The sequence below is a fragment of the Entelurus aequoreus genome, linkage group LG12 (genome assembly GCF_033978785.1).
Source record: "Entelurus aequoreus isolate RoL-2023_Sb linkage group LG12, RoL_Eaeq_v1.1, whole genome shotgun sequence".
Lineage (NCBI taxonomy): Eukaryota > Metazoa > Chordata > Actinopteri > Syngnathiformes > Syngnathidae > Entelurus > Entelurus aequoreus.
This window is the reverse complement of record NC_084742.1, coordinates 72,642,001-72,714,089: the sequence shown is the minus strand read 5'-3', so window position 1 is coordinate 72,714,089 and position 72,089 is coordinate 72,642,001. Positions and strand designations below refer to the sequence as shown.

The window sequence follows — 72,089 nt, the reverse complement described above, 5'->3', positions numbered from 1 at the left end:
GCATAAGATGAACATGTTTGGAATGATCCGTGTTCTTTGGAACATGATTGACTCCTTCTGGAAGGAGTTATAGTCCACTTCTTTTATTTCATATATAATCATGGCTTTTTTATTTGCAAATATATTTGATTGGATTTTACAGTTGAAATGCCATTTGACAATCATACTTTGCTCACTCAGACCCTTCATGCAAGCACACTTGAGGAGAGAAGTGCACTTGGACTTTAACAAGTCAAGCTTTAAAGCAGTGCTTCTCAAATGGGGGTACGTGCACCCCTGGGGGTACTTGAAGGTATGCCAAGTGGTACATGCACCCCTGGGGGTACTTGAAGGTATGCCAAGTGGTACATGCACCCCTGGGGGTACTTGAAGGTATGCCAAGTGGTACATGCACCCCTGGGGGTACTTGAAGGTATGCCAAGTGGTACGTGCACCCCTGGGGGTACTTGAAGGTATGCCAAGGGGTACATGCACCCCTGGGGGTACTTGAAGGTATGCCAAGTGGTACGTGCACCCCTGGGGGTACTTGAAGGTATGCCAAGTGGTACGTGCACCCCTGGGGGTACTTGAAGGTATGCCAAGTGGTACATGCACCCCTGGGGGTACTTGAAGGTATGCCAAGTGGTACGTGCACCCCTGGGGGTACTTGAAGGTATGCCAAGGGGTACATGCACCCCTGGGGGTACTTGAAGGTATGCCAAGTGGTACGTGCACCCCTGGGGGTACTTGAAGGTATGCCAATGGGTACGTGACATTTTTTTTAAATATTCTAAAAATAGCAACAATTCAAAAATCCTTTATATATTTATTGAATAATACTTCAACAAAATAAATGTTTAGAATTAAAAGCCTACTGAAATGAATTGTTTTATTTAAACGGGGATAGCAGACCCCCCCCCCCCTCCCCCTCCCCCGCGCTGATGTGCGCTCCTGCTCTGAGAGACGAGAACGAGCCCGTAGTACGGAAGTGTGAATGGCGGCAACTTGTCTGACTCCCCTATGACATTGTTACCTGCTTACATTGTTACCTGCTTACATTGTTGTCTGCTTACATGGTTACCTGCTTACATGGTTACCTTTTTACATGGTTACCTGCTTACATTGTTACCTGCTTACATTGTTACCTGCTTACATTGTTACCTGCTTACATTGTTACCTGCTTACATTGTTGTCTGCTTACATGGTTACCTGCTTACATGGTTACCTTTTTACATGGTTACCTGCTTACATTGTTACCTGCTTAGATTGTTGCCTGCTTACATTGTTACCTGCTTACATGGTTACCTGCTTACATTGTTGCCTGCTTACATTGTTACCTGCTTACATGGTTACCTGCTTACATGGTTACCTGCTTACATTGTTGCCTGCTTACATTGTTACCTGCTTACATGGTTACCTGCTTACATTGTTACCTGCTTACATTGTTGCCTGCTTACATTGTTACCTGCTTACATGGTTACCTGCTTACATGGTTACCTGCTTACATTGTTGCCTGCTTAGTTGCGGAACTCCATCTATAACTTTTAGCAGCTTAAGTCGACAAGGTGTCCAGCACATCGGCTGCTAAAAGTAACACATTTATTGGGTTAGCCGCTTGTAAAAGTACCAAAATAAAAGTTGCACTTGTAAAAATACCAAAATAAAAGTTACACTCGCGACAAAAGAAGCCACTTTCCCGCATTCAAGTGAAACAAGTTAACACTTCCTGTTTTACTCGGCGTGAAAGTGTCAGAAATGATGAAAAAGTGGTTGCTAATGCTAATTGGGCTAAGGCGTGTAGCTTACCTGCGCGGCGCTCTGATGTCCCTAAAGAGCCGCCGTCCGACATGACGTCTGATGTCCCTAAAGAGCCGCCGTCCCACATGACGTCTGATGTCCCTAATGAGCCGCCGTCCGACATGACGTCTGAATGAGCGGGATGCCGGCGCATGTGGAGGAGTGAGGGACTAAAGGAGAGGAGAGGAGACAAGTGGAGGACTAAAGGAGAGGAGACAAGTGGAGGACTAAAGGAGAGGAGACAAGTGGAGGACTAAAGGAGAGGAGACAAGTGGAGGACTAAAGGAGAGGAGACAAGTGGAGGACTAAAGGAGAGGAGACAAGTGGAGGACTAAAGGAGAGGAGACAAGTGGAGGACTAAAGGAGAGGAGACAAGTGGAGGACTAAAGGAGAGGAAGAGAGCCGCCAAGTTGTCTAATTGACTTCATTTCCCCCCGGATATAGTTTTTTTTAGAGAGGAGGCGGAGGGCCAGAAACGTGAGCGTCCTTTAGGAAACATGTCGTCTCCTTTAGGAAACATGTCGTCTCCTCCTCCCGCTTTTAGTCTTTCATTCATGCCCGCCTGATGACGTCACTCCGCTGATTTATTCCCCGCGTGGAATTCGCCAGCACTTTCACGTGACGTCCCGTTAACGTTATTCCAATTTCCCTTGAACGCCGCATGAGTCCACGTCTTCTGATTTTAAACCACATTGTCACATTCACTAAATAAATACTTATTACTAATACATACATTGTCACATTCACTAAATAAATACTTATTACTAATACATACATTGTCACATTCACTAAATAAATACTCATTACTAATACATACATTGTCACATTCACTAAATAAATACTTATTACTAATACATACATTGTCTTAGGCTTTACAACAAATACATGTTTTAATGAAGATAGATGAATACAAATACATGTTTTAATGACCTAATAAGGTCGCAGTGTTTACGTGTCTTCGGAGAGTGCAATAGACGATGAGGTGATGTCTCACTCTGTCATGTAAACGCTGGAGTTGAAATCCTAAATAGAGTCAGTGACATTTTCCCCTCACGATTGTGTCATGTGAGTTAAAGACAAATGTTGCTTCTTACTGCGACCATGAGCAGAGTGTAAACACCTTTATAGTGACGGGGTAGAGGGGTGAGAGTGTAAACACCTTTATGGTGACGGGGTAGAGGGGTGACAGGGTGTAAACACCTTTATAGTGACGGGGTAGAGGGGTGACAGGGTGTAAACACCTTTATAGTGACGGGGTAGAGGGGTGACAGGGTGTAAACACCTTTATAGTGACGGGGTAGAGGGGTGAGAGTGTAAACACCTTTATGGTGACGGGGTAGAGGGGTGACAGGGTGTAAACACCTTTATAGTGACGGGGTAGAGGGGTGACAGGGTGTAAACACCTTTATGGTGACGGGGTAGAGGGGTGACAGGGTGTAAACACCTTTATAGTGACGGGGTGACAGGGTGTAAACATCTTTATAGTGACGGGGTGACAGGGTGTAAACATCTTTATAGTGACGGGGTAGAGGGGTGACAGGGTGTAAACACCTTTATAGTGACGGGGTGACAGGGTGTAAACATCTTTATAGTGACGGGGTAGAGGGGTGACAGGGTGTAAACACCGTTATAGTGACGGGGTAGAGGGGTGACAGGGTGTAAACACCTTTATGGTGACGGGGTAGAGGGGTGACAGGGTGTAAACACCGTTATAGTGACGGGGTAGAGGGGTGACAGGGTGTAAACACCTTTATGGTGACGGGGTAGAGGGGTGACAGGGTGTAAACACCTTTATAGTGACAGGGTGTAAACATCTTTATAGTGACGGGGTGACAGGGTGTAAACATCTTTATAGTGACGGGGTAGAGGGGTGACAGGGTGTAAACACCTTTATAGTGACGGGGTGACAGGGTGTAAACATCTTTATAGTGACGGGGTAGAGGGGTGACAGGGTGTAAACATCTTTATAGTGACGGGGTAGAGGGGTGACAGGGTGTAAACATCTTTGTAGTGACGGGGTAGAGGGGTGACAGGGTGTAAACACGTTTATAGTGACGGGATAGAGGGGTGACAGGGTGTAAACATCTTTGTAGTGACGGGGTAGAGGGGTGACAGAGTGTAAACACCTTTATAGTGACGGGGTAGAGGGGTGACAGGGTGTAAACACCTTTATAGTGACGGGGTAGAGGGCAGATCAAAGTGAGTCGTATGAGCAGAGTGTAAACACCTTTATAGTGACGGCGTAGAGGGGTGACAGGGTGTAAACACCTTTATAGTGACGGGGTAGAGGGGTGACAGGGTGTAAACATCGTTATAGTGACGGGGTAGAGGGGTGACAGGGTGTAAACACCTTTATAGTGACGGGGTAGAGGGGTGACAGGGTGTAAACATCGTTATAGTGACGGGGTAGAGGGGTGACAGGGTGTAAACACCTTTATAGTGACGGCGTAGAGGGGTGACAGGGTGTAAACACCTTTATAGTGACGGGGTAGAGGGGTGACAGGGTGTAAACATCGTTATAGTGACGGGGTAGAGGGGTGACAGGGTGTAAACACCTTTATAGTGACGGGGTAGAGGGGTGACAGGGTGTAAACACCTTTATAGTGACGGGGTAGAGGGGTGACAGGGTGTAAACACCTTTATGGTGACGGGGTAGAGGGGTGACAGGGTGTAAACACCTTTATAGTGACGGGGTAGAGGGGTGACAGGGTGTAAACCCCTTTATGGTGACGGGGTAGAGGGCAGATCAAAGTGAGTCGTCTTCGCTCCATTAGATGATCTCGCGCCGTCACCTACTAGTGTCATTTGAGATTGTTGCACGAGACTTTACATAAATGCGAGAGCTGCACGTGCCAGCCAGGAGCGTGTTGACCTATATATTATACAACTGTGAGGTCACATGACCTATATATTATACAACTGTGAGGTCACGTGACCTATATATTATACAACTGTGAGGTCACATGACCTATATATTATACAACTGTGAGGTCACATGACCTATATATTATACAACTGTGAGGTAACTTGACCACTAACCCACTTCAAAGCCCGCTCCAGAAAGTTACCTACATTAAACCATCATATATATATATATATATATATATATATATATATATATATATATATATATATATATATATATATATATATATATATATATATACATATATATATATAAAGTCCAAGTCTAATATATATTTAATGAAGTTTGGGGTAAATAGTTGTGAGTCAGAGCTGCACACCAATATTGTACTAACACTCACATCACACTCCTTTGTGCCATTCTTTGATTCTGACTAGTGACGTCATCCAAACCCCCGTCAGAATCACTTAACCCATTTATTTATGCTGCACAAAACTATGTTATAGTTTTTAGGTTATTAACGTTTTATAGTTTGTATGGTATGAACATGTTATTGTCATAACTATTTTGTCTAACTATTATAGTTTGTATGGTATGAACATGTTATTGTCATAACTATTTTGTCTAACTATTATAGTTTGTATGGTATGAACATGTTATTGTCATAACTATTTTGTCTAACTATTATAGTTTGTATGGTATGAACATGTTATTGTCATAACTATTTTGTCTAACTATTATAGTTTGTATGGTATGAACATGTTATTGTCATAACTATTTTGTCTAACTATTATAGTTTGTATGGTATGAACATGTTATTGTCATAACTATTTTGTCTAACTATTATAGTTTGTATGGTATGAACATGTTATTGTCATAACTATTTTGTCTAACTATTATAGTTTGTATGGTATGAACATGTTATTGTCATAACTATTTTGTCTAACTATTATAGTTTGTATGGTATGAAAATGTTATTGTCATAACTATTTTGTCTAACTATTATAGTTTGTATGGTATGAACATGTTATTGTCATAACTATTTTGTCTAACTATTATAGTTTGTATGGTATGAACATGTTATTGTCATAACTATTTTGTCTAACTATTATAGTTTGTATGGTATGAACATGTTATTGTCATAACTATTTTGTCTAACTATTATAGTTTGTATGGTATGAACATGTTATTGTCATAACTATTTTGTCTAACTATTATAGTTTGTATGGTATGAACATGTTATTGTCATAACTATTTTGTCTAACTATTATAGTTTGTATGGTATGAACATGTTATTGTCATAACGCCCCCAACTCTTCCCCAAACTTGTCACAAACGTTTGTGATGATTATTTTTGTGGTTGTAGTTTTTATTGTTATGTGGCTGGTTATGAATAATAACAGGTTAATAACATAAAAACTATAATAGACAAAAACAAAGAAAGGTGACAAGTTTGGGGAAGGTGGGGGGGGGGGGGGTAAATGACATCATTAGAACATTTTTTTTACTGTAACGCCACAAATTACATTTTTACACACCACTTAAAATGATGTGGCGAGCCACAAGAAACAAAGCAGCGGACCATGAAAAATGATGTAGCGAGCCACATGAAATGATGTAGCGAGCCACATGAAATGATGTAGCGAGCCACATAAAATGATGTAGCGAGCCACATAAAATGATGTAGCGAGCCACATAAAAATGATGTAGCGAGCCACATAAAAATGATGTAGCGAGCCACATGAAATGATGTAGCGAGCCACATGAAATGATGTAGCGAGCCACATGAAATGATGTAGCGAGCCACATGAAATGATGTAGCGAGCCACATAAAATGATGTAGCGAGTCACATAAAATGATGTAGCGAGCCACATAAAAATGATGTAGCGAGCCACATAAAATGATGTAGCGAGCCACATAAAAATGATGTAGCGAGCCACATAAAAATGATGTAGCGAGCCACATAAAATGATGTAGCGAGCCACATAAAATGATGTAGCGAGCCACATAAAATGATGTAGCGAGCCACATAAAATGATGTAGCGAGCCACAAAATGATGTAGCGAGCCACAAAATGATGTAGCGAGCCACATAAACTGATGTAGCGAGCCACATAAAATGATGTAGCGAGCCACAAAATGATGTATCGAGCCACATAAAATGATGTAGCGAGCCACATAAAATGATGTAGCGAGCCACAAAATGATGTAGCGAGCCACATAAAATGATGTAGCGAGCCACAAAATGATATAGCGAGCCACATAAAATGATGTAGCGAGCCACATAAAAATGATGCGGCGAGCCACATAAAATTGATGCGGCGAGCCACATAAAAATAAAGCGGCAGGCCACCTAAAAATAAAGCAGCGGGCCACCTAAAAAGGTACCCCAGGACACATAAGAAGATACCACAGGACACATAAAAAGGTACCACAGGACAGATAAGAAGGTACCACGAGACACATAAAAAGGTACCACGAGACACATAAAAAGGTACCACGGGACACATAAGGTACCACAGGACACATAAAAAGGTACCACAGGACAGATAAGAAGGTACCACGAGACACATAAGGTACCACAACACATAAAAAGGTACCACGGGACACATAAGGTACCACGGGACACATAAGGTACCATGGGAAACATAAAAAGGTACCACGGGACACATAACAAGGTACCACAGGACACATAAGGTAACATGGGAAACATAAAAAAAGTACCACAGGACAGATAAGAAGGTACCATGAGACACATAAAAAGGTACCACGGGACACATAAGGTACCATGGGAAACATAAAAAGGTACCACGGGACACATAAGGTACCATGGGAAACATAAAAAGGTACCACGGGGCACATAAGAGGGTACCACGGGACACGTAAAAAGGTACCACGGAACACATAAAAAGGTACCACGGGACACATAAAAAGGTACCACAGGACACATAAGGTACCACGGGACACATAAGGTACCATGGGAAACATAAAAAGGTACCACGGGACACATAAGGTACCATGGGACACGTAAAAAGGTACCACGGAACACATAAAAAGGTACCACGGGACACATAAAAAGGTACCACAGGACACATAAAAAGGTACCACAGGACACATAAGAAGGTACCACGGGACACATAAGGTACCATGGGAAACATAAAAAGGTACCACGGGACACATAAGAAGGTACCATGGGACACGTAAAAAGGTACCACGGAACACATAAAAAGGTACCACGGGACACATAAAAAGGTACCACAGGACACATAAGGTACCACAGGACACATAAGGTACCATGGGAAACATAAAAAGGTACCACAGGACACATAAGAAGGTACCGTGGGACACGTAAAAAGGTACCACGGAACACATAAAAAGGTACCACGGGAAACAAAAAGGTGCCACGGGAAACAAAAAGGTACCACGGGCGGGACACGTAAAAAGGTACCACGGGAAACACTGCATCCCACGCTTTGCATTGGACTTGGTGATGTATGGCTTAGATGCAGCTGCTCGGCCATGGAAAGCCATTCCATAAAGCTCTCTGCGTGCTGTACGTGGGCTAATTGGAAGGTGACATGAAGTTTGGAGCTGTGTAGCAAGTGACTGTGCAGAAAGTCTTTGCACTATGCTGACCTCTCTGTCACTTTACCTGGCCTACCACTTTGCACTATGCTGACCTCTCTGTCACTTTACCTGGCCTACCACTTTGCACTATGCTGACCTCTCTGTCACTTTACCTGGCCTACCACTTTGCACTATGCTGACCTCTCTGTCACTTTACCTGGCCTACCACTTTGCACTATGCTGACCTCTCTGTCACTTTACCTGGCCTACCACTTTGCACTATGCTGACCTCTCTGTCACTTTACCTGGCCTACCACTTTGCACTATGCTGACCTCTCTGTCACTTTACCTGGCCTACCACTTTGCACTATGCTGACCTCTCTGTCACTTTACCTGGCCTACCACTTTGCACTATGCTGACCTCTCTGTCACTTTACCTGGCCTACCACTTTGCACTATGCTGACCTCTCTGTCACTTTACCTGGCCTACCACTTTGCACTATGCTGACCTCTCTGTCACTTTACCTGGCCTACCACTTTGCACTATGCTGACCTCTCTGTCACTTTACCTGGCCTACCACTTTGCACTATGCTGACCTCTCTGTCACTTTACCTGGCCTACCACTTTGCACTATGCTGACCTCTCTGTCACTTTACCTGGCCTACCACTTTGCACTATGCTGACCTCTCTGTCACTTTACCTGGCCTACCACTTTGCACTATGCTGACCTCTCTGTCACTTTACCTGGCCTACCACTTTGCACTATGCTGACCTCTCTGTCACTTTACCTGGCCTACCACTTTGCACTATGCTGACCTCTCTGTCACTTTACCTGGCCTACCACTTGCTGGCTGACTTGCTGTTGTTCACAAACTCTTCACTTTTCTTAGAATAAAGTTGACTTTGGAATATTTAGGAGCGAGGACATTTCAGGACTGGATTTGTTGCACAGGTGGCATCCTGTGACAGTTCCACGCTGGAAATCACTGAGAGCGGCCCATTCTTTCAAACATGTTTGTAGAAACAGTCTCCATGCCTAAGTGCTGGATTTAATACACCTGGGATTAGTGATTAGTGATTGTCATCATTTGGATGGCTGGACAAATACTTTTGGCAACATAGTGTATGTTGCCATTCAAGCATTGTTATCATGGACGCCCCTGCTTATTTCGTGTTACATCAACGTGGCTTCATAGTAAAAGAGTGTGGGTACTAGACTGGCCTGCCTGTAGTCCAGACATTGAAAATGTGTGGCGTCTAAAATATGAGAAGGGAGACTGTTGAACAACTTAAGCTGTACATCAAGCAAGAATGGGAAATAATTCCACTTCAAAAATGTGTCTCCTCACTTCCCAAACCAAAACTGAGTGTTGTTCAAAGGAAAGGCCATGTAACACAGTGGTGAACATGCCCTTTTTTGACATGTGTTGCTGCCATTACATTCTAACTTCATGATTATTTGCAGAAATAAGAAAGTTGAACATGAAATATCTTGTCTTTGCAGTCTATTCAATTGAATAGAAGTTGAAAAGGATTTGTTGTATTCTCTTTTTATTTACCATTTACACAACTTCACTGCTTGTGTACTTTGTACAAGATGTAGTATTTATGTACTTTGTACAAGATGTAGTATGTATGTACTTTGTACAAGATGTAGTATGTATGTACTTTGTACAAGATGTAGTATTTATGTACTTTGTACAAGATGTAGTATTTATGTACTTTGTACAAGATGTAGTATGTATGTACTTTGTACAAGATGTAGTATGTATGTACTTTGTACAAGATGTAGTATTTATGTACTTTGTACAAGATGTAGTATTTATGTACTTTGTACGAGATGTAGTATTTGTGTACTTTGTACAAGATGTAGTATTTCCCTGAGTGTAGTGTCATAGTTTCAGCGGTGTATTCCAGATATACATGTGTGTAAACATGTGTATTGTAGTATGTACAAGACCTGTCATGTGAGCTGTCAGAGGTCCACCTGAGGGTCCAGGTGTCAGAGGTCCACCTGAGGGTCCTGGTGTCAGAGGTCCACCTGAGGGTCCAGGTGTCAGAGGTCCACCTGAGGGTCCTGGTGTCAGAGGTCCACCTGAGGGTCCTGGTGTCAGAGGTCCACCTGAGGGTCCAGGTGTCAGAGGTCCACCTGAGGATCCTGCTGTCAGAGGTCCACCTGAGGATCCTGCTGTCAGAGGTCCACCTGAGGGTCCTGCTGTCAGAGGTCCACCTGAGGGTCCAGGTGTCAGAGGTCCACCTGAGGGTCCTGCTGTCAGAGGTCCACCTGAGGGTCCTGGTGTCAGAGGTCCACCTGAGGGTCCAGGTGTCAGAGGTCCACCTGAGGATCCTGCTGTCAGAGGTCCACCTGAGGATCCTGCTGTCAGAGGTCCACCTGAGGGTCCTGCTGTCAGAGGTCCACCTGAGGGTCCAGGTGTCAGAGGTCCACCTGAGGGTCCTGCTGTCAGAGGTCCACCTGAGGATCCTGCTGTCAGAGGTCCACCTGAGGGTCCAGGTGTCAGAGGTCCACCTGAGGGTCCAGGTGTCAGAGGTCCACCTGAGGGTCCAGGTGTCAGAGGTCCACCTGAGGGTCCTGCTGTCAGAGGTCCACCTGAGGATCCTGCTGTCAGAGGTCCACCTGAGGGTCCTGGTGTCAGAGGTCCACCTGAGGGTCCTGCTGTCAGAGGTCCACCTGAGGGTCCTGGTGTCAGAGGTCCACCTGAGGATCCAGGTGTCAGAGGTCCACCTGAGGGTCCAGGTGTCAGAGGTCCACCTGAGGGTCCTGCTGTCAGAGGTCCACCTGAGGATCCTGCTGTCAGAGGTCCACCTGAGGGTCCTGGTGTCAGAGGTCCACCTGAGGGTCCTGGTGTCAGAGGTCCACCTGAGGGTCCTGGTGTCAGAGGTCCACCTGAGGGTCCAGGTGTCAGAGGTCCACCTGAGGATCCTGCTGTCAGAGGTCCACCTGAGGGTCCTGCTGTCAGAGGTCCACCTGAGGATCCTGCTGTCAGAGGTCCACCTGAGGGTCCTGCTGTCAGAGGTCCACCTGAGGGTCCAGGTGTCAGAGGTCCACCTGAGGGTCCTGCTGTCAGAGGTCCACCTGAGGATCCTGCTGTCAGAGGTCCACCTGAGGGTCCAGGTGTCAGAGGTCCACCTGAGGGTCCAGGTGTCAGAGGTCCACCTGAGGGTCCAGGTGTCAGAGGTCCACCTGAGGGTCCTGCTGTCAGAGGTCCACCTGAGGATCCTGCTGTCAGAGGTCCACCTGAGGGTCCTGGTGTCAGAGGTCCACCTGAGGGTCCTGGTGTCAGAGGTCCACCTGAGGGTCCTGGTGTCAGAGGTCCACCTGAGGGTCCAGGTGTCAGAGGTCCACCTGAGGATCCTGCTGTCAGAGGTCCACCTGAGGGTCCTGCTGTCAGAGGTCCACCTGAGGATCCTGCTGTCAGAGGTCCACCTGAGGGTCCTGCTGTCAGAGGTCCACCTGAGGATCCTGCTGTCAGAGGTCCACCTGAGGGTCCAGGTGTCAGAGGTCCACCTGAGGGTCCTGCTGTCAGAGGTCCACCTGAGGATCCTGCTGTCAGAGGTCCACCTGAGGGTCCAGGTGTCAGAGGTCCACCTGAGGGTCCAGGTGTCAGAGGTCCACCTGAGGGTCCAGGTGTCAGAGGTCCACCTGAGGGTCCTGCTGTCAGAGGTCCACCTGAGGATCCTGCTGTCAGAGGTCCACCTGAGGGTCCTGGTGTCAGAGGTCCACCTGAGGGTCCTGGTGTCAGAGGTCCACCTGAGGGTCCTGGTGTCAGAGGTCCACCTGAGGGTCCTGGTGTCAGAGGTCCACCTGAGGATCCAGGTGTCAGAGGTCCACCTGAGGATCCTGCTGTCAGAGGTCCACCTGAGGGTCCTGGTGTCAGAGGTCCACCTGAGGGTCCTGCTGTCAGAGGTCCACCTGAGGGTCCTGGTGTCAGAGGTCCACCTGAGGGTCCTGGTGTCAGAGGTCCACCTGAGGGTCCTGGTGTCAGAGGTCCACCTGAGGATCCTGCTGTCAGAGGTCCACCTGAGGGATCTGGTGTCAGAGGTCCACCTGAGGGTCCTGGTGTCAGAGGTCCACCTGAGGGTCCTGGTGTCAGAGGTCCACCTGAGGATCCTGCTGTCAGAGGTCCACCTGAGGGTCCTGCTGTCAGAGGTCCACCTGAGGGTCCTGGTGTCAGAGGTCCACCTGAGGGATCTGGTGTCAGAGGTCCACCTGAGGGTCCTGGTGTCAGAGGTCCACCTGAGGATCCTGCTGTCAGAGGTCCACCTGAGGGATCTGGTGTCAGAGGTCCACCTGAGGGATCTGGTGTCAGAGGTCCACCTGAGGGTCCTGGTGTCAGAGGTCCACCTGAGGATCCTGCTGTCAGAGGTCCACCTGAGGGATCTGGTGTCAGAGGTCCACCTGAGGGTCCTGGTGTCAGAGGTCCACCTGAGGGTCCAGGTGTCAGAGGTCCACCTGAGGATCCAGGTGTCAGAGGTCCACCTGAGGATCCAGGTGTCAGAGGTCCACCTGAGGATCCTGGTGTCAGAGGTCCACCTGAGGGTCCTGCTGTCAGAGGTCCACCTGAGGGTCCTGCTGTCAGAGGTCCACCTGAGGGTCCTGGTGTCAGAGGTCCACCTGAGGGTCCTGGTGTCAGAGGTCCACCTGAGGATCCTGCTGTCAGAGGTCCACCTGAGGGTCCTGGTGTCAGAGGTCCACCTGAGGGTCCTGGTGCACCAGACCTCCCAGTTCTTGGAGCTGCTGCTGCTGAGCTACATCCAGCTGGTCCATGCGCTGACGCAACAGAAGCATCTCCTCTTCCTCCTGCACACACACCACTCCTCGTTTTAGCAACCATGCTGCTCTTCCACCTGCTACTCACCACTATGTCTATGTCCCTCACCACACTCACCACTATGTCTATGTCCCTCACCACACTCACCACTATGTCTATGTCCCTCACCACTATGTCTATGTCACTCACCACACTCACCACTATGTCTATGTCCCTCACCACACTCACCACTATGTCTATGTCCCTCACCACACTCACCACTATGTCTATGTCACTCACCACTATGTCTATGTCACTCACCACACTCACCACTATGTCTATGTCCCTCACCACACTCACCACTATGTCTATGTCACTCACCACTCACCACAATGTCTATGTCACTCACCACTATGTCTATGTCACTCACCACTCACCACAATGTCTATGTCACTCACCACTATGTCTATGTCCCTCACCACACTCACCACTATGTCTATGTCCCTCACCACACTCACCACTATGTCCATGTCCCTCACCACACTTACCACTATGTCTATGTCACTCACCACTATGTCTATGTCCCTCACCACACTCACCACTATGTCTATGTCCCTCACCACACTCACCACTATGTCTATGTCCCTCACCACACTCACCACTATGTCTATGTCACTCACCACACTCACCACTATGTCTATGTCCCTCACCACACTCACCACTATGTCTATGTCCCTCACCACACTCACCACTATGTCTATGTCCCTCACCACACTCACCACTATGTCTATGTCCCTCACCACACTCACCACTATGTCTATGTCCCTCACCACACTCACCACTATGTCTATGTCCCTCACCACACTCACCACTATGTCTATGTCACTCACCACTCACCACTATGTCTATGTCCCTCACCACACTCACCACAATGTCTATGTCCCTCACCACACTCACCACTATGTCTATGTCACTCACCACACTCACCACTATGTCTATGTCCCTCACCACACTCACCACTATGTCTATGTCCCTCACCACACTCACCACTATGTCTATGTCCCTCACCACACTCACCACTATGTCTATGTCACTCACCACTCACCACTATGTCTATGTCCCTCACCACACTCACCACAATGTCTATGTCCCTCACCACACTCACCACTATGTCTATGTCACTCACCACACTCACCACTATGTCTATGTCCCTCACCACACTCACCACTATGTCTATGTCACTCACCACACTCACCACTATGTCTATGTCCCTCACCACACTCACCACTATGTCTATGTCACTCACCACTATGTCTATGTCCCTCACCACACTCACCACTATGTCTATGTCCCTCACCACACTCACCACTATGTCTATGTCCCTCACCACACTCACCACTATGTCTATGTCCCTCACCACACTCACCACTATGTCTATGTCCCTCACCACATTTAGCAACCACGCTGCTCTTCCACCTGCTACTCACCACTATGTCTACAGGTATGTCCCTCACCACAAAGGGCTTTTGCGTGGAGGTCAGAAGGGCGGGGCCAAAGGTGAAGGAACTGTGGTCGCCCAGCAGGAGGCGCCGGAACTCGTCGTGTCTTCTCTGAAGTTCCCGTAACCTCCTGCGCATCTGAGCATGCTCCTCCCACTGAAGAGGACGTCTGCAGGAACAACTATTAATACTATCTGTACACTTATCAATACTACATGTACTACCTGTACACTTATCAATACTACATGTACTATCTGTACACTTATCAATACTACATGTACTACCTGTACACTTATCAATACTACATGTACTACCTGTACACTTATCAATACTACATGTACTACCTGTACACTTATCAATACTACATGTACTACCTGTACACTTATCAATACTACATGTACTATCTGTACACTTATCAATACTACATGTATTATCTGTACACTTATCAATACTACATGTACTACCTGTACACTTATCAATACTACATGTACTATCTGTACACTTATCAATACTACATGTACTACCTGTACACTTATCAATAGTACATGTACTACCTGTACACTTATCAATACTACATGTACTATCTGTACACTTATCAATACTACATGTACTATCTGTACACTTATCAATACTACATGTACTATCTGTACACTTATCAATACTACATGTATTATCTGTACACTTATCAATACTACATGTACTACCTGTACACTTATCAATACTACATGTACTATCTGTACACTTATCAATACTACATGTACTATCTGTACACTTATCAATACTACATGTACTACCTGTACACTTATCAATACTACATGTACTACCTGTACACTTATCAATACTACATGTACTATCTGTACACTTATCAATACTACATGTACTATCTGTACACTTATCAATACTACATGTACTATCTGTACACTTATCAATACTAAATGTACTATCTGTACACTTATCAATACTACATGTACTATCTGTACACTTATCAATACTACATGTACTATCTGTGTACTTATCAATACTACTTGTACTATCTGTACACTTATCAATACTACATGTACTATCTGTGCACTTATCAATACTACATGTACTATCTGTGCACTTATCAATACTACATGTACTAGCTGTGCACTTATCAATACTACATGTACTATCTGTGCACTTATCAATACTACATGTACTACCTGTACACTTATCAATACTACATGTACTATCTGTACACTTATCAATAGTACATGTACTATCTGTACACTTATCAATACTACATGTACTACCTGTACACTTATCAATACTACATGTACTATCTGTACACTTATCAATACTACACACAGGAAGTAGTACTATCTGTACACTTATCAATACTATGTGTACTACACACAGGAAGTAGTACTATTTGTGCACTTATCAATATGTGTACTACACACAGGAAGTAGTACTATATGTGCACTTATTAATACTACGTGTACTAGACACAGGAAGTAGTACTATTTGTGCACTCATCAATACTATGTGTACTACACACAGGAAGTAGTATTATCTGTGCACTTATTAATACTATGTGTACTACACACAGGAAGTAGGACTATCTATGCACTTATCAAGACTACGTGTACTACACAGAGGAAGTAGTACTATGTGTACAATGAAGTAATACATACTACATAGAGGAAGTAGTACTATGTGTACAATGAAGTAATACACAGAGGAAGTAGTACTATGTGTACAATTAAGTAATAGATACTACATAGAGGAAGTAGTACTATGTGTACAATGAAGTAATACATACTACATAGAGGAAGTAGTACTATGTGTACAATGAAGTAATACACAGAGGAAGTAGTACTATGTGTACAATGAAGTAATAGATACTACACAGAGGAAGTAGTACTATGTGTACAATGAAGTAATACACAGGAAGTAGTACTACGTGTACAATGAAGTAATACACAGAGGAAGTAGTACTAATGAAGTAATACACAGAGGAAGTAGTACTAATGAAGTAATACATGGAAGAAGTAGTACTAATGAAGTAATACACAGAGGAAGTAGTACTATGTGTACAATGAAGTAATACACAGAGGAAGTAGTACTACGTGTACAATGAAGTAATACACAGAGGAAGTAGTACTAATGAAGTAATACACAGAGGAAGTAGTACTAATGAAGTAATACACGGAAGAAGTAGTACTAATGAAGTAATACACAGAGGAAGTAGTACTAATGAAGTAATACACAGAGGAAGTAGTACTAATGAAGTAATACACAGAGGAAGTAGTACTAATGAAGTAATACACGGAAGAAGTAGTACTAATGAAGTAATACACAGAGGAAGTAGTACTAATGAAGTAATACACAGAAGAAGTAGTACTAATGAAGTAATACACAGAAGAAGTAGTACTAATGAAGTAATACACAGAGGAAGTAGTACTAATGAAGTAATACACAGAGGAAGTAGTACTAATGAAGTAATACACAGAAGAAGTAGTACTAATGAAGTAATACACAGAGGAAGTAGTACTAATGAAGTAATACACAGAGGAAGTAGTACTAATGAAGTAATACACAGAAGAAGTAGTACTAATGAAGTAATACACAGAAGAAGTAGTACTAATGAAGTAATACACAGAGGAAGTAGTACTAATGAAGTAATACTGACTTGTTGGCAGCAGCAGCTTCCAGTTTGATTTGTTCCATTTGTGCTTCTAGCAGCTGGATTGTATTCTGTAGACTTTTCTCTTTCTTCTCTCTCTGACTTCTCCTCTGCACACACACATCATGATTCTTAGCTTTACACTTCATGATTCTTAGCTTTACACATCATGATTCTTATATTTACACTTCATGATTCTTAGCTTTACACATCATGATTCTTATATTTACACTTCATGATTCTTATATTTACACTTCAGCTTCTTATGTTTACACTTCAGCTTCTTATCTTTACACTTCAGCTTCTTATGTTTACACTTCAGCTTCTTATCTTTACACTTCAGCTACTTATCTTTACACTTCAGCTTCTTATCTTTACACTTCAGCTACTTATCTTTACACTTCAGCTACTTATCTTTACACTTCAGCTACTTATCTTTACACTTCAGCTTCTTATGTTTACACTTCAGCTTCTTATCTTTACACTTCAGCTTCTTATGTTTACACTTCAGCTACTTATCTTTACACTTCAGCTTCTTATCTTTACACTTCAGCTTCTTATGTTTACACTTCAGCTTCTTATGTTTACACTTCAGCTTCTTATGTTTACACTACAGCTTCTTATCTTTACACTTCAGCTTCTTATCTTTACACTTCAGCTTCTTATGTTTACACTTCAGCTACTTATCTTTACACTTCAGCTTCTTATCTTTACACTTCAGCTTCTTATGTTTACACTTCAGCTACTTATGTTTACACTTCAGCTTCTTATCTTTACACTTCAGCTTCTTATGTTTACACTTCAGCTACTTATGTTTACACTTCAGCTTCTTATGTTTACACTTCAGCTTCTTATGTTTACACTTCAGCTTCTTATGTTTACACTTCAGCTTCTTATGTTTACACTTCAGCTACATATGTTTACACTTCAGCTTCTTATGTTTACACTTCAGCTTCTTATGTTTACACTTCAGCTACTTATGTTTACACTTCAGCTTCTTATGTTTACACTTCAGCTTCTTATGTTTACACTTCAGCATCGTTCCCAAACATTGTCTTGTCTGCCACATTTAGGTCAGAGAGGATTGTCATCTTGTTTGAAAGAAGTGTCCTGTTAGTGTCTGTGGAGCGTGTAGTTCCAACTACGTACACTAGATGGCATTATCACTCTCTCATATTTCCTTGTGGGTAAGAAGAAAAAAAGAGCTAAATGATCAGTATGTAATAGGAAAAAGGTAAAATTGTAATAATTAATAAGAATGATTAATTATGTATGTAATGTGTAATGTAATATGTAATGTAAGAATGAAATAATTCAATAGTCACCTATAAAACAAAGATTTGTCTTTAAATATATATAATTATTTATATCAATACGGCCCCGCATACTTTGACTATTCAGTGTGGCCCTTGGTGGAAAAAGTTTAGACACCCATGATATTAGACCTTCTCAAAATGAAATATAAAGCTCAGTTAAGTCAGTTAGTTGAAAAATACAAATATTAACATACTTAATATAATGAATTATTATATAATATAATTATATAATTATTATAATTAATAACATTAATGTAAATGAAATTAATTAAAAATGACAGCAACAATAATAAACAATTACCTGAACATTAATATTTATTTACGGGCAGAATGTTTGATACACTAAGTTACACAATTGTATTATTCTATTCTTACATGGGGAAAAACAGTTAAAATGTAAGCAAAAAATCGGAATGTAATGGAAAGAAAGCTGAAATATTCTAACAATTAATAATAATGTACTTTGTCACCTATAATACAAAGCTGACACAATATTTTGTCTTTAAATATATCTGTTTTTAGCATTTCTTTACTACTGCAAATTCCGGACTATAATGCACTACTTTTTCCTACACTTTGATCTCTGCTGCTTATAAAACGGTGTGGCTAATTTATGGATTTTTCTTCGCTGGCAAATAGTTAAAAAAAAAACAATCAAATACACTAATATGGTGTGTTATTGGTTGTGCTATGGCGCCATCTTTTGGACCAGTTTGCTCACTGCAGCCCTTCTGTTTAGACTGAACTTTGAACCTGAAGTACAAGTGTCGTTGCACATTTTAGAAATCTATAGCATTTCTACTGGTATGGATTCTTCATTCATCACTCCGTTAGTAGGTTTTACAATACAACGGCGTGGCGAAGTTGGTAGAGTGGCTGTGCCAGCAATCGGAGTGTTGCTGGTTACTGGGGTTCAATTCCCACCTTCTACCTTCCTAGTCACGTCCGTTGTGTCCTTGGGCAAGACACTTCACCCTTTGCCTCTGATGGCTGCTGGTTAGCGCCTTGCATGGCAGCTCCCGCCATCAGTGTGTGAAAGTGTGTGTGAATGTGTGTATGAATGTGTGTGTGAATGTGTGTGTGTGTGTGTGAATGAGTGTGTGAATGGGTGTGTGAATGTGTGTGTGAATGTGTGTGTGAATGTGGAAATAGTGTCAAAGCGCTTTGAGTACCTTGAAGGTAGAAAAGCGCTATACAAGTATAACCCATTTATCATTTATTATAACTAAAACAATTCTTTCTTACTAAATTGTGCCATGTGTGATGTCTGTATATTTGTACGTGCTATTGTAATGTAATCAAACCAGCGTCGTTAGCATGAGCTAATATGCTAACAGGTTTAAAGAGTGTTTGTGTTAGTACTGTTAACTTACAACAACATTCTTTTTGTATAGTTTCACTACCATAAATCCCACAGTAAATTCACCAAAACGTCAGCGTGGAGTTATTGAGTCTGTTTAGCTGATTGAGAGCTAGCTTGCGTAGCTAGTGGGTCCATGACCCTGACTTCTGTTTTGTTGGATCAGCCGTTTTACTGCCGTGTTACAGACACCGTTTGGAAACAATTAAGGTATTTAAATAAACGTTTACAAAATCTTTCTGTGTAAATAACTCATTTTGCATTTCTGCGGTGCGGCTAATATATGGAAACAATTGTTTTCCTTCAAAAATGGAGTGGGTGTGCTCTATCGACTGGAAAATATGGGAAATAAAAAATATCAAAATGGCCTCCACATACTTTGACTTTTTAGTTTGTGGCCCTTTGTGGAAAAAGTTTGGACCGCTGACCTTTATATACCATATGAATGATCCAAATATTCCAAATAAAAGGTTGTACAACGTAGAAGTATTTCTATGAGAAAAGACAGGTTGTAATGTAAGAAAGTACCTTCTTCTGAGCGACAGCTGCCTTGTGCAACTTTTCTTTCAGCTGAGAGTACTTCTCTTCTAGCTTGGCCTGGCGCTCCTGCAGCTTGTGTTTGTCCTCCAACCACTCCATGTGACTCTCCTCCACCCGCCTGCAGGAGCCACAATCATGCAATCATCACACTACTCCATGTGACTCTCCTCCACCCGCCTGCAGGAGCCACAATCATGCAATCATCACACTACTCCATGTGACTCTCCTCCACCCGCCTGCAGGAGCCACAATCATGCAATCATCACACTACTCCATGTGACTCTCCTCCACCCGCCTGCAGGAGCCACAATCATGCAATCATCACACTACTCCATGTGACTCTCCTCCACCCGCCTGCAGGAGCCACAATCATGCAATCATCACACTACTCCATGTGACTCTCCTCCACCCGCCTGCAGGAGCCACAATCATGCAATCATCACACTACTCCATGTGACTCTCCTCCACCCGCCTGCAGGAGCCACAATCATGCAATCATCACACTACTCCATGTGACTCTCCTCCACCCGCCTGCAGGAGCCACAATCATGCAATCATCACACTACTCCATGTGACTCTCCTCCACCCGCCTGCAGGAGCCACAATCATGCAATCATCACACTACTCCATGTGACTCTCCTCCACCCGCCTGCAGGAGCCACAATCATGCAATCATCACACTACTCCATGTGACTCTCCTCCACCCGCCTGCAGGAGCCACAATCATGTAATCATCACACTACTCCATGTGACTCTCCTCCACCCGCCTGCAGGAGCCACAATCATGCAATCATCACACTACTCCATGTGACTCTCCTCCACCCGCCTGCAGGAGCCACAATCATGCAATCATCACACTACTCCATGTGACTCTCCTCCACCCGCCTGCAGGAGCCACAATCATGCAATCATCACACTACTCCATGTGACTCTCCTCCACCCGCCTGCAGGAGCCACAATCATGCAATCATCACACTACTCCATGTGACTCTCCTCCACCCGCCTGCAGGAGCCACAATCATGCAATCATCACACTACTCCATGTGACTCTCCTCCACCCGCCTGCAGGAGCCACAATCATGCAATCATCACACTACTCCATGTGACTCTCCTCCACCCGCCTGCAGGAGCCACAATCATGCAATCATCACACTACTCCATGTGACTCTCCTCCACCCGCCTGCAGGAGCCACAATCATGCAATCATCACACTACTCCATGTGACTCTCCTCCACCCGCCTGCAGGAGCCACAATCATGCAATCATCACACTACTCCATGTGACTCTCCTCCAGCCGCCTGCAGGAGCCACAATCATGCAATCATCACACTACTCCATGTGACTCTCCTCCACCCGCCTGCAGGAGCCACAATCATGCAATCATCACACTACTCCATGTGACTCTCCTCCACCCGCCTGCAGGAGCCACAATCATGCAATCATCACACTACTCCATGTGACTCTCCTCCACCCGCCTGCAGGAGCCACAATCATGCAATCATCACACTACTCCATGTGACTCTCCTCCACCCGCCTGCAGGAGCCACAATCATGCAATCATCACACTACTCCATGTGACTCTCCTCCACCCGCCTGCAGGAGCCACAATCATGCAATCATCACACTACTCCATGTGACTCTCCTCCACCCGCCTGCAGGAGCCACAATCATGCAATCATCACACTACTCCATGTGACTCTCCTCCACCCGCCTGCAGGAGCCACAATCATGCAATCATCACACTACTCCATGTGACTCTCCTCCACCCGCCTGCAGGAGCCACAATCATGCAATCATCACACTACTCCATGTGACTCTCCTCCACCCGCCTGCAGGAGCCACAATCATGCAATCATCACACTACTCCATGTGACTCTCCTCCACCCGCCTGCAGGAGCCACAATCATGCAATCATCACACTACTCCATGTGACTCTCCTCCACCCGCCTGCAGGAGCCACAATCATGTAATCATCACACTACTCCATGTGACTCTCCTCCACCCGCCTGCAGGAGCCACAATCATGCAATCATCACACTACTCCATGTGACTCTCCTCCACCCGCCTGCAGGAGCCACAATCATGCAATCATCACACTACTCCATGTGACTCTCCTCCACCCGCCTGCAGGAGCCACAATCATGCAATCATCACACTACTCCATGTGACTCTCCTCCACCCGCCTGCAGGAGCCACAATCATGCAATCATCACACTACTCCATGTGACTCTCCTCCACCCGCCTGCAGGAGCCACAATCATGCAATCATCACACTACTCCATGTGACTCTCCTCCACCCGCCTGCAGGAGCCACAATCATGCAATCATCACACTACTCCATGTGACTCTCCTCCACCCGCCTGCAGGAGCCACAATCATGCAATCATCACACTACTCCATGTGACTCTCCTCCACCCGCCTGCAGGAGCCACAATCATGCAATCATCACACTACTCCATGTGACTCTCCTCCACCCGCCTGCAGGAGCCACAATCATGCAATCATCACACTACTCCATGTGACTCTCCTCCAGCCGCCTGCAGGAGCCACAATCATGCAATCATCACACTACTCCATGTGACTCTCCTCCACCCGCCTGCAGGAGCCACAATCATGCAATCATCACACTACTCCATGTGACTCTCCTCCACCCGCCTGCAGGAGCCACAATCATGCAATCATCACACTACTCCATGTGACTCTCCTCCACCCGCCTGCAGGAGCCACAATCATGCAATCATCACACTACTCCATGTGACTCTCCTCCACCCGCCTGCAGGAGCCACAATCATGCAATCATCACACTACTCCATGTGACTCTCCTCCACCCGCCTGCAGGAGCCACAATCATGCAATCATCACACTACTCCATGTGACTCTCCTCCACCCGCCTGCAGGAGCCACAATCATGCAATCATCACACTACTCCATGTGACTCTCCTCCACCCGCCTGCAGGAGCCACAATCATGCAATCATCACACTACTCCATGTGACTCTCCTCCACCCGCCTGCAGGAGCCACAATCATGCAATCATCACACTACTCCATGTGACTCTCCTCCACCCGCCTGCAGGAGCCACAATCATGCAATCATCACACTACTCCATGTGACTCTCCTCCACCCGCCTGCAGGAGCCACAATCATGCAATCATCACACTACTCCATGTGACTCTCCTCCACCCGCCTGCAGGAGCCACAATCATGCAATCATCACACTACTCCATGTGACTCTCCTCCACCCGCCTGCAGGAGCCACAATCATGCAATCATCACACTACTCCATGTGACTCTCCTCCACCCGCCTGCAGGAGCCACAATCATGCAATCATCACACTACTCCATGTGACTCTCCTCCACCCGCCTGCAGGAGCCACAATCATGTAATCATCACACTACTCCATGTGACTCTCCTCCACCCGCCTGCAGGAGCCACAATCATGCAATCATCACACTACTCCATGTGACTCTCCTCCACCCGCCTGCAGGAGCCACAATCATGTAATCATCACACTAACAATATTTCTATTCCTAGCAACCTCTCAGCCTCGTGTTGGCTCCTCTCCGCTTGAGCTCGGACGTTCCTCAGCTCCTCCCTCATGTTGTCCAGTTTGGCCCTCAGGTGCTGGTTTGCTTCCATCAGCTCAGCTTCAGAGCGCGACAAAGTTCCAAGTTCCCCGCAGAGTTCCTGCTGTTTCTAATAAACACACACAGTGGTTATGTTCTTTATATGAAGTATGGACAGCACATATTCATCAATGGAAGTGGGCTTGATGGTGTATGCAGTCAACAGCCAGGCAATGAAGGAGACTACGCATTCTGAACATGTAAATAAATGATGAAAGGACTGGACAACAAAGTATGAATGTTGTGCTGGACCTTTTATAATAACAAAAAGAAGGAACATCAATCCCCAACCAAACTTGTGTTTCTTCATACTGTTAACTGGCTGCAGTAAGAATAATGTGACAACTAATGTGTTTACTTCTTGACCACACTAGAGTCTGATCATTCTGTGTGACAACTAATGTGTTTACTTCTTGACCACACTAGAGTCTGATCATTCTGTGTGACAACTAATGTGTTTACTTCTTGACCACACTGGAGTCTGATCATTCTGTGTGACAACTAATGTGTTTACTTCTTGACCACACTAGAGTCTGATCATTCTGTGTGACAACTAATGTGTTTACTTCTTGACCACACTAGAGTCTGATCATTCTGTGTGACAACTAATGTGTTTACTTCTTGACCACACTAGAGTCTGATCATTCTGTGTGACAACTAATGTGTTTACTTCTTGACCACACTGGAGTCTGATCATTCTGTGTGACAACTAATGTGTTTACTTCTTGACCACACTAGAGTCTGATCATTCTGTGTGACAACTAATGTGTTTACTTCTTGACCACACTAGAGTCTGATCATTCTGTGTGACAACTAATGTGTTTACTTCTTGACCACACTGGAGTCTGATCATTCTGTGTGACAACTAATGTGTTTACTTCTTGACCACACTGGAGTCTGATCATTCTGTGTGACAACTAATGTGTTTACTTCTTGACCACACTGGAGTCTGATCATTCTGTGTGACAACTAATGTGTTTAATTCTTGACCACACTAGAGTCTGATCATTCTGTGTGACAACTAATGTGTTTACTTCTTGACCACACTAGAGTCTGATCATTCTGTGTGACAACTAATGTGTTTACTTCTTGACCACACTAGAGTCTGATGATTCTGTGTGACAACTAATGTGTTTACTTCTTGACCACACTAGAGTCTGATCATTCTGTGTGACAACTAATGTGTTTACTTCTTGACCACACTAGAGTCTGATCATTCTGTGTGACAACTAATGTGTTTACTTCTTGACCACACTAGAGTCTGATCATTCTGTGTGACAACTAATGTGTTTACTTCTTGACCACACTAGAGTCTGATCATTCTGTGTGACAACTAATGTGTTTACTTCTTGACCACACTGGAGTCTGATCATTCTGTGTGACAACTAATGTGTTTACTTCTTGACCACACTAGAGTCTGATCATTCTGTGTGACAACTAATGTGTTTACTTCTTGACCACACTGGAGTCTGATCATTCTGTGTGACAACTAATGTGTTTACTTCTTGACCACACTAGAGTCTGATCATTCTGTGTGACAACTAATGTGTTTACTTCTTGACCACACTGGAGTCTGATCATTCTGTGTGACAACTAATGTGTTTACTTCTTGACCACACTGGAGTCTGATCATTCTGTGTGACAACTAATGTGTTTACTTCTTGACCACACTAGAGTCTGATCATTCTGTGTGACAACTAATGTGTTTACTTCTTGACCACACTAGAGTCTGATCATTCTGTGTGACAACTAATGTGTTTACTTCTTGACCACACTAGAGTCTGATCATTCTGTGTGACAACTAATGTGTTTACTTCTTGACCACACTAGAGTCTGATCATTCTGTGTGACAACTAATGTGTTTACTTCTTGACCACACTAGAGTCTGATCATTCTGTGTGACAACTAATGTGTTTACTTCTTGACCACACTAGAGTCTGATGATTCTGTGTGACAACTAATGTGTTTACTTTTTGACCACACTAGAGTCTGATCATTCTGTGTGACAACTAATGTGTTTACTTTTTGACCACACTAGAGTCTGATCATTCTGTGTGACAACTAATGTGTTTACTTCTTGACCACACTAGAGTCTGATGATTCTGTGTGACAACTAATGTGTTTACTTCTTGACCACACTAGAGTCTGATGATTCTGTGTGACAACTAATGTGTTTACTTCTTGACCACACTAGAGTCTGATCATTCTGTGTGACAACTAATGTGTTTACTCCTTGACCACACTAGAGTCTGATCATTCTGTGTGACAACTAATGTGTTTACTTCTTGACCACACTGGAGTCTAATTCTGTTGGTCTTGAGGACAGTGCAGTGTGACAAGTAGTGTGTTTACTTCTTGACCACACTGGAGTCTGATCATTCTGTGTGACAAGTAGTGTGTTTACTTCTTGACCACACTGGAGTCTGATCATTCTGTGTGACAACTAATGTGTTTACTTCTTGACCACACTGGAGTCTAATTCTGTTGGTCTTGAGGACAGTGCAGTGTGACAAGTAGTGTGTTTACTTCTTGACCACACTAGAGTCTGATCATTCTGTGTGACAAGTAGTGTGTTTACTTCTTGACCACACTAGAGTCTGATCATTCTGTGTGACAACTAATGTGTTTACTTCTTGACCACACTAGAGTCTGATCATTCTGTGTGACAAGTAGTGTGTTTACTTCTTGACCACACTAGAGTCTGATCATTCTGTGTGACAACTAATGTGTTTACTTCTTGACCACACTGGAGTCTGATAATTCTGTTGGTCTTGAGGACAGTGCAGTGTGACAAGTAGTGTGTTTACTTCTTGACCACACTGGAGTCTGCTAACAATCCCATTGGACTTGCAGTGTAAGCGGTCAGCTGCTTTGTTCCACTTTGTCCTGCAGCGTAGTCTTTATGTCTCACCTGCTTCAGGTCCGTCATCAGCGATGTCTGTCTCTCCAGCTCCTGCAGCTGACAGCTTTGCAGCTTGAATCTGCTTCTGACGGACACAAAATGTCTTTATTAAAGGCTGGTGGGGTATTAGCATTTGAAATAAAACCTGTGAGAAACTTTGCATTATTTATTCAGATCACCAACATCACTAACTTGAGTGTCTGCAGTTCTTTGCGCACAGACTCCTCCCCTTTTTGGGCAATGCAAAGATGCTCCTCCCATTCCTCTTTCTGGGCTTGCTCTTTGGTATCCTGCAGCGCCACCTGCTGCTCCAACTCTGCAAGGCGGTGCTCCAACTCCAGCCTAGCCAGAAAAATATGTTTAGTTCAGATTCAAACTTGCATTTTTGTTTGATTTGGTTACTTTTCTTCATGCAAGACGGTGGTTTTGTAGATTTCTTCCTCACGTGCAGACTGCACCTTCCTGACCAACTCCCTCTCTTTTTCCACAACAATCTCCTTATGTCGCTCTAGCGCAGCTTTCAGCACCTCCACGTCCGTCTGCAGACCTGACACACACATGAAGCTGCCACTGCTGCTCACCTGACAACATGACAAGACTCTACCATCAAGTTGCCCCTTCAGGGTGTCTCTCGCCCGCTCCGCCTCTCCTTTAGAGCGGGTACACTCCAGTTTGACGCTGGCCACCTCCATCTTATGGGAATGCCTCAGACTTTCAATCTGAGAGGAAACAAAACATTCTGCTGTTAGATGAGGATCCAGCAGATTGTTTTACTTTGACGACACAGCAGTACTGTCATGTGAAACTTGACGGAATAACAAAAGTTCCCTGGCAATGGAAGCATGAATGGCTTGTAGTACAGGCAGCAACCAGCAGAGGGTGCAGTTCACCAACAGCCTGACTGCTTTACCAAGCCAGCTGACAACATCTTGTGTTGACATATTCTAACACTTTTACCAAGCCAGCTGACAACATCTTGTGTTGACATATTCTAACACTTTTACCAAGCCAGCTGACAACATCTTGTGTTGATATATTCTAACACTTTTACCAAGCCAGCTGACAACATCTTGTGTTGACATATTCTAACACTTTTACCAAGCCAGCTGACAACATCTTGTGTTGACATATTCTAACACTTTTACCAAGCCAGCTGACAACATCTTGTGTTGACATATTCTAACACTTTTACCAAGCCAGCTGACAACATCTTGTGTTGACATATTCTAACACTTTTACCAAGCCAGCTGCCAACATCTTGTGTTGACATATTCTAACACTTTTACCAAGCCAGCTGACAACATCTTGTGTTGACAGATTCTAACACTTTTACCAAGCCAGCTGACAACATCTTGTGTTGACAGATTCTAACACTTTTACCAAGCCAGCTGCCAACATCTTGTGTTGACATATTCTAACACTTTTACCAAGCAAGCTGCCAACATCTTGTGTTGACATATTCTAACACTTTTACCAAGCCAGCTGACAACATCTTGTGTTGACATATTCTAACACTTTTACCAAGCAAGCTGACAACATCTTGTGTTGACATATTCTAACACTTTTACCAAGCCAGCTGACAACATCTTGTGTTGACATATTCTAACACTTTTACCAAGCCAGCTGACAACATCTTGTGTTGATATATTCTAACACTTTTACCAAGCCAGCTGACAACATCTTGTGTTGACATATTCTAACACTTTTACCAAGCCAGCTGACAACATCTTGTGTTGACATATTCTAACACTTTTACCAAGCCAGCTGCCAACATCTTGTGTTGACATATTCTAACACTTTTACCAAACAAGCTGACAACATCTTGTGTTGACATATTCTAACACTTTTACCAAGCCAGCTGACAACATCTTGTGTTGACATATTCTAACACTTTTACCAAGCCAGCTGACAACATCTTGTGTTGACATATTCTAACACTTTTACCAAGCCAGCTGACAACATCTTGTGTTGACATATTCTAACACTTTTACCAAACAAGCTGACAACATCTTGTGTTGACATATTCTAACACTTTTACCAAGCAAGCTGCCAACATCTTGTGTTGACATATTCTAACACTTTTACCAAGCAAGCTGACAACATCTTGTGTTGACATATTCTAACACTTTTACCAAGCCAGCTGCCAACATCTTGTGTTGACATATTCTAACACTTTTACCAAGCAAGCTGCCAACATCTTGTGTTGACATATTCTAACACTTTTACCAAACAAGCTGCCAACATCTTGTGTTGACATATTCTAACACTTTTACCAAGCCAGCTGACAACATCTTGTGTTGACATATTCTAACACTTTTACCAAACAAGCTGCCAACATCTTGTGTTGACATATTCTAACACTTTTACCAAGCCAGCTGACAACATCTTGTGTTGACATATTCTAACACTTTTACCAAGCCAGCTGCCAACATCTTGTGTTGACATATTCTAACACTTTTACCAAGCCAGCTGACAACATCTTGTGTTGACATATTCTAACACTTTTACCAAGCAAGCTGACAACATCTTGTGTTGACATATTCTAACACTTTTACCAAGTCAGCTGCCAACATCTTGTGTTGACATATTCTAACACTTTTACCAAGCCAGCTGACAACATCTTGTGTTGACATATTCTAACACTTTTACCAAGCCAGCTGACAACATCTTGTGTTGACAGATTCTAACACTTTTACCAAGCCAGCTGCCAACATCTTGTGTTGACATATTCTAACACTTTTACCAAGCCAGCTGACAACATCTTGTGTTGACAGATTCTAACACTTTTACCAAGCCAGCTGACAACATCTTGTGTTGACATATTCTAACACTTTTACCAAGCCAGCTGACAACATCTTGTGTTGACAGATTCTAACACTTTTACCAAGCCAGCTGACAACATCTTGTGTTGACATATTCTAACACTTTTACCAAGCCAGCTGCCAACATCTTGTGTTGACATATTCTAACACTTTTACCAAACAAGCTGCCAACATCTTGTGTTGACATATTCTAACACTTTTACCAAGCCAGCTGACAACATCTTGTGTTGACATATTCTAACACTTTTACCAAGCAAGCTGCCAACATCTTGTGTTGACATATTCTAACACTTTTACCAAGCCAGCTGACAACATCTTGTGTTGACATATTCTAACACTTTTACCAAGCCAGCTGCCAACATCTTGTGTTGACAGATTCTAACACTTTTACCAAGCCAGCTGACAACATCTTGTGTTGACAGATTCTAACACTTTTACCAAGCCAGCTGCCAACATCTTGTGTTGACATATTCTAACACTTTTACCAAGCCAGCTGCCAACATCTTGTGTTGACATATTCTAACACTTTTACCAAGCCAGCTGACAACATCTTGTGTTGATATATTCTAACACTTTTACCAAGCCAGCTGACAACATCTTGTGTTGACAGATTCTAACACTTTTACCAAGCCAGCTGACAACATCTTGTGTTGACAGATTCTAACACTTTTACCAAGCCAGCTGACAACATCTTGTGTTGACATATTCTAACACTTTTACCAAGCCAGCTGCCAACATCTTGTGTTGACATATTCTAACACTTTTACCAAGCAAGCTGCCAACATCTTGTGTTGACATATTCTAACACTTTTACCAAGCCAGCTGACAACATCTTGTGTTGACATATTCTAACACTTTTACCAAGCCAGCTGACAACATCTTGTGTTGACATATTCTAACACTTTTACCAAGCCAGCTGCCAACATCTTGTGTTGACAGATTCTAACACTTTTACCAAGCCAGCTGACAACATCTTGTGTTGACATATTCTAACACTTTTACCAAGCCAGCTGACAACATCTTGTGTTGACATATTCTAACACTTTTACCAAGCCAGCTGACAACATCTTGTGTTGACATATTCTAACACTTTTACCAAGCCAGCTGACAACATCTTGTGTTGATATATTCTAACACTTTTACCAAGCCAGCTGCCAACATCTTGTGTTGACATATTCTAACACTTTTACCAAGCCAGCTGCCAACATCTTGTGTTGACATATTCTAACACTTTTACCAAGCCAGCTGACAACATCTTGTGTTGACATATTCTAACACTTTTACCAAGCAAGCTGACAACATCTTGTGTTGACATATTCTAACACTTTTACCAAGCAAGCTGCCAACATCTTGTGTTGACATATTCTAACACTTTTACCAAACAAGCTGCCAACATCTTGTGTTGACATATTCTAACACTTTTACCAAGCCAGCTGACAACATCTTGTGTTGACATATTCTAACACTTTTACCAAGCCAGCTGCCAACATCTTGTGTTGACAGATTCTAACACTTTTACCAAGCCAGCTGACAACATCTTGTGTTGACATATTCTAACACTTTTACCAAGCCAGCTGACAACATCTTGTGTTGACAGATTCTAACACTTTTACCAAGCCAGCTGACAACATCTTGTGTTGACATATTCTAACACTTTTACCAAGCCAGCTGACAACATCTTGTGTTGACATATTCTAACACTTTTACCAAGCCAGCTGACAACATCTTGTGTTGACAGATTCTAACACTTTTACCAAGCCAGCTGACAACATCTTGTGTTGACATATTCTAACACTTTTACCAAGCCAGCTGACAACATCTTGTGTTGACAGATTCTAACACTTTTACCAAGCCAGCTGACAACATCTTGTGTTGACATATTCTAACACTTTTACCAAGCCAGCTGCCAACATCTTGTGTTGACATATTCTAACACTTTTACCAAACAAGCTGCCAACATCTTGTGTTGACATATTCTAACACTTTTACCAAGCCAGCTGACAACATCTTGTGTTGACATATTCTAACACTTTTACCAAGCAAGCTGCCAACATCTTGTGTTGACATATTCTAACACTTTTACCAAGCCAGCTGACAACATCTTGTGTTGACATATTCTAACACTTTTACCAAGCCAGCTGCCAACATCTTGTGTTGACAGATTCTAACACTTTTACCAAGCCAGCTGACAACATCTTGTGTTGACATATTCTAACACTTTTACCAAGCAAGCTGACAACATCTTGTGTTGACATATTCTAACACTTTTACCAAGCCAGCTGCCAACATCTTGTGTTGACATATTCTAACACTTTTACCAAGCCAGCTGCCAACATCTTGTGTTGACATATTCTAACACTTTTACCAAGCCAGCTGACAACATCTTGTGTTGACATATTCTAACACTTTTACCAAGCAAGCTGACAACATCTTGTGTTGACATATTCTAACACTTTTACCAAGCCAGCTGACAACATCTTGTGTTGACATATTCTAACACTTTTACCAAGCCAGCTGACAACATCTTGTGTTGACATATTCTAACACTTTTACCAAGCAAGCTGACAACATCTTGTGTTGACATATTCTAACACTTTTACCAAGCCAGCTGACAACATCTTGTGTTGACATATTCTAACACTTTTACCAAGCCAGCTGACAACATCTTGTGTTGACATATTCTAACACTTTTACCAAGCCAGCTGACAACATCTTGTGTTGACATATTCTAACACTTTTACCAAGCCAGCTGACAACATCTTGTGTTGACATATTCTAACACTTTTACCAAGCCAGCTGACAACATCTTGTGTTGATATATTCTAACACTTTTACCAAGCCAGCTGCCAACATCTTGTGTTGACATATTCTAACACTTTTACCAAGCCAGCTGCCAACATCTTGTGTTGACATATTCTAACACTTTTACCAAGCCAGCTGACAACATCTTGTGTTGACATATTCTAACACTTTTACCAAGCAAGCTGACAACATCTTGTGTTGACATATTCTAACACTTTTACCAAGCAAGCTGCCAACATCTTGTGTTGACATATTCTAACACTTTTACCAAACAAGCTGCCAACATCTTGTGTTGACATATTCTAACACTTTTACCAAGCCAGCTGACAACATCTTGTGTTGACATATTCTAACACTTTTACCAAGCCAGCTGCCAACATCTTGTGTTGACAGATTCTAACACTTTTACCAAGCCAGCTGACAACATCTTGTGTTGACATATTCTAACACTTTTACCAAGCCAGCTGACAACATCTTGTGTTGACAGATTCTAACACTTTTACCAAGCCAGCTGACAACATCTTGTGTTGACATATTCTAACACTTTTACCAAGCCAGCTGCCAACATCTTGTGTTGACATATTCTAACACTTTTACCAAGCCAGCTGACAACATCTTGTGTTGACATATTCTAACACTTTTACCAAGCCAGCTGCCAACATCTTGTGTTGACATATTCTAACACTTTTACCAAGCCAGCTGACAACATCTTGTGTTGATATATTCTAACACTTTTACCAAGCCAGCTGCCAACATCTTGTGTTGACATATTCTAACACTTTTACCAAGCCAGCTGCCAACATCTTGTGTTGACATATTCTAACACTTTTACCAAGCCAGCTGACAACATCTTGTGTTGACATATTCTAACACTTTTACCAAACAAGCTGCCAACATCTTGTGTTGACATATTCTAACACTTTTACCAAGCCAGCTGACAACATCTTGTGTTGACATATTCTAACACTTTTACCAAGCCAGCTGCCAACATCTTGTGTTGACAGATTCTAACACTTTTACCAAGCCAGCTGACAACATCTTGTGTTGACATATTCTAACACTTTTACCAAGCCAGCTGACAACATCTTGTGTTGACATATTCTAACACTTTTACCAAGCCAGCTGACAACATCTTGTGTTGACATATTCTAACACTTTTACCAAGCCAGCTGACAACATCTTGTGTTGACATATTCTAACACTTTTACCAAGCCAGCTGACAACATCTTGTGTTGACATATTCTAACACTTTTACCAAGCCAGCTGACAACATCTTGTGTTGACATATTCTAACACTTTTACCAAGCCAGCTGACAACATCTTGTGTTGACATATTCTAACACTTTTACCAAGCCAGCTGACAACATCTTGTGTTGACATATTCTAACACTTTTACCAAGCCAGCTGACAACATCTTGTGTTGACATATTCTAACACTTTTACCAAGCCAGCTGACAACATCTTGTGTTGACATATTCTAACACTTTTACCAAGCCAGCTGACAACATCTTGTGTTGACATATTCTAACACTTTTACCAAGCCAGCTGACAACATCTTGTGTTGACAGATTCTAACACTTTTACCAAGCCAGCTGACAACATCTTGTGTTGACATATTCTAACACTTTTACCAAGCCAGCTGACAACATCTTGTGTTGACATATTCTAACACTTTTACCAAGCCAGCTGCCAACATCTTGTGTTGACATATTCTAACACTTTTACCAAGCCAGCTGACAACATCTTGTGTTGACATATTCTAACACTTTTACCAAGCAAGCTGACAACATCTTGTGTTGACATATTCTAACACTTTTACCAAACAAGCTGCCAACATCTTGTGTTGACATATTCTAACACTTTTACCAAGCCAGCTGACAACATCTTGTGTTGACATATTCTAACACTTTTACCAAGCCAGCTGACAACATCTTGTGTTGACATATTCTAACACTTTTACCAAGCCAGCTGACAACATCTTGTGTTGACATATTCTAACACTTTTACCAAGCCAGCTGCCAACATCTTGTGTTGACATATTCTAACACTTTTACCAAGCCAGCTGACAACATCTTGTGTTGACATATTCTAACACTTTTACCAAGCAAGCTGACAACATCTTGTGTTGACATATTCTAACACTTTTACCAAACAAGCTGCCAACATCTTGTGTTGACATATTCTAACACTTTTACCAAGCCAGCTGACAACATCTTGTGTTGACATATTCTAACACTTTTACCAAGCCAGCTGCCAACATCTTGTGTTGACATATTCTAACACTTTTACCAAGCCAGCTGACAACATCTTGTGTTGACATATTCTAACACTTTTACCAAGCCAGCTGACAACATCTTGTGTTGACATATTCTAACACTTTTACCAAGCCAGCTGCCAACATCTTGTGTTGACATATTCTAACACTTTTACCAAGCCAGCTGACAACATCTTGTGTTGACATATTCTAACACTTTTACCAAGCCAGCTGACAACATCTTGTGTTGACATATTCTAACACTTTTACCAAGCCAGCTGACAACATCTTGTGTTGACATATTCTAACACTTTTACCAAGCCAGCTGACAACATCTTGTGTTGACATATTCTAACACTTTTACCAAGCCAGCTGACAACATCTTGTGTTGACATATTCTAACACTTTTACCAAGCCAGCTGACAACATCTTGTGTTGACATATTCTAACACTTTTACCAAGCCAGCTGACAACATCTTGTGTTGACATATTCTAACACTTTTACCAAGCCAGCTGCCAACATCTTGTGTTGACATATTCTAACACTTTTACCAAGCCAGCTGACAACATCTTGTGTTGACATATTCTAACACTTTTACCAAGCCAGCTGCCAACATCTTGTGTTGACATATTCTAACACTTTTACCAAGCCAGCTGACAACATCTTGTGTTGACATATTCTAACACTTTTACCAAGCAAGCTGACAACATCTTGTGTTGACATATTCTAACACTTTTACCAAACAAGCTGCCAACATCTTGTGTTGACATATTCTAACACTTTTACCAAGCCAGCTGACAACATCTTGTGTTGACATATTCTAACACTTTTACCAAGCCAGCTGCCAACATCTTGTGTTGACATATTCTAACACTTTTACCAAGCCAGCTGACAACATCTTGTGTTGACATATTCTAACACTTTTACCAAGCCAGCTGCCAACATCTTGTGTTGACATATTCTAACACTTTTACCAAGCCAGCTGCCAACATCTTGTGTTGACATATTCTAACACTTTTACCAAGCCAGCTGACAACATCTTGTGTTGACATATTCTAACACTTTTACCAAGCCAGCTGACAACATCTTGTGTTGACAGATTCTAACACTTTTACCAAGCAAGCTGCCAACATCTTGTGTTGACATATTCTAACACTTTTACCAAGCAAGCTGACAACATCTTGTGTTGACATATTCTAACACTTTTACCAAGCCAGCTGCCAACTAACACTTTGCTGTCAAAATAAACCACATTTGGCCTTTGTTTCATTTGTACTTAGTCATTTAGAAAGGTTTGCCTGTACTTTTAATGAGGTATCTTACCTTTAAAGGGGAACTCAATATTATTGTCAATTCTTAACATGCACAAGACACATAAGAACTGAAAAGTACATTTTGGGCACAGTCCCACTAAGAGCAGACATACGTTAAAGGGAGACAAGACCAGACTGCCAACGGAGCAGCCATTTTTACGGCGCTCTTTAAAAAAAAAGTGGGAAAAAGGTGATATTGGGAAAGGGGGGAAGAGTAAAAAAATATCAGTCAAAGGCTGGACCGCCGGCAGGGGGTCCAGACTGAGTCCAAGGGAAAAAACCTCATTTGCAATGCACATATACAGAGGGAGGGGGAGTTGGAGCAAACAAGCAGTGGTGAAGGCGTGGTTGGGGGAGGGGAGGTGCGTGCATGTATGCCCAATTGTCTTGGGTGTGATGTTGAAATGTTTTTGTGGACTGGGGCCGATCTGAGTTCGACACCAGGTGTTGTTGAGAGACCGCCCTCACCAGAGGCAAACTACACGTTTTTGCAATTTTGCCTATCTTTCAAAATCCAAATAAAAAACAGGAACACATTTTTCCTTTTTTATGCATTCTAAGTCATAAATAAACACTAGCAATAGTCAGCTCCATCAAGGTTTTTTTTTTTATATATGATGTAAGTATAAATATCATGTAGTAACCTTCATAATAACATGTAATATATACATGATGTAAGTATATATGTCATGTAGTAACATTCATAATAACATGTAATATATACATGATGTAAGTATATATGTCATGTAGTAACATTCATAATAACATGTAATATATACAGGATGTAAGTATATATGTCATGTAGTAATATTCATAATAACATGTAATATATACATGATGTAAGTATATATGTCATGTAGTAACATTCATAATAACATGTAATATATACATGATGAAAGTATATATGTCATGTAGTAACATTCATAATAACATGTCATATATACATGATGTAAGTATATATGTCATGTAGTAACATTCATAATAACATGTAATATATACATGATGTAAGTATATATGTCATGTAGTAACATTCATAATAACATGTAATATATACATGATGTAAGTATATATGTCATGTAGTAACATTCATAATAACATGTAATATATACATGATGTAAGTATATATGTCATGTAGTAACATTCATAATAACATGTAATATATACATGATGTAAGTATATATGTCATGTAGTAACATTCATAATAACATGTAATATATACATGATGTAAGTATATATGTCATGTAGTAACATTCATAATAACATGTAATATATACATGATGTAAGTATATATGTCATGTAGTAACATTCATAATAACATGTCATATATACATGATGTAAGTATATATGTCATGTAGTAACATTCATAATAACATGTCATATATACATGATGTAAGTATATATGTCATGTAGTAACATTCATAATAACATGTCATATATACATGATGTAAGTATATATGTCATGTAGTAACATTCATAATAACATGTAATATATACATGATGTAAGTATATATGTCATGTAGTAACATTCATAATAACATGTAATATATACATGATGTAAGTATATATGTCATGTAGTAACATTCATAATAACATGTCATATATACATGATGTAAGTATATATGTCATGTAGTAACATTCATAATAACATGTCATATATACATTATGTAAGTATATATGTCATGTAGTAACATTCATAATAACATGTAATATATACATGATGTAAGTATATATGCAACAACGACGAGACTACTTATCATGGCAGACTTGAGAGACAACAAAGACTACTTTGAGACAAATAACGATCCAGAAACTTCTATTTTTGAGGCTGAATATAAGGAGGATGATCTACAAGTTTTAGAAGCTGTGTGCTAAACATATGCATCTTTAGTCAAACACTAAGCATCATGTAGCAGTATTGCTAAATGCTGAACAAGAACATAATAAACAAACACATACTGTACAATGTCTGCTTTCACTGGGATAAAGACTGATGGGATGTTACATGAAGAATTAATCGCAATACTCACGCATGTAAAAAAAACTAAAAAAAAAAAACGGACTAAGTTTATTTTTTCCTCTCTGAAGCATAAGCTAGTTAGCTGTCTGTGATTACAGCGCAACTAAAAGTAGTTCCTCACCGTTAGCACTTCTAATAACAAAGTGTTCTTGTCTTACATAAGGATTGTGAATGATGTGACAAAATTCCCTATAGACTTGTAACGCAGGGGTGTGACACGGTGTGAACATGAGATGAATAATGAGGTGTACAACACTATTACACACAAGCTAAGACAACTAAATAGCTCAGCATATACTTTGACTGAGATTGAAAGTACGATATGTGAAAGAGTTGTGAGGCTGTGAGGAGAGTACAAGTGTTTGGGAAGTCAAATACCTGGTTGGTGAGGCAGGTGACTTGTTTCTCAGCTTTGTGACACTGGCGGGTGAGCTGGTTGTGCTGCTCGTTAGCCACTCCCAGCTCGCTCTCCATGCGCTCCAGTCGCAGACGCAAGGACTGCCGCTCCGCCTGTGTGACGCATCACCATGGTTACCAGGTGGCAGGGGAGGCAGGGTGAAGATGTCTCACCTCAAGAGAGTTTAAAGCAGCCTGACATTCTGACAGCTGTCGCTTTTGAAGACGTTGAACATTCTCAGCCTGCTGCTCAGAGTTGCGATGGAGGGCCTGCACCTCCACCACCTCCGCCTGCAGGCCCTTCACACGCAGGGTGAGCTGGCTTTTCTCTCGAAGCAGAACCTCCACTTCTTTCCTCTCCTGCAGTGGCTCCAAATTCTGGTACTGAGCCACCAGGTTCTCCTTGTCCTTCTCCAAATGCGAGATCTATCAAGGAAGAGAAAATAAAAGCTATTATTACCGCGACTACTACTTTTTTTCTACGCTATAAACCCTGCGGCTTATAAAGCGATGCAGCTAATTTATGGATTTTTCTTTGCTGACGGCCATAAAGCAGAAAACAAGTCAACACACTGAAAAGGTGTGTTATTGTTTGTGCTATGGCGCCATCTTTTGGAGGAGTTTGCTCGCTCGGTTGGTAGAAGGTTCCAGGTTGTGTCCTTGGCCAAGATACTTTAGCCAGCTGCTCCCAGTGCCACCCACACTGCTTTAAATGGAACTTATATCGTGGGTTTCACTATGTAAAGTGCTTTAAGTCACTACAGAAAAGAGCTATATAAATAGAATTCACATAAATATAGCTCACTGCAGGTGAAGCACGGCCCTTCTGTTATGACTGAGCTTTCAACAGGAAGTAGAAGTGTCTTCCAGCCGTCAATAGCGTGTCTACTCATATGGATTCTTCATTCATCACTCCAAGCAACATTTGTAACTTTTACAATATAACTACAACAATTCTTACTTACTAAACTGTTCCTAGTGTGCTGTCTGTAAGAGTGTTGTCATGCATATTTGTACCTGCTATCATTATGTAGTGACGCTAGCGTCATTAACATTAGCTAATATGCCAACATGTTTAAGAGTGTTAGTTTTATTAACTTGCAATGGCATTCTTTTTATATTGTTTCAGTTTAGTCAAACACTTTGCAACGCGCATATAAATATACATATATATATACATACATATATATATACATACATATATATACATATATATATATATATGCATATATATATATATATATATACATATATATATATATATATATATATATATATATATATATATATATATATATATATATATATATATGCGGCTTTTAGCCTGGTGCAGCTAATATGTGAAAAAATTAGGGCTGTCAAAATTATCGCGTTAACGGCGTTAATTAATTTTTGGAATTAATTACGTTAAATTTTTTAACGTAATTAACGCATGCGCAGAATCCCTCCACCCATACTTCCCATAATTCCTCCCGACACTGAACGGAGCAGCAACATGGAGCAAGACGAACAGGTTGGCCCTCTGGAGGGATTTAAGTTTAAGAAGAACAAAGATGGAACAATAAATAAACAGACAGTCATTTGTACGCACTGCAACAGAGAGTTTCAGTTTCACCGAACCTGTTCAAGCCTTAAATACCATCTCAACGCTAAACATGCATTTGTGGGGGCTTCCAGTGCTACACCTGGCTTGCGTCAGACAACCCTGAGTGAACGCAGACCAGTAAGCAAGTCCAACTCGGATAAATTAACTAACACAATTGCCAAATGGGTCGCAAAGGACTGTAGACCGATTTGCATTGTTGAAGATAAGGGCTTCGCTGATGTTTTGAAAGTGGCGTCCCTCGATACATCCTACAAGCCACCATGCAGAGGCACAATAATGAAAAGTATCCACGCACTCTATGAAACAGAAAAGGGGAAAAAAGAGGCGGCTTTAGCTCAAGCGGAATATGTCGCCCTGACAGGAGACCACTGGACGTCAGTGAGTAACACAAATTACTTGGGAGTAACTGCACATTTAATAACTAAAGCATGGGAATTGCAGTCCTTTGCGCTAACTATAATGAAAACGGAAGAACGCCACTTTGCAGAGGCATGTGCAGAACAGTTTCAAACTGTGGCATGCAAGTGGGAAATTGAAAGAAAAGTTACAACCATTGGGACTGACAGTGCACGCAATATGATTGCTGCGGCTCGTATTCTACCATACGAGCATATGCCCTGTATCGCGCACGTCATACAGAGAAGCATCACTGTGAGTCTCGCTGACAGCGGATTTGTTCCTGCATTAGCCAAGTGTCGCAAGATTGTGGGACATTTTAAACACAGCCCGGCAAACTTAACGGAGCTGAATGCAGAGCAGGTGAAACTCGGACAGCAGCAGGAGCCACTGATCCAAGACGTTCCAACGCGGTGGAATTCCACACTTGAAATGGTCAAACGCATCATCCCCAATCAAGCAGCAATAAAAGCAACCCTGGATCAACAGCAGCATAATCTCGTCATGCTGACGCCAGCAGAATGGGATAAACTCCAGAGACTGGAGACCCTTCTAGAGTCCTGCCGGTAAGCCTTCCATCATATAATGTGGAAATTCATTGTAGGCTGAAATTAAATTATTAAACCAAACGTTAATCTACTATTAAATGTAACAACTTGCATTCAAGTAATTTACTTGAGTCTTTCTCCTTCTCTCTCTCTCTCTCTCTCTCTCTCTCTGTGTGTGTGTGTGTGTGTGTGTGTGTGTGTGTGTGTGTGTGTGTGTGTGTGTGTGTGTGTGTGTGTGTGTGTCTGTGTGTGTCTGTCTCTGTGTGTGTGTGTGTCTGTCTGTGTGTGTGTGTGTATCTGTCTGTGTGTGTGTGTGTGTGTCTGTCTGTGGCTGTGTGTGTGTGTGTGTGTGTGTATCTGTCTGTCTGTGTGTGTGTGTGTGTGTGTGTGTGTGTCTGTCTGTCTCTGTGTGTGTGTGTGTGTGTGTGTGTGTGTGTGTGTGTGTGTGTGTGTGTGTGTGTGTGTGTGTGTGTGTGTGTGTGTATCTGTCTCTGTGTCTGTGTGTGTGTGTGTGTGTGTGTGTGTGTGTGTGTGTATCTGTCTCTGTGTCTCTCTCTCTGTGTGTGTGTGTGTGTGTGTGTTTTCCACTGCAGGTATGTGACTCAGATCCTGGGTGGGGAGGCCTACGTCTCCTGCTCAGTGGTACTACCTGCCCTCTGCCACTTACACCGTGTAATGGAAACTTCTGATGAGGACCCTGCATACATGATTAGATTTAAGACCAAATTCAAAGACGACCTAGGCTCCCGCCAAGAACACACCAACAATGCATGGCTCAAGATTGCAACCGCACTGGACCCACGTTTTAAGGACTTGAAAAGTGTGCCCAAGGCAGACAGAGAGGAGGTGTGGACCAAACTTGGAGGCCTTCTGCGTGAATCACCTGGAAGACCTTCACACACTACTGAAGATGGGCCACCCAAGAAGAAAATGAACCTTCTTCTACAGCTGGGCTCAGATTCAGAATCAGATGAAGAGGTACAGCCTGACAGAGCCTTACACAGGTACAGAGCAGAGCCCACCATTGAAATGACGGACTGTCCCTTGCAGTGGTGGTCATCTCATGCAGGAGCCCATGACAAGCTGGCTCCGTTGGCTCGGAAATATCTAGCCACTCCTGCATCCTCAGTTCCCTGTGAAAGACTCTTCTCACTTGCCGGTCACATTGTGCAAAAGAAGCGGTCAGCTTTACTCTCAGAAAATGTGGACAAATTGGTTTGCCTCAGTAACTGGCTAAAGGATGAATAGAGAAGCGGGCCACATGTAATTGTGTAGGCCATGTTCTTTTGGTTTGATAAAAAAGAGAAATCTCTTTGTTTTTCCTTTGTTGAAGAGAAATGGCCAAGATGGCTAGTGTGTTACAGAAGGAGACACCATCCTATTTTGTTTTACTATTTCAGTTTCATTTAAATAAGAGACGCCATCCTATTTTGTTTTCCTATTTTGACGAGGAAATGTCATTGTAAAAAACAGGATGTTATTAAAATAAACATGCATACATATGTTAAATGCACATGTCTTCTGTCATTTATCTTTCAATTCCCACAAAAATATACAGTTAATGGCATATTTTGGACATAGTTCGAATGGTGATTAATCATGATTAATTAATTTTAAGCTGTGATTAATCTGATTAAAAATTTTAATCATTTGACAGCCCTAGAAAAAATACAATTTATTTTTAAATGTAGTGGGTGCGGCTTATATACTGGTGCGCCCTATAGTCCGTAAAGGAGGGTAGTTATGTGATGAACAGCAGGCCGCTCACCTCCGCCTCATAGCGTAGCTTCTGCTCCTCCAGCACACGAGTGCTTTCCTCCTTCTGGTGCTGGAACTGGGCGTTAAGCAGCGTGTATCCATAGCGCAGCTTGTTGAATTCTGTGCGGTACTTCTCTGCCTCCTACACACCAACACAAATCAGCCAGAAGAAAGGTAGACAACATTTGACTGCTGGTGCTGATTAATGAGGCACATCTTCCAGGAAGGACATTTGAAGGATTATATACCAGAGCTCCTTTCACATGATTTGTGCTTGAAACACGACAATTTTAGACGTGACCAAATAAGTGAAGGTAATAATACAATAACAGCCTGATACGCAGTTTAAACATCAATATCTCTTTATCCACAATATCAGGGGGAAGCAAAAGATATTTAGGATAGCTTTTGTTACATTTACAAAAACCTCTGAGTGTAATTTTTCTAATCTGCACTTTAAATCAATGTTTCTTAACCATAAGGTGTTCCAATTGGGCGTCGACAAATATCTCTTCCTCAGCCGTGTCTGTATGTGCCGCAGCAATTCTCTACTGCTCGCTAGTGTTACATATCCGAGTGTACAAATATGGGGAAATAACGACAAAAGTACACTTCATTCATTAATGGTGTTACAAACCCCGTTTCCATATGAGTTGGGAAATTGTGTTAGATGTAAATATAAACGGAATACAATGATTTGCAAATCCTTTTCAAGCCATATTCAGTTGAATATGCTACAAAGACAACATATTTCATGTTCAAACTCATAAACATTTTTTTTTTTGCAAATAATCATTAACTTTAGAATTTGATGGCAGCAACACGTGACAAAGAAGTTGTGAAAGGTGGCAATAAATACTGATAAAGTTGAGGAATGCTCATCAAACACTTATTTGGAACATCCCACAGGTGTGCAGGCTAATTGGGAACAGGTGGGTGCCATGATTGGCTATAAAAACAGCTTCCCAAAAAATGCTCAGTCTTTCACAAGAAAAGATGGGGCGAGGTACACCACTTTGTCCACAACTGCGTGAGCAAATAGTCAAACAGTTTAAGAACAACCTCTCTCAAAGTGCAATTGCAAGAAATGTAGGGATTTCAACATCTACGCTCCATAATATCATCAAAAGGTTCAGAGAATGTGGAGAAATCACTGCACGTAAGCAGCATGGCCGGAAACCAACATTGAATGAGCGTGACCTTCCATCCCTCAGACGGCACTGTATCAAAAACCGACATCAATCTCTAAAGGATATCACCACATGGGCTCAGGAACACTTCAGAAAACCACTGTCACTAAATACAGTTGGTCGCTACATCTGTAAGCTCTACTATACAAAGCGAAAGCCATTTATCAACAACACCCAGAAACGCCGCCAGCTTCTCTGGGCCCGAGATCATCTAAGATGGACTCATGCAAAGTGGAAAAGTGTTCTGTGGTCTGACGAGTCCACATTTCAAATTTTTTTTGGAAATATTCAACATCGTGTCATCCGGACCAAAGGGGAAGTGAACCATCCAGACTGTTCTAGGTGCAAAGTGTAAAAGGCAGCATGTGTGATGGTATGGGGGTGTATTAGTGGTCAAGACATGGGTAACTTACACATCTGTGAAGGCACCATTAATGCTGAAAGGTACATACAGCTTTTGGAACAACAAATGCTGCCATCTAAGCGCTGTCTTTTTCATGGACGCCCCTGCTTATTTCAGCAAGACAATGCCAAGCCACGTGTTACATCAACGTGGCTTCATAGTAAAAGAGTGCGGGTACTTTCCTGGCCCGCCTGCAGTCCAGACCTGTCTCCCATGGAAAATGTGTGGCGCATTATGAAGCCTAAAATAGGACAGCGGAGACCCCCGGACTGTTGAACGACTGAAGCTCTACATAAAACAAGAATGGGAAAGAATTCCACTTTTAAAGCTTCAACAATTAGTTTCCTCAGTTCTCAAACCTTTACTGAGTGTTGTTAAAAGGAAAGGCCATGTAACACAGTGGTGAACATGCCCTTTCCCAACTACTTTGGCACGTGTTGCAGCCATGAAATTCTAAGTTAATGATTATTTGAAAAAAAAAAATTAAGTTTATGAGTTTGAACATGAAATATGTTGTCTTTGTAGCATATTCAACTGAATATGGCTTGAAAAGGATTTGCAAATCATTGTATTCTGTTTATATTTACATCTAACACAATTTCCCAACTCATATGGAAACGGGGTTTGTACAAAAAGATCAGTTATAATAATACATCATGTCGGATATAGAGAACATACACTTTATTCATTTAATCAAAAATAGTGAAATTCCAGGACATAGTGAATGTGCAAACAGCTAAAATGATCTACAAAGCAAACTATAACCTGCTAGCCAAGAATATACAACAACTCTTCTCTACTAAAGAGGAGAAATATAACCTTAGAGAAAAATGTAATTGAAAACATATGTACGCACGTACAACACTTAAGACCTTCAGTATGTGGAATTAAATGATGGAATGGATTAATAAACAATGCACTAATATGATCCACTTCAAGAAGTGTTTACAAAGTACAAAGAAGAAGAACCATGATAATAAACATTCTAAATGTATTTCATCCATCCATTCATTTTCTAGATAATCTTACTCATCTCACTATATGAAATATAACTTACTTATTTATTTGTATTGTGATTACTTATGGAGTATATTGTGAATAAATTGAGAACAGGAAGTGAACACAAGTTTAATGTTGCATGCATGCACGTGTGATGTATCATGTTGTATGCATGCATGTGTGATGTATCATGTTGTATGCATGCATGCATGTGTGATGTATCATGTTGTATGCATGCATGTGTGATGTATCATGTTGTATGCATGCATGTGTGATGTATCATGTTGTATGCATGCATGTGTGATGTATCATGTTGTATGCATGCACGTGTGATGTATCATGTTGTATGCATGCATGTGTGATGTATCATGTTGTATGCATGCATGTGTGATGTATCATGTTGTATGCATGCATGCACGTGTGATGTATCATGTTGTATGCATGCATGTGTGATGTATCATGTTGTATGCATGCATGTGTGATGTATCATGTTGTATGCATGCATGTGTGATGTATCATGTTGTATGCATGCATGTGTGATGTATCATGTTGTATGCATGCATGTGTGATGTATCATGTTGTATGCATGCATGCACGTGTGATGTATCATGTTGTATGCATGCATGTGTGATGTATCATGTTGTATGCATGCATGTGTGATGTATCATGTTGTATGCATGCATGTGTGATGTATCATGTTGTATGCATGCATGTGTGATGTATCATGTTGTATGCATGCATGTGTGATGTATCATGTTGTATGCATGCATGTGTGATGTATCATGTTGTATGCATGCATGTGTGATGTATCATGTTGTATGCATGCATGTGTGATGTATCATGTTGTATGCATGCATGTGATGTATCATGTTGTATACATGCATGTATGATGTATCATGTTGTATGCATGCATGTGTGATGTATCATGTTGTATGCATGCATGTGTGATGTATCATGTTGTATGCATGCATGTGTGATGTATCATGTTGTATACATGCATGTGTGATGTATCATGTTGTATGCATGCATGTGTGATGTATCATGTTGTATGCATGCATGTGTGATGTATCATGTTGTATGCATGCATGTGTGATGTATCATGTTGTATGCATGCATGTGTGATGTATCATGTTGTATGCATGCATGTGTGATGTATCATGTTGTATGCATGCATGAACGTGTGATGTATCATGTTGTATGCATGCATGTGTGATGTATCATGTTGTATGCATGCATGTGTGATGTATCATGTTGTATGCATGCATGTGTGATGTATCATGTTGTAGGCATGCATGTGTGATGTATCATGTTGTATGCATGCATGTGTGATGTATCATGTTGTATGCATGCATGTGTGATACATCATGTTGTATGCATGCATGTGTGATGCATCATGTTGTATGCATGCATGTGTGATGTATCATGTTGTATGCATGCATGTGTGATGTATCATGTTGTATGCATGCATGTGTGATGTATCATGTTGTATGCATGCATGTGTGATGTATCATGTTGTATGCATGCATGTGTGATGTATCATGTTGTATGCATGCATGTGTGATGTATCATGTTGTATGCATGCATGTGTGATGTATCATGTTGTATGCATGCATGCATGTGTGATGTATCATGTTGTATGCATGCACGTGTGATGTATCATGTTGTATGCATGCATGTGTGATGTATCATGTTGTATGCATGCATGTGTGATGTATCATGTTGTATGCATGCATGTGTGATGTATCATGTTGTATGCATGCATGTGTGATGCATCATGTTGTATGCATGCATGTGTGATGTATCATGTTGTATGCATGCATGTGTGATGTATCATGTTGTATGCATGCATGTGTGATGTATCATGTTGTATACATGCATGTGTGATGTATCATGTTGTATGCATGCATGTGTGATGTATCATGTTGTATGCATGCATGTGATGTATCATGTTGTATACATGCATGTATGATGTATCATGTTGTATGCATGCATGTGTGATGTATCATGTTGTATGCATGCATGTGTGATGTATCATGTTGTATGCATGCATGTGTGATGTATCATGTTGTATACATGCATGTGTGATGTATCATGTTGTATGCATGCATGTGTGATGTATCATGTTGTATGCATGCATGTGTGATGTATCATGTTGTATGCATGCATGTGTGATGTATCATGTTGTATGCATGCATGTGTGATGTATCATGTTGTATGCATGCATGTGTGATGTATCATGTTGTATGCATGCATGAACGTGTGATGTATCATGTTGTATGCATGCATGTGTGATGTATCATGTTGTATGCATGCATGTGTGATGTATCATGTTGTATGCATGCATGTGTGATGTATCATGTTGTAGGCATGCATGTGTGATGTATCATGTTGTATGCATGCATGTGTGATGTATCATGTTGTATGCATGCATGTGTGATACATCATGTTGTATGCATGCATGTGTGATGCATCATGTTGTATGCATGCATGTGTGATGTATCATGTTGTATGCATGCATGTGTGATGTATCATGTTGTATGCATGCATGTGTGATGTATCATGTTGTATGCATGCATGTGTGATGTATCATGTTGTATGCATGCATGTGTGATGTATCATGTTGTATGCATGCATGTGTGATGTATCATGTTGTATGCATGCATGTGTGATGTATCATGTTGTATGCATGCATGCATGTGTGATGTATCATGTTGTATGCATGCACGTGTGATGTATCATGTTGTATGCATGCATGTGTGATGTATCATGTTGTATGCATGCATGTGTGATGTATCATGTTGTATGCATGCATGTGTGATGTATCATGTTGTATGCATGCATGTGTGATGTATCATGTTGTATGCATGCATGTGTGATGTATCATGTTGTATGCATGCACGTGTGATGTATCATGTTGTATGCATGCATGCATGTGTGATGTATCATGTTGTATGCATGCATGCATGTGTGATGTATCATGTTGTATGCATGCATGTTCCAAATAAACTCAAACTCAACTCCCCTTTCCCACCACTTGTGGCAGTAATGTAATATCAAACAACTTAAGTCATAATGATGATTAAGCGCAAAACGTATGACTAAAGTGGTGAAGTTGTATTTTCTTTTCTCCTAATCAGCCTGACCTAAGCCTAAGGTTATTGTGTTGAATAATAATCTTTGTGATGAACACATGATGAACAAGGTTGGTTAGATGTAAGGATTGAACATGATCTCAATCAGATGACTAATTGAGTGGACAAGTGAAGAACCCCTGATGTTAAATGACGTTCCTCACATTCATTGTAGCAAAGAAAAAAACCAATGACCTCTTCCAGTTTGGAGAAGCGTTCTCGGACAGGATCCTCCAACTCCTGCTGCACCTGAGCTCTGAGCAACTCCAGCCGCTGAGGAGTCATCACCTGGTGGACACGCTCAGTCAGTACTGCTGAACAAATGATTTCTGCTATCATTCTTTACTTGACCTGCAGTCGGAGCTCCTCCAGCTCCCTGTTTTGCTCCAGAACTTCTCCTGTCCTCTCCACCAGCTGCAGCTGGAGCTTCTCTTGCTGAGCCTGCAAGTACTCAACTTCCCCCTGGACCTGCATCAACTCCTCCTGCAAGCTGGACAAGGATGTTTGGAGTCACTACAGATGGGATTGATGGCTCTTTGAACGCAGCCCGATCTCGAAGAACCAACAGACTGGCTCGTAGGAGATTCATCTCAAAGTCAAGCCCAATTGGAAAGTCATTGAAGGCTAGATCATTGATGAGCCTTTTGTAAGGCTGCAGCTAACGATTATTTTTCTATCGATTAATCTATAGATTATTTTTTTCGATTAATCGGTTAATCTATAGATTATTTTTTCCGATTAATCTATAGATATTTTTTTTTAAATTCAAAATGAAGATGAAAAAATAAATGTAGGCCCGTTTTTTTAAAAGGCATGGCTTTTATTTACAAAAAAAAAGAAGTATGGCCACTCAGTCAACATTGACAACAACATGACTAAATATTCTGTAACAATGTAAACATTTAAAACTTTTAACATTTAACAAAATTAAAAGTAGCTTATTTGCTTTTTAATGTGCAAATATAAAAGTCAACATCCAGTGCAAATCTTAATATTCTGCAATAGTATAAGCATTTCAAAAGTAAAAGTATTGCTTATTTTGCTTTAAAATTTGCAAAAATAAAGATAAACATCCAATACAAAAAAGTGCAAAACGAAATATTCTGTAACAACAGTGTAAACATTTCAACAAAAGTGAAAGTATTGCTTATTTGCTAAAATGTGCAAAAATAAAGATAAACATCCAATACAAAAAAGTGCCAATCTAAATATTCTGGAGCACTGTAAACATTAAGTATTGCTTTTAAAATGTGCAAAATAAACATCCAGTCCAACACAGTACACAATAACCAATTCTACTCATTCCAGTGAGTGACTAACAGTTGTAATGAAAAAAGGTTAGCATGTCTACATGCTCTGCTTCTTTTCTTGTTTACAATATTCCCGGCAGCTGAAAATAGGCGCTCAGAAGGGGTCGATGTGGCTGGAACTGAGAGCTAATTAGCCTTCACCTCAAGCCAGGACTGCGAGTGAGCTGAGCTGCAGTTGAAGTTTCTAGAAGGTCAACGGGCTCATAGTGATGTTACTAGTAGTTGACTGGGAGGTGTTTATTATCATTTGGGGAGAGTCCGCTGCCTGATGCTCACCTGCTAAACACCTATCTGCTCCACGCTGAAGCGCTGACTACATGTGCTATGAATACGCACTGCTGATTGGCTGACAATGCTTTGTGTGTACCAATCAGATGGTTGTGTGGGTGGGACAATGCTGCGTGTGTACCAATCAGATGGTTGTGTGGGTGGGACAATGCTGCGTGTGTACCAATCAGATGGTTGTGTGGGTGGGACAATGCTGCGTGTGTACCAATCAGATGGTTGTGTGGGTGGGACAATGCTGCGTGTGTACCAATCAGATGGTTGTGTGGGTGGGACAATGCTGCGTGTGTACCAATCAGATGGTTGTGTGGGTGGGACAATGCTGCGTGTGTACCAATCAGATGGTTGTGTGGGTGGGACAATGATGCGTGTGTACCAATCAGATGGTTGTGTGGGTGGGACAATGCTGCGTGTGTACCAATCAGATGGTTGTGTGGGTGGGACAATGCTGCGTGTGTACCAATCAGATGGTTGTGTGGGTGGGACAATGCTGCGTGTGTACCAATCAGATGGTTGTGTGGGTGGGACAATGCTGCGTGTGTACCAATCAGATGGTTGTGTGGGTGGGACAATGCTGCGTGTGTACCAATCAGATGGTTGTGTGGGTGGGACAATGATGCGTGTGTACCAATCAGATGGTTGTGTGGGTGGGACAATGATGCGTGTGTACCAATCAGATGGTTGTGTGGGTGGGACAATGCTGCGTGTGTACCAATCAGATGGTTGTGTGGGTGGGACAATGCTGCGTGTGTACCAATCAGATGGTTGTGTGGGTGGGACAATGCTGCGTGTGTACCAATCAGATGGTTGTGTGGGTGGGACAATGCTGCGTGTGTACCAATCAGATGGTTGTGTGGGTGGGACAATGCTGCGTGTGTACCAATCAGATGGTTGTGTGGGTGGGACAATGATGCGTGTGTACCAATCAGATGGTTGTGTGGGTGGGACAATGATGCGTGTGTACCAATCAGATGGTTGTGTGGGTGGGACAATGCTGCGTGTGTACCAATCAGATGGTTGTGTGGGTGGGACAATGCTGCGTGTGTACCAATCAGATGGTTGTGTGGGTGGGACAATGCTGCGTGTGTACCAATCAGATGGTTGTGTGGGTGGGACAATGCTGCGTGTGTACCAATCAGATGGTTGTGTGGGTGGGACAATGCTGCGTGCTGAGACAGAGGCAGACGGAGCAAAGCAGCTTGTTAACACTTTAGCTTTACCTTAGAAACTCGTTCGGTACACCCCCGTACCGAAACGGTTCAATACAAAACACGTACCGTTACACCCCTAGCAGATACAAATGACACATTCATGTTTTTGTGTAATGATGACAACGTATGCTCGCGCGGACGATTGACTAGTTGATGGTTTTCTTTTCAAATGTTGGTTCATAGCTGCTGTGCTGCTATGATAGGCCATTTCCGCTCGACACAGTGTGCATACAACAACATTATTAGGCCGTTTATTGAAATACTCCCACACTTTTGACCACTTTTGGCATGCTTTTCCCCCCTCGCTCGCACCGCTCGCATCGTCTTCTTTGATCGTCTGCTTTGCGCTTCGCCATGACGGTAGTGTGACGTAAATATGCGACGTGTCGACGCACAAAAACGGCGTCGACGTATTTACGTAACCGATGACGTCGACTACGTCGACGCGTCCTTTCAGCCTTAGCCTTTTGTATTGCTGCGGCGTGTTGGGGACATTCAGAAGTGTCTGTTGCTTCATGTCAATACTGCACCTTTTATTATATACATCATTATTGTGGCTTACTTCTTTGAGTAAAGAACATTTTTACATGTATTTCTGGACAGTACGTGTCAAAACTTCAAAGAAAAAAAAGTTACTTCTTTCCAGAAGTAACCCGTTTTTTTCAAGGACACAGTCACAGGTAGAAGTCATGAGAATGTAAACTTATATATGTACACACACAATTGCTGGGAATTATTCTGAAACATCAATCATTTGGTTTACACCAATAGCCAAAAAAAATGTGAATATGGTTCCAAAGTCAATTCAAGTGTGAAACTAATGTGATATAAACATTATTTCATATATCTTTGACCATCATGGCTTAAACTTTTTGAACACCCAACATTTTCATAAAGTGTAAGCCATGATGGTCAAAATGATATGAAAGGAGTTGTGTGTTTTGAGTCCGTCATATATTAGTTTTACTTTGTACATTTCATTGCTGGAAGAAACTAACTTTTGTACAACATTCACATTGTATGTTTGAATTGTAAACATTCCATGGGGTGGTGGCATATCCCATGTGCATTGACTAAGAGATCTATAACAAAAACTTTGTGGTTCACAAGTATCATTGCTTTTGGACCATAGGGCGCACCGGATTATTAGGCGCACTGCCGATGAGCGGGTCTATTCAGGTCTATTTTCATACAAAAGGCAGACGGCGCATTAAACATTAATCATATTCTGATTATTTTCTACATGTAAAAGACTTCCTAGTGGTCCAAATGTTGCATAGATGATGTTTACACACCATCTTCAAGACGCTTTCTGACCAAGACCTCTTCAGTGGGCGGTCTTTTTTACGTGCCTCCACTTCAACACTGTCTTCTCCCGACCATCTTTGTTGCAGCGCTTCCATTGCGAGTCTACTGAGGGATTAAGCCAGAACTGTACATTACTTGATATTACAACTGGCAACAATGAAGAATGAATGCCCCACACCAAGAAGAGAGAGAAAAAGAAGCTTATTGACTACGGTACGAACTACAATGGCAGACGCACGCAAATTTTCAGGATTTTTGCAGATCCCAATAAGTAAGAAAAGTTGGTTTTGCATAATAGGTCGAAACAAAACACCTGATAATCTCTCCTGCCATTTTGGGGACCTTTTACACACCATAATAATACCGAATTTTGAAGCACAGTACGTCTGACTATGGTAGCCGCAATGCTCCGACAATCCATCAAGCGATGCGGTTTCGTAGCTTACCGAAAGTGGTACTAAAACATTTTGACAGATTTCTAAACACAGTGTGTAATGTTCTACATTCTCAATGAAACATCAACGTTTCGGACTTGCTAGCGTCATTTATAGAACATGCGTCAACCAGCCGTGCACACGTATCTCTTATGTGTGACTGCCATCTACTGGTCACACATGTACCAAATAAAATTGTTTCGAGGTCGCTAAGCACAACCAGAATTACTCCGTACATTAGGCGTACTGGGTTATAAGGCCCACTGTCCATTTTTGAGGAAATTAAAGGATTTTAAGTGCTTCATATAGTCCGAATATAGCCCTCTCCCCAGCCACTTTGCCCAACTCTTCCCGGGGGATCCTGAGGCGTTCCCAGGCCAGCCGGGAGACACAGTCTTCCAAACGTGTTCTGGGTCTTCCCCGTGGCCTCCTACCGGTCGGACGTGCCCTAAACACCTCCCTAGGGAGGCGTTCGGGTGGCATCCTGACCAAATGCCCGAACCACCTCATCTGGCTCCTCTCCATGTGGCTTTACTTTGAGCTCCCCCCGGATGGCAGAGCTTCTCACCCTATCTCTAAGGGAGAGCCCCGCCACCCGGCGGAGGAAACTCATTTGGGCCGCTTGTACTCGTGATCTTGTCCTTTCGGTCATAACCCAAAGCTCCTGACCATAGGTGAGGATGGGAACGTAGATCGACCGGTAAATTGAGAGCTTTGCCTTCCGGCTCAGCTCCTTCTTCACCACAACGGATCGATACAGCGTCCGCATTACTGAAGACGCCGCACCGATCCGCCTGTCGATCTCACCATCCACTCTTCCCTCACACGTGAACAAGACTCCGAGGTACTTGAACTCCTCCACTTGGGGCAGGGTCTCCTCCCCAACCTGGAGATGGCACTCCACCCTTTTCCGGGCGAGAACCATGGACTCGGACTTGGAGGTGCTGATTCTCGTTCCAGTCGCTTCACACTCGGCTGCGAACCGATCCAGTGAGAGCTGAAGATCCTGGCCAGATGAAGCCATCAGGACCACATCATCTGCAGAAAGCAGAGACCTAATCCTGCAGCCACCAAACGGGATCCCCTCAACACCTTGACTGCGCCTAGAAATTCTGTCTATAAAAGTTCTGAACAGAATGGGTGACAAAGGGCAGCCTTGGCGGAGTCCAACCCTCACTGGAAATGTGTCCGACTTACTGCCGGCAATGCGGACCAAGCTCTGACACTGATCGTACAGGGAGCGAACCGCCACAATCAGACAGTCCGATACCCCATACTCTCTGAGCACTCTCCACAGGACTTCCCGAGGGACACGGTCGAATGCCTTCTCCAAGTCCACAAAGCACATGTAGACTGGTTGGGCAAACTCCCATGCACCCTCAAGGACCCTGCCCAGAGTATAGAGCTGGTCCACAGTTCCACCACCAGGACGAAAACCACACTGTTCCTCCTGAATCCGAGGTTTCACTATCCGGCGTAGCCTCCTCTCCAGTACACCTGAATAGACCTTACCGGGAAGGCTGAGGAGTGTGATCCCACGATAGTTGGAACACAACCTCCGGTTCCCCTTCTTAAAGAGAAGGGGAACCATTGTCAGGTTGTGTAAATGTTAAATAAAAAGAGAATACAACAAATCCTTTTCAACTTATATTCAATTGAATAGACTGCAAAGACAAGATATTTCATGTTCACACTGAGAAACTTTGTTCTTTTTTGCAATTAGCTCATTTGGAATTTGATGCCTGCAACATGTTTCAAAAAAGCTGGCACAAGTGGCAAAAAAGAGTGAGAAAGTTGAGGAATGCTCATCAAACACTTATTTGGAACATCCCACAGGTGAACAGGATAATTGGGAACAGGTGGGTGCCATGATTGGGTATAAAAGCAGCTTCCATGAAATGCTCAGTCATTCACAAACAAGGACGGGGCGAGGGTCACCACTTTGTCAACAAATGCCTGAGCAAATTGTTGAAGAACAACATTTCTCAAGCAGCTATTGCAAGGAATTGAAGTCCGTAATATCATCAAAAGGTTGAGAGAATGTGGAGAAATCACTGCAGGTAAGCCATGATATTACACACCTTGGATCCCTCAGGCAGTAGTGCATCAGAAAGCCACATCAGTGTGTCAAGGATATCACCACATGGGCTCAGGAACACTTCAGAAACCCACTGTCAGTAACTAGTCGGTCGCTACATCTGTATGTGCAAGTTAAAACTCTCCTATGCAAAGCCAAAGCCATTTATCAACAACACCCACAAACGCTTCGCTGGGCCCGAGCTCATCTAAGATGGACTGATGCAAAGTGGAAAAGTGTTCTGTGGTCTGACGAGTCCACATTTCAAATTGTTTTTGGAAACTGTGGCTGTTGTGTTCTCTGGGACCAAAGAGGAAAAGAAGCATGGGGACTGTTCTAGGGTGAAAGTGTAGAAGGCAGCATGTGTGATGGTATGGGGGTGTATTAGTGGTCAAGACATGTTCTAGGGTGAAAGTGTAAAAGGCAGCATGTGTGATGGTATGGGGGTGTATTAGTGGTCAAGACATGTTCTAGGGTGAAAGTGTAAGAGACAGCATGTGTGATGGTATGGGGGTGTATTAGTGGTCAAGACATGTTCTAGGGTGAAAGTGTAAAAGGCAGCATGTGTGATGGTATGGGGGTGTATTAGTGGTCAAGACATGTTCTAGGGTGAAAGTGTAAAAGGCAGCATGTGTGATGGTATGGGGGTGTATTAGTGGTCAAGACATGTTCTAGGGTGAAAGTGTAAAAGGCAGCATGTGTGATGGTATGGGGGTGTATTAGTGGCCAAGACATGTTCTAGGGTGAAAGTGTAAAAGGCAGCATGTGTGATGGTATGGGGGTGTATTAGTGGTCAAGACATGGGTAACTTACACATCTGTGAAGGCACCATTAATGCTGAAAGGTACATACAGCTTTTGGAGCAACATATGTTGTTATCATGGACGCCCCTGCTTATTTCAGCAAGACGATGCCAAGCCAGGTGTTACAACAGCGTGGCTTCATAGTAAAAGAGTGTGGGTACTAGACTGGCCTGCCTGTAGTCCAGACATTGAAAATGTGTACAGGCTAAAATATGAGAAGGGAGACTGTTGAACAACTTAAGCTGTACATCAAGCAAGAATGGGAAAGAATTCCACTTCAAAAATGTGTCTCCTCACTTCCCAAACCAAAACTGAGTGTTGTTCAAAGGAAAGGCCATGTAACACAGTGGTAAAAATGCCTTTTTTGCAATGTGTTGCTGCCATTACATTCTAAGTTCATGATTATTTGCAGAAAGAACAAAGTTTCTCAGAGTGAACATGAAATATCTTGTCTTTGCGGTCTATTCAATTGAATATAAGTTGAAACGGATTTGTTGTATTCTCTTTTTATTTACCATTTACACAACTTCACTGCTTTTGTACTCTACCTGGTGTTTACACCTGAACTACTTTACCACATGCAGGGGCATTTGTTATTAAAATGTCTGGCAAACAATAGCTCTCCTTTACCTGACACTACTATAATAGTACCTGTATACCACTATAATAGTACCTGTATACCACTATAATAGTACCTGTATACCACTATAATAGTACCTGTATACCACTATAATAGTACCTGCTGTGTTCAGCCTTGAGTGTTTCGTAGTTGCGCCGATGCAGTTCACACTTGGTCTTCTCATCAATGAGCATCTTCTGAAGCTCCATCTCCGTCCCGCCTGACAATCCCAGCAGTCCCAGCTCCAGGTTTGCCCCGAGGGGAGAAGACTGCGGGAAGGTGGAGGAAGTCATTTCACCTTTCTGAGAGAAGCCAAGAGAGGATGACGTTAACCTCGGTGAAGCCAGCCAGAAGCAGCCAGAGATTGTCACCACAACCTCACTAATAATACAACGGACCCTCCAGTCCACTTAGTGTCATGTTTGAAGAGGGCCTGCCTTTGTTGTCAGTCTCCATGGTAGCTATAAGAGTCAAGCTATTATTTGTTACAATCACAGCCTCTTGGCTGTCAGGACCAGCTTGTTAATCAGCCTCAAGTGATTAGTCAGCTCCCTTCCTGGGCTGCAAGGTCTGTTGTGGATACGTGGACATGAAGGAAGTGATTACAGCCACCCTAACATTTCACCATGCTCCTCCATCCTAAGTCTGTTGTGGATACGTGGACATGAAGGAAGTGATTACAGCCACCCTAACATTTCACCATGCTCCTCCATCCTAAGTCTGTTGTGGATACGTGGACATGAAGGAAGTGATTACAGCCACCCTAACATTTCACCATGCTCCTCCATCCTAAGTCTGTTGTGGATATGTGGACATGAAGGAAGTGATTACAGCCACCCTAACATTACATCATGCTCCTCCATCCTAAGTCTGTTGTGGATACGTGGACATGAAGGAAGTGATTACAGCCACCCTAACATTACATCATGCTCCTCCATCCTAAGTCTGTTGTGGATACGTGGACATGAAGGAAGTGATTACAGCCACCCTAACATTACATCATGCTCCTCCATCCTAAGTCTGTTGTGGATACGTGGACATGAAGGAAGTGATTACAGCCACCCTAACATTACATCATGCTCCTCCATCCTAAGTCTGTTGTGGATACGTGGACATGAAGGAAGTGATTACAGCCACCCTAACATTACATCATGCTCCTCCATCCTAAGTCTGTTGTGGATACGTGGACATGAAGGAAGTGATTACAGCCACCCTAACATTACATCATGCTCCTCCATCCTAAGTCTGTTGTGGATACGTGGACATGAAGGAAGTGATTACAGCCACCCTAACATTTCATCATGCTCCTCCATCCTAAGTCTGTTGTGGATACGTGGACATGAAGGAAGTGATTACAGCCACCCTAACATTTCACCATGCTCCTCCATCCTAAGTCTGTTGTGGATACGTGGACATGAAGGAAGTGATTACAGCCACCCTAACATTACATCATGCTCCTCCATCCTAAGTCTGTTGTGGATATGTGGACATGAAGGAAGTGATTACAGCCACCCTAACATTACATCATGCTCCTCCATCCTAAGTCTGTTGTGGATACGTGGACATGAAGGAAGTGATTACAGCCACCCTAACATTACATCATGCTCTGTTGGAAGTTGCATCGTAGAATAAGAGCATGTGTGTTGCAGACTTTAGGATCAGTGATTGTGTATGTGAGTATTGACTGCTGTCACACAATCTGAGTAGCGCTGTCATCAGAGTTCAACTGCCTTGTTTTCATCAGCACTACAACAATATCCACATTCATAAATCCAACCAGTATTGGCGCCACAAAGCTCTGACAACATTTGGAAAGTTTACACTCCCTTGAAGAACATTTAAGGTGATTAAAATGTCCAATGCAATCCCTATTATAATATAAGTTATACCTTCCAAATCTCATTGAAATTGATGGATTCCCACAAGATGTTTTTGACCCTCCGATTGCCTCGTTGCTTGTGATGTCATTCACAAGTCTCGTCTGAGCAGCCATGTTTACTGACATTTTCCCTCAGGTCCAACGCTAATGTCATTCATTTCATCAATTACAAATAAAGCCGTAACTGCCAAACCTTTTTTTCTGTTTCTTTGTTAAGCAACTTTTCCCATGATACCATATTTTTTATATGGGCTTAATATCAAGAAAGTTATGATTTAACAAAAAGGTCACACCTAAAATCTTGAATGTAACTAAACAACAATGTATTTAATGCATGAATGTAACTAAACAACAATGTATTTAATGCATGAATGTAACTAAACAACAATGTATTCAATGCATGAATGTAACTAAACAACAATGTATTTAATGCATGAATGTAACTAAACAACAATGTATTCAATGCATGAATGTAACTAAACAACAATGTATTTAATGCATGAATGTAACTAAACAACAATGTATTTAATGCATGAATGTAACTAAACAACAATGTATTCAATGCATGAATGTAACTAAACAACAATGTATTTAATGCATGAATGTAACTAAACAACAATGTATTCAATGCATGAATGTAACTAAACAACAATGTATTTAATGCATGAATGTAACTAAACAACAATGTATTCAATGCATGACTGTAACTAAACAACAATGTATTTAATGCATGAATGTAACTAAACAACAATGTATTCAATGCATGAATGTAACTAAACAACAATGTATTTAATGCATGAATGTAACTAAACAACAATGTATTTAATGCATGAATGTAACTAAACAACAATGTATTCAATGCATGAAGGTAACTAAACAACAATGTATTCAATGCATGAATGTAACTAAACAACAATGTATTCAATGCATGAATGTAACTAAACAACAATGTATTCAATGCATGAATGTAACTAAACAACTATGTATTTAATGCATGAATGTAACTAAACAACAATGTATTCAATGCATGAATGTAACTAAACAACAATGTATTCAATGCATGAATGTAACTAAACAACTATGTATTTAATGCATGAATGTAACTAAACAACCATGTATTCAATGCATGAATGTAACTAAACAACAATGTATTTAATGCATGAATGTAACTAAACAACAATGTATTCAATGCATGAATGTAACTAAACAACTATGTATTTAATGCATGAATGTAACTAAACAACAATGTATTCAATGCATGAATGTAACTAAACAGCAATGTATTTAATGCATGAATGTAACTAAACAACAATGTATTCAATGCATGAATGTAACTAAACAACAATGTATTTAATGCATGAATGTAACTAAACAACAATGTATTCAATGCATGAATGTAACTAAACAACTATGTATTTAATGCCTGAATGTAACTAAACAACAATGTATTCAATGCATGAATGTAACTAAACAACAATGTATTTAATGCATGAATGTAACTAAACAACAATGTATTTAATGCATGAATGTAACTAAACAACAATGTATTCAATGCATGAATGTAACTAAACAACAATGTATTTAATGCATGAATGTAACTAAACAACAATGTATTCAATGCATGAATGTAACTAAACAACAATGTATTTAATGCATGAATGTAACTAAACAACTATGTATTTAATGCATGAATGTAACTAAACAACAATGTATTCAATGCATGAATGTAACTAAACAACTATGTATTCAATGCATGAATGTAACTAAACAACAATGTATTCAATGCATGAATGTAACTGCTCCAGCGGTAGAAAATGGATGGATGATGTAACTTAAGAACTGTGTGCACAATTCAAATATGGCGCGCTTGCTCCCGCTACTCGAGTGTAGTATTTGAGATACTTTCAGCAATTGCCAGTATCGACAAAGTAGTTGTATCGGACATTTGCCTTTTAACAGCAACAATACACAAGTTTTAACAGCAACAATACACAAGTTTTAACAGCAACAATACACAAGTTTTAACAGCAACAATACACAAGTTTTAACAGCAACAATACACAAGTTTTAACAGCAACAATACACAAGTTTTAACAGCAACAATACACAAGTTTTAACAGCAACAATACACAAGTTTTAACAGCAACAATACACAAGTTTTAACAGCAACAATACACAAGTTTTAACAGCAACAATACACGATTACAGAGTTTAGCATGCTAGTCCCCACGTACTGCTCTACTTCTACTTTTTCTTGTAGTTGTAGTTGCAGTGCTAGTTGTAGGCAGTGCTATACACATTGTGTGTAAATCCTAATGATGACTTACTGTGTTCTAGTTCCACACATCCTTGTCCTTGTGTGTGTGTGTGTGTGTGTGTGAGTGCGAGTGTTGCCTACACGCTTGCTGGCTGGGAGCTTCAGTCCGCTACTAGCTAGCTAGCACATTCTACTACAAACTGAGGCATCATGGGAACTACAAACTGAGGCATCATGGGAACTACAAACTGAGGCATCATGGGAACTACAAACTGAGGCATCATGGTAACTACAAACTGAGGCATTGTCACGCCAATTTTCTTCCCATCACAAAAACCTTCCTAACCCCCATTTACTTCCGGGGTCATTTTCGCTTACGTCAGTTCCTCTTACTTACGTCATTTCCTCTCACGTCATTGCCAGCGATCGATAAATCCAAATCTCCTGAAAATGGTGGTGTCACTGGATGATATTCGTCTTTATCTGTCCCAGGGGACTTATGTCAAACACCAGCAGGCTTCGCAACATTTCAAGCGGAGTGTTAGGGCCGCTGCTGCGGACTTCTGTCTTCGTGGTAACGTGCAAAAAATATTAATTAATATATAATAATGTTAAATGTCTGTACTACTTTAAATCAACATTATTGTTGAAACCATTTCACTAATATTAATTAATATATAATACTGTTAAATGTCTTTACTTTAAATCAACATTATTGTTGAAACATTTCAGTAATATTAATTAATATATAATGTTAAATGTCTGTACTTTAAATCAACATTAGTGTTGATAATTCAGACGTTTTGTTAACGCTGTACTATAAAAAAAGAGTCAAACGAAGTGCTATCGATCGCTGTCAATGACGTAAGAGGAACTGACGTAAACGGAAATGACCCGGAAGTAAATGGGGGTTAGGAAGGTTTTTGTGATGGGAAGAACATTGGCGTGACAGCATCATGGGAACTACAAACTGAGGCATCATGGGAAATGGGAAATGTTTCTTCGTTGAAGATAAAAGACTAGCGCCACCTCTCGCTTCTTGTAAGTATTGGCAAGAAGTATATATACTGTAAGTGTACATGACTTCCTTCAACACATTCAGCATGGACTGTATTTCATGTTTATTCTATCAGCATGGACTGTATTTCATGTTTATTCTATCAGCATGGACTGTATTTGATGAGGATTGTTTCTTCTATTGAGTCATTGTTACTAACTTGGGGGCCATCAGCATGGGGGGATGTTTTCCTGCTCCCGAGGCTCCACACATCCCAGTTCTTCCAGCTGCTGCTGCTGGACTTTTTCCAGCGTGTCCACCCTCTGACGTAATAAATCCAGTTCTTTCTGTTCCTCCTCATCTTCCTGAACACACACACACACACACACACACACACACACACACACACACAATGAACAACTATTGTATTATTATAGCAGTGCAGAGGCCAACACATGATTGTATGTGGCGTCATTGCATTGTCATGTAGTGCAGGAAACTTCATATCTTTCAAACTTCATCTAGCATCCATCCATCCATCCATTTTCTACCTAACATTGTTTAAATATCAGCTGTAAAAGCAAGTTAACTAACAAATTGTGCACTGCAAAAATTATTCTGGCGGTTAAAAAAAACAGGTAGCTCAGTCGCCAAAATTCTACCGTAAATAGAACAAAACTTTTATATCGTTTTTCTATTGACAGTAAACATTGTGGTATCGTTTTTCTATTGACAGTAAACATTGTGGTATCGTTTTTCCATTGACAGTAAACATTGTGGTATCGTTTTTCTATTGACAGTAAACATTGTGGTATCGTTTTTCCATTGACAGTAAACACTGGTATTGTTTTTCCATGTCCCGTTTATAACACGCTGTAAAAAAATGTAAAAAAATCATACATTTTAAGGTAAAATTTGGGCAACTGAGCGGTCAGTTTTTTTCCCCTGTAAAATCTACAGATTTTTTTTACAGTGTATGTAAAAACATGATTAATGAAAAACAATTCCTAGTAAAAGTCCTTAAATATCGGCTTGACTTATGATTCAACATTTTGATAAATAATATACATTTGAAAAAATACAGCATGCTATCATAATATTGTGCACTGTAAAAATGATTTTTACGGTAAAAAACTGCCAACATTTTACCATCATTAAAAACAAAACTGTCATATCCTTTTTCCATGTAACAATAACTATTTTACAGTAAAAACTGTGTTACTGTTTTTCCTTTTTCCCTTTACAGTTATATGCTGTAAAAAAACAACAACATTGTACATTTACACTAACATTTTGGCAACAGAGCGGTGAGATTTTTTTAACTGTAAAATCTTTTTCCCAATGCATGTAAAAGACATTGTTGTTTCTATACTGTTCACCCTCATGTGGCCCCAATGAACTCATGTGGCCCCAAGGAACTCATGTGGCCCCAATGAACTGATGTGGCCCCAATGAACTCATGCGGCCCCAAAGAACTCATGTGGCCCCAATGCACTCATGTGGCCGGCCCCCAAGGAACTCATGTGATCCCAATGAACTCATGTGGCCCCAATGAACTCATGTGGCCCCAATGAACTCATGTGGCCCCAATGCACTCATGTGGCCGGCCCCCAAGGAACTCATGTGACCCCAATGAACTCATGTGGCCCCAATGAACTCATGCGACCCCAATGAACTCATGTGGCCCCAATGAACTCATGCGACCCCAATGAACTCATGTGGCCCCAATGAACTCATGTGGCCCCAAGGAACTCATGTGGCCCCAATGAACTGATGTGGCCCCAATGAACTCATGCGGCCCCAAAGAACTCATGTGGCCCCAATGCACTCATGTGGCCGGCCCCCAAGGAACTCATGTGATCCCAATGAACTCATGTGGCCCCAATGAACTCATGTGGCCCCAATGAACTCATGTGGCCCCAATGCACTCATGTGGCCGGCCCCCAAGGAACTCATGTGACCCCAATGAACTCATGTGGCCCCAATGAACTCATGCGACCCCAATGAACTCATGTGGCCCCAATGAACTCATGCGACCCCAATGAACTCATGTGGCCCCAATGAACTCATGTGGCCCCAAGGAACTCATGTGGCCCCAATGAACTGATGTGGCCCCAATGAACTCATGCGGCCCCAAAGAACTCATGTGGCCCCAATGCACTCATGTGGCCGGCCCCCAAGGAACTCATGTGATCCCAATGAACTCATGTGGCCCCAATGAACTCATGTGGCCCCAATGAACTCATGTGGCCCCAATGCACTCATGTGGCCGGCCCCCAAGGAACTCATGTGACCCCAATGAACTCATGTGGCCCCAATGAACTCATGCGACCCCAATGAACTCATGTGGCCCCAATGAACTCATGCGACCCCAATGAACTCATGTGGCCCCAATGAACTCATGTGGCCCCAAGGAACTCATGTGGCCCCAATGAACTGATGTGGCCCCAATGAACTCATGCGGCCCCAAAGAACTCATGTGGCCCCAATGCACTCATGTGGCCGGCCCCCAAGGAACTCATGTGATCCCAATGAACTCATGTGGCCCCAATGAACTCATGTGGCCCCAATGAACTCATGTGGCCCCAATGCACTCATGTGGCCGGCCCCCAAGGAACTCATGTGACCCCAATGAACTCATGTGGCCCCAATGAACTCATGCGACCCCAATGAACTCATGTGGCCCCAATGAACTCATGCGACCCCAATGAACTCATGTGGCCCCAATGAACTCATGTGGCCCCAAGGAACTCATGTGGCCCCAATGAACTGATGTGGCCCCAATGAACTCATGCGGCCCCAAAGAACTCATGTGGCCCCAATGCACTCATGTGGCCGGCCCCCAAGGAACTCATGTGATCCCAATGAACTCATGTGGCCCCAATGAACTCATGTGGCCCCAATGAACTCATGTGGCCCCAAGGAACTCATGTGGCCCCAATGAACTCATGTGGCCCCAATGAACTCATGTGGCCCCAATGAACTCATGCGACCCCAATGAACTCATGTGGCCCCAATGAACTCATGCGACCCCAATGAACTCATGTGGCCCCAATGAACTCATGTGGCCCCAATGAACTCATGCGGAGTGGTAGAAGATCCAGTTGGCAGTGCCTACTTGTTTGTTGGGTAACATTCTGTCAGGCCCGGGGAAAAAGGTGGGCCGGTACGTGGAGATGATCTGGGCAGGACCGCCACTGAAAAAGTCATGGTTGGTCATCAGCAGGCGGCGAAACTCGCTGTGCTTTTGTTGATAGTCGTGCAACTTCCTGTGGCAGGAATAAGATGATGACAAATAGTGAATTATGAACTTGGATTAATCATGATTCATCACTGGATCACATTACTTTTAAGGAGAATGTCAAAATGTCATACAGGAACATTTTTGGAATGTGTTTCTTGAATGCAGGTCGTTTTTTTCATAAGTCCCATCGGAGTGACTTTTGAAGTGGAATTTGCACTGAAGTAATCAATTAACTGGTCACAAGCTTTCAGGAGCACTGAAGTAATCAATTAACTGATCACAACAAGCATAGGGTCAAAACAACATCTGCATGATTGATGCAATATTTCTCATCTTGTCTTTTCTTCCACCCTTTGGGAAGAAGAATATTCCGGGCCCTCACGACTATAAATAGAATATTCCGGGCCCTCACAACTATAAATAGAATATTCCGGGCCCTCACGACTATAAATAGTATCATTTGTCTATAAAAGTGTTGTAAGTACACCTCTGCAAAACATTGTATCATTAACATTACAGAAAACTAAAGAAATGAACTCACAACAAGGAATAACTTGATTATTATTATTTTTGAGTCCGTAACAAAAAAGATTTGAAGTGTCTGAAATTCAAAAAAATATATATTAGTGCTGTCAAATGATTCCTCGTTTAGTCACATTAATCACTTTTTTTTAACTTGGATTAATGCTGATTAATCACAGATTATTACTCGCTTGCATTGTTCAAATTAATTTACAAAAGAGCCCAATTTTGTACAAACAGTCAGTATTATCAGCAGTTTATATTTGTACACACTGTCAGTATTATCAGCAGTTTATATTTGTACACACTGTCAGTATTATCAGCAGTTTATATTTGTACACACTGTCAGTATTATCAGCACTTTATATTTGTACACACTGTCAGTATTATCAGCAGTTTATATTTGTACAAACAGTCAGTATTATCAGCAGTTTATATTTGTACACACTGTCAGTATTATCAGCAGTTTATATTTGTACACACTGTCAGTATTATCAGCAGTTTATATTTGTACACACTGTCAGTATTATCAGCACTTTATATTTGTACACACTGTCAGTATTATCAGCAGTTTATATTTGTACACACTGTCAGTATTATCAGCAGTTTATATTTGTACACACTGTCAGTATTATCAGCACTTTATATTTGTACACACTGTCAGTATTATCAGCACTTTATATTTGTACACACTGTCAGTATTATCAGCAGTTTATATTTGTACACACTGTCAGTATTATCAGCAGTTTATATTTGTACACACTGTCAGTATTATCAGCAGTTTATATTTGTACACACTGTCAGTATTATCAGCACTTTATATTTGTACACACTGTCAGTATTATCAGCAGTTTATATTTGTACAAACAGTCAGTATTATCAGCAGTTTATATTTGTACACACTGTCAGTATTATCAGCAGTTTATATTTGTACACACTGTCAGTATTATCAGCACTTTATATTTGTACACACTGTCAGTATTATCAGCACTTTATATTTGTACACACTGTCAGTATTATCAGCACTTTATATTTGTACACACTGTCAGTATTATCAGCAGTTTATATTTGTACACACTGTCAGTATTATCAGCACTTTATATTTGTACACACTGTCAGTATTATCAGCACTTTATATTTGTACACACTGTCAGTATTATCAGCAGTTTATATTTGTACAAACAGTCAGTATTATCAGCAGTTTATATTTGTACACACTGTCAGTATTATCAGCAGTTTATATTTGTACACACTGTCAGTATTATCAGCAGTTTATATTTGTACACACTGTCAGTATTATCAGCAGTTTATATTTGTACACACTGTCAGTATTATCAGCACTTTATATTTGTACACACTGTCAGTATTATCAGCAGTTTATATTTGTACAAACAGTCAGTATTATCAGCAGTTTATATTTGTACACACTGTCAGTATTATCAGCAGTTTATATTTGTACACAATGTCAGTATTATCAGCAGTTTATATTTGTACACACTGTCAGTATTATCAGCACTTTATATTTGTACACACTGTCAGTATTATCAGCAGTTTATATTTGTACACACTGTCAGTATTATCAGCAGTTTATATTTGTACACACTGTCAGTATTATCAGCACTTTATATTTGTACACACTGTCAGTATTATCAGCACTTTATATTTGTACACACTGTCAGTATTATCAGCAGTTTATATTTGTACACACTGTCAGTATTATCAGCAGTTTATATTTGTACACACTGTCAGTATTATCAGCAGTTTATATTTGTACACACTGTCAGTATTATCAGCACTTTATATTTGTACACACTGTCAGTATTATCAGCAGTTTATATTTGTACAAACAGTCAGTATTATCAGCAGTTTATATTTGTACACACTGTCAGTATTATCAGCAGTTTATATTTGTACACACTGTCAGTATTATCAGCACTTTATATTTGTACACACTGTCAGTATTATCAGCACTTTATATTTGTACACACTGTCAGTATTATCAGCAGTTTATATTTGTACACACTGTCAGTATTATCAGCAGTTTATATTTGTACACACTGTCAGTATTATCAGCACTTTATATTTGTACACACTGTCAGTATTATCAGCACTTTATATTTGTACACACTGTCAGTATTATCAGCAGTTTATATTTGTACACACTGTCAGTATTATCAGCAGTTTATATTTGTACAAACAGTCAGTATTATCAGCAGTTTATATTTGTACACACTGTCAGTATTATCAGCAGTTTATATTTGTACACACTGTCAGTATTATCAGCACTTTATATTTGTACACACTGTCAGTATTATCAGCAGTTTATATTTGTACACACTGTCAGTATTATCAGCAGTTTATATTTGTACACACTGTCAGTATTATCAGCACTTTATATTTGTACACACTGTCAGTATTATCAGCACTTTATATTTGTACACACTGTCAGTATTATCAGCAGTTTATATTTGTACAAACAGTCAGTATTATCAGCAGTTTATATTTGTACACACTGTTAGTATTATCAGCAGTTTATATTTGTACACACTGTCAGTATTATCAGCAGTTTATATTTGTACACACTGTCAGTATTATCAGCAGTTTATATTTGTACACACAGTCAGTATTATCAGCAGTTTATATTTGTACACACTGTCAGTATTATCAGCACTTTATATTTGTACAAACAGTCAGTATTATCAGCAGTTTATATTTGTACACACTGTCAGTATTATCAGCACTTTATATTTGTACACACTGTCAGTATTATCAGCACTTTATATTTGTACACACTGTCAGTATTATCAGCAGTTTATATTTGTACACACTGTCAGTATTATCAGCACTTTATATTTGTACACACTGTCAGTATTATCAGCACTTTATATTTGTACACACTGTCAGTATTATCAGCACTTTATATTTGTACACACTGTCAGTATTATCAGCAGTTTATATTTGTACAAACAGTCAGTATTATCAGCAGTTTATATTTGTACACACTGTCAGTATTATCAGCAGTTTATATTTGTACACACTGTCAGTATTATCAGCAGTTTATATTTGTACACACTGTCAGTATTATCAGCACTTTATATTTGTACACACTGTCAGTATTATCAGCACTTTATATTTGTACACACTGTCAGTATTATCAGCAGTTTATATTTGTACACACTGTCAGTATTATCAGCAGTTTATATTTGTACACACTGTCAGTATTATCAGCAGTTTATATTTGTACACACTGTCAGTATTATCAGCACTTTATATTTGTACACACTGTCAGTATTATCAGCAGTTTATATTTGTACACATTGTCAGTATTATCAGCAGTTTATATTTGTACACACTGTCAGTATTATCAGCACTTTATATTTGTACACACTGTCAGTATTATCAGCACTTTATATTTGTACACACTGTCAGTATTATCAGCAGTTTATATTTGTACACACTGTCAGTATTATCAGCACTTTATATTTGTACACACTGTCAGTATTATCAGCAGTTTATATTTGTACACACTGTCAGTATTATCAGCAGTTTATATTTGTACACACTGTCAGTATTATCAGCACTTTATATTTGTACACACTGTCAGTATTATCAGCACTTTATATTTGTACACACTGTCAGTATTATCAGCAGTTTATATTTGTACAAACAGTCAGTATTATCAGCAGTTTATATTTGTACACACTGTCAGTATTATCAGCAGTTTATATTTGTACACACTGTCAGTATTATCAGCAGTTTATATTTGTACACACTGTCAGTATTATCAGCACTTTATATTTGTACACACTGTCAGTATTATCAGCACTTTATATTTGTACACACTGTCAGTATTATCAGCAGTTTATATTTGTACACACTGTCAGTATTATCAGCAGTTTATATTTGTACACACTGTCAGTATTATCAGCACTTTATATTTGTACACACTGTCAGTATTATCAGCAGTTTATATTTGTACACACTGTCAGTATTATCAGCAGTTTATATTTGTACACACTGTCAGTATTATCAGCAGTTTATATTTGTACACACCGTCAGTATTATCAGCAGTTTATATTTGTACACACAGTCAGTATTATCAGCAGTTTATATTTGTACACACTGTCAGTATTATCAGCAGTTTATATTTGTACACACTGTCAGTATTATCAGCAGTTTATATTTGTACACACTGTCAGTATTATCAGCAGTTTATATTTGTACACACAGTCAGTATTATCAGCAGTTTATATTTGTACACACTGTCAGTATTATCAGCAGTTTATATTTGTACACACTGTCAGTATTATCAGCACTTTATATTTGTACACACTGTCAGTATTATCAGCAGTTTATATTTGTACACACTGTCAGTATTATCAGCAGTTTATATTTGTACACACTGTCAGTATTATCAGCACTTTATATTTGTACACACTGTCAGTATTATCAGCACTTTATATTTGTACACACTGTCAGTATTATCAGCAGTTTATATTTGTACACACTGTCAGTATTATCAGCAGTTTATATTTGTACACACTGTCAGTATTATCAGCAGTTTATATTTGTACACACTGTCAGTATTATCAGCACTTTATATTTGTACACACTGTCAGTATTATCAGCAGTTTATATTTGTACAAACAGTCAGTATTATCAGCAGTTTATATTTGTACACACTGTCAGTATTATCAGCACTTTATATTTGTACACACTGTCAGTATTATCAGCAGTTTATATTTGTACACACTGTCAGTATTATCAGCACTTTATATTTGTACACACTGTCAGTATTATCAGCACTTTATATTTGTACACACTGTCAGTATTATCAGCACTTTATATTTGTACACACTGTCAGTATTATCAGCAGTTTATATTTGTACAAACAGTCAGTATTATCAGCAGTTTATATTTGTACACACTGTCAGTATTATCAGCACTTTATATTTGTACACACTGTCAGTATTATCAGCACTTTATATTTGTACACACTGTCAGTATTATCAGCAGTTTATATTTGTACAAACAGTCAGTATTATCAGCAGTTTATATTTGTACACACTGTCAGTATTATCAGCAGTTTATATTTGTACACACTGTCAGTATTATCAGCACTTTATATTTGTACACACTGTCAGTATTATCAGCACTTTATATTTGTACACACTGTCAGTATTATCAGCAGTTTATATTTGTACACACTGTCAGTATTATCAGCAGTTTATATTTGTACACACTGTCAGTATTATCAGCAGTTTATATTTGTACACACTGTCAGTATTATCAGCACTTTATATTTGTACACACTGTCAGTATTATCAGCAGTTTATATTTGTACAAACAGTCAGTATTATCAGCAGTTTATATTTGTACACACTGTCAGTATTATCAGCAGTTTATATTTGTACACATTGTCAGTATTATCAGCAGTTTATATTTGTACACACTGTCAGTATTATCAGCACTTTATATTTGTACACACTGTCAGTATTATCAGCACTTTATATTTGTACACACTGTCAGTATTATCAGCAGTTTATATTTGTACACACTGTCAGTATTATCAGCAGTTTATATTTGTACACACTGTCAGTATTATCAGCAGTTTATATTTGTACACACTGTCAGTATTATCAGCACTTTATATTTGTACACACTGTCAGTATTATCAGCACTTTATATTTGTACACACTGTCAGTATTATCAGCAGTTTATATTTGTACAAACAGTCAGTATTATCAGCAGTTTATATTTGTACACACTGTCAGTATTATCAGCAGTTTATATTTGTACACACTGTCAGTATTATCAGCAGTTTATATTTGTACACATTGTCAGTATTATCAGCAGTTTATATTTGTACACACTGTCAGTATTATCAGCACTTTATATTTGTACACACTGTCAGTATTATCAGCACTTTATATTTGTACACACTGTCAGTATTATCAGCAGTTTATATTTGTACACACTGTCAGTATTATCAGCAGTTTATATTTGTACACACTGTCAGTATTATCAGCACTTTATATTTGTACACACTGTCAGTATTATCAGCACTTTATATTTGTACACACTGTCAGTATTATCAGCAGTTTATATTTGTACAAACAGTCAGTATTATCAGCAGTTTATATTTGTACACACTGTCAGTATTATCAGCAGTTTATATTTGTACACACTGTCAGTATTATCAGCAGTTTATATTTGTACACACTGTCAGTATTATCAGCACTTTATATTTGTACACACTGTCAGTATTATCAGCACTTTATATTTGTACACACTGTCAGTATTATCAGCAGTTTATATTTGTACACACTGTCAGTATTATCAGCAGTTTATATTTGTACACACTGTCAGTATTATCAGCAGTTTATATTTGTACACACTGTCAGTATTATCAGCAGTTTATATTTGTACACACTGTCAGTATTATCAGCAGTTTATATTTGTACACACTGTCAGTATTATCAGCAGTTTATATTTGTACACACTGTCAGTATTATCAGCAGTTTATATTTGTACACACTGTCAGTATTATCAGCAGTTTATATTTGTACACACAGTCAGTATTATCAGCAGTTTATATTTGTACACACTGTCAGTATTATCAGCAGTTTATATTT

At 41.1% G+C, this 72,089-nt stretch overlaps 2 protein-coding genes across 5 annotated transcripts in view; both read right to left on the bottom strand.

The window, feature by feature from the left end:
- LOC133662547 (uncharacterized) overlaps positions 1 to 2,039 on the bottom strand; it is a 23,463-nt gene extending 21,424 nt beyond the window's left edge. Inside the window, exon 1 of the mRNA XM_062066660.1 lies at positions 1,786 to 2,039. The gene's annotated coding sequence lies outside the window, so the exon portion shown is untranslated. The remainder of the gene's footprint in view (positions 1 to 1,785) is intronic.
- Positions 2,040 to 12,021: 9,982 nt separating this feature from the next.
- LOC133662545 (centrosomal protein of 83 kDa-like) lies at positions 12,022 to 64,951 on the bottom strand. Of its 4 annotated transcripts, XM_062066655.1 has the most exons (19): positions 64,807 to 64,951; positions 61,909 to 62,053; positions 56,676 to 56,857; positions 48,860 to 48,998; positions 48,704 to 48,796; positions 42,796 to 42,927; positions 38,652 to 38,903; positions 38,460 to 38,591; positions 27,477 to 27,591; positions 27,275 to 27,419; positions 27,065 to 27,214; positions 26,882 to 26,957; positions 23,883 to 24,040; positions 20,333 to 20,462; positions 17,135 to 17,238; positions 14,467 to 14,647; positions 12,736 to 13,029; positions 12,547 to 12,573; positions 12,022 to 12,060 (listed from the first exon to the last, which is right to left on the bottom strand). In XM_062066655.1, exons 1-17 carry the CDS (start codon positions 64,896 to 64,898, stop codon positions 12,913 to 12,915), a joined length of 2,343 nt encoding a protein of 780 aa, XP_061922639.1. In that variant the 5' UTR covers positions 64,899 to 64,951; the 3' UTR covers positions 12,022 to 12,060; positions 12,547 to 12,573; positions 12,736 to 12,912. The 4 variants fall into 4 exon arrangements, with proteins under 4 accessions (XP_061922639.1, XP_061922640.1, XP_061922641.1 ...); XM_062066656.1 differs by lacking the exons at positions 61,909 to 62,053; positions 64,807 to 64,951 and adding an exon at positions 60,762 to 60,858 and having other exon boundaries at positions 12,025 to 12,060; positions 27,275 to 27,591; XM_062066657.1 differs by lacking the exons at positions 61,909 to 62,053; positions 64,807 to 64,951 and adding an exon at positions 56,954 to 57,087 and having other exon boundaries at positions 12,025 to 12,060; positions 27,275 to 27,591.
- Between the last annotated feature and the right edge of the window lie 7,138 nt (positions 64,952 to 72,089).

What these genes read in the sequence shown, in the direction of transcription:
- LOC133662545 (XM_062066654.1), bottom strand. Translation starts at nt 64,898, where the DNA reads ATGACTTTTTCAGTGGCGGTCCTGCCCAGATCATCTCCACGTACCGGC. An exon ending in TCACCTGCCTCACCAACCAG is followed by an intron (nt 27,592 to 38,459) that starts GTATTTGACTTC and finishes GTTTCCTCTCAG; the next exon opens with ATTGAAAGTCTGAGGCATTC. An exon ending in CAGCTGTCGCTCAGAAGAAG is followed by an intron (nt 17,239 to 20,332) that starts GTACTTTCTTAC and finishes GTGTGTGTGCAG; the next exon opens with AGGAGAAGTCAGAGAGAGAA.